Below are 72,089 nucleotides of genomic sequence, written 5' to 3' on the forward strand. Positions count from 1 at the left end.
CACAGTTTCTTCTGGTCTTTGCATGTCTGCATGTATATTTATCTTTACAAAGTGTGGATCATACTACGCATAAAGTTCTCCACTCGGCAATTTTACTCACCATTTTATCGTGACCATTTCCTCATATCCTTCCAAACATGAATGTTAATGAATACATAATTTTCCTTTGTGGAGTTTATATAATCAACTCTTGATTTTCTAGGCTAATGGAGGCAAGTTATATCGAGAATGATATGACTATCTAATACCTACTAGGATAATTAGAGTTTGTCAGAGAGCTGCAATATAGAGAAGTTCAAGGGAAAGAGAAATGTTGAATCTAAACAGACAGTTGTTGAGTGTTTTTCTCCCCACAGTAGAAATTGATTGGTTAGCAAGTTTTTTGATATTAAACAGAGAAGGAGATTTTTAGCAAGTTACCTAAAGGTCTTAAATTAAGGACTGATTGATTAATATTTCTATATAACTTTTTTCCATTTTATTTCATCAATATGGCACTTCAGGCCTTTTCTCTCTTGCATCATTATGCACTGACCTTTCCGTTGTTAATATTTCTATTCTATGCCTGAGTAGAGAATTTTTTTTCCCTCTTTTCAGAGATTAGCTGCAAAGAAAATTTATGTGACATTCAAAAGAATTATTTCCAGCCTACCCTTTCAAATGCCTTTCTGACACCTAATGATGCAATTGAGCTACATTAATTTTAGGGAGCATCTATATTTGCATAATAAAAATTTTATTTTAATGTACTTCAAAATATGCATGGCTTCAAAATTAATACAGTATTTTTTGCCGAAGATACTAAACCACATTTAGTTTTGTTACTCTATTACAGTATACTTTGCATTTCATGGTGGTTATAAAATTTGAGTCAATATCAATATTGTAAGGTTTATTCACTCTATCCTGTCATCAATATGCAAATTTTCTCACTAAGAGCCATTTGTTGATGTCCAAGGAAAGCAACACCACCAAAAAATTTGTTAGTAAAGATTAAATACACAATAACATTGTCTAAGCCCAATTTTATTAATACCTGTTCTATGTAACTCTGCTTCCTTAGGATTATAAAGGGAATTTCACGGAATAGGGATTTTTGACTCCATGAATTAGCGTAAAACTAACTTTAGCAAATTACGTGTTTTTTTACTTATTGTACTTCTGGGAGCTACTAAAGGAATAATAGAATAAGAATGCAGAAGCATAGAGTAAGATTCACTCTGTGTCTCAAAAAGGATGCTGTTCCCCGTCTTCTCCAGCCGTTTACCAGGATCCTTGCATCAGAGGACTGATTATTCTGGAATATGCTGGTCCAAGTACATCTTTATTATTTCAAACAACATTTCCATTTTGCGAGTTTCTGTTTGGTTTTGGGGGTCCCAACAGGCATGGTAAGAACATTGTGAACTGTAGGAGACAGAAAGGGACTGAGGAACAGTAAAAGGAAGTGGTCCAAAGTGCATCAGGGGAGAGTTCTGGCTAAGAGTGTCCAAAATGGCTAGGTCACCATGATGCTGTCCCAGAAGTCATTCAACAGACTTCCACTCAGGCCTAGTTTGAGACATTTTCCAGTTCAGAGCAGCTTAAGATTTGTTTTTCTCTTCTTCTCTGAAGGATTGACCTTCAACATATATCCTGACTCTAATGATTTCTTGCTAACTCCATCACTACGGTTCTAGGCCAAGCCATCATCATTTTTCTAAATACTACAGTAATAGTCTCTTCATAGGTTTCTGGACTTTCATCATTGCTCCCTAGCATCTATTCTTGACACAGCAACCAGAGTTGTTCCTTTAAGAAGTCAGTCAGATCTAGTCTGACCCTCTTATGACTTAGAGTTAAAATCAATACCCCATCATGGCCTACAAGTACATACACGATTCAGGCCTTGCCCCCTCCCAACTTTATCCCCATCAACATTTCTTCCAAGATTTGCCTCCTTGCTTTTCCTCAAACATACTGGGCATGTGCCCATCTCTGTGTCTTGGACTTGCAATTCTCTCTGCCTCCCCAAATATCTGCATGGCTTGTTAACTCACTTCTTTCTGAGAGCAAATGAATGAATGAATAACTTTTAAAAGTTATACACTTGTTGTTTTCCACGAGGAAAATGGACCTGTGTGATAGAGTAGACGGCATCACCTTGTTTGGCCTTAATTCTGTGTGATTATAAAAACTTAAAAGTTAAGAAAAAAAGATCCTAAAGTGAATATGAAAAATAGTCAGGGAAACCAAATCAGAGAGGTAAAAACCGGAATTTCCTATTCTCCATTTAGGATTATATAGAGCATGATAGACTGAGAGACAAATGCAAATATCCTTCTGTTTTCCTTTTTCTTTTTTCTTTTGATTCATAGAATCCACAGTGCTAGAGCTAGAAATGACGCTGGAGATGTTCCACAATAACCTCCCCTTTTTCCAAATTCAATGAGACGCAGAAAATAAAGTGATTTCCCTCAAATCTCATAACTACCGTTAGAAGAATCGTGAAGAGAATGCACATTTTCTACCTCCCAATCCAGTGAGCTTTACAGTACCCCAGACATTTTACATTTTGCACAATACAGGAAGATATCCAGAGGTACATGAATTGGCCATGGGGCCTAATTATATCTTCAGGGTAGAAATGAAAAGAGAATTTGGTTGGGTTTCTTTGTTTAGAGCTGAGAAGAAAAATCTGCTAAGCTGGGTATTTTCCTTTCTTGCAACTTAAGGAGCATCTTCCAAAATGGCTTCCGGCTTGGCTTCACTTTTCTGCAGAAAAAAATATAAGCTCAAGTAGAAAAGTATATGAAACCGCTGAAGGGGCTTACCGTTGTATCCTTTTCCATATTAATATTCTTTATGAAACTTAAATAGTTTTAGTAAAAAGTCTATACATCCCTCTGGCAGAGAATACCCAAACCTTGTAGCCACGTTTCGTGAATAACTTCTGAACATTAAGCAGAATATTTTCATGTGTAAGACATTCGTTAAAGCAACAGTTTTAAAGACCAAAAAGAAAAACATTTTCTTTCTGAGCAAATACGTGGTTAATTTTGTGCTCCTCCCTACTCGTATCAACTCCTGGTGATTTGACACTCCAGCTTTCAAGAGAACACTCTGATGCATAGTTATAAATGTTCTTGACTTTTTTATAAAAGGCTTAGTGTATTCAATCACATAGCACATAAACCAACTATAAGATTCCTTTCTTCTCTTAGAATGCTGTTAAGCTCCATTGTCAAATACATGGGCCACCTCTTATGCCCTCCAGCTAATGTAGGAGAGAAAAATATCGGCAATATGGACTTGAATAACTCTTGTCAGAGGCATCTATAGATAAAACAAACTTGAGGGCATAATACATTCTCATGAAAGAAATTTTAGTGAATTCTAAAAATAGCCCAAGAATAATTCTGTTTCATTTGTAGAAGATCATTACCATTTTTCCTTTCAATGATGTCATTCTCTTTCCACGTTTTCTCTTTCAATCTACTCCACAGGATTACGATAAGGAGGAATAAATTTTAAAGTAATTTCAGAAGAAGGGACATGCTCTACACACCTCTTTGTACTAATCAACTTGCACTTAAGCAGGTTAATTTCTGAACTTTATTAATATTGGTTTTTCTATAAAACTTTCATGGGAGTGGAGAGTGGTTCAGCAATATCAGCTCTTCCATCCACACACCAAAGAAGCTAAAGTAACTGTCTACATGGAAAATCAGTTGCACGTTGAACGACCCTCACTGCCATGGTGAGCGATTCCCTTTCCTACCATTGCAGTATTACCCACCGGCCACCTTGAAATTTCTTTTGCTCTCTTAAGCAGATCTGTTATAAGGCTATTCTTCTCTGTCATAATTGTTAAATCCACTTAGTTCCACAATAACATAAATTATTTATTTGCAATAAGTGTAAGTAGAATAGCTGTCCTGCACCCAAGAAACACCCTAAATTATTACTAGAGGAGCTGTATAAGTGGAGATAATTATTTGCCTAATTCCACCTAGTTCCACCACCCTTACATGTGTGTGTGGGTGTGTATTACTACCGGGTCAAACCCACTGGAAATTTCAAAGACAGCAGGTGTGATGACATCCCTCCCTAGAAGCCACATAGCAAACCCAGGAGGAGGCACATACAGCCTCCAAGGACAGATTTTGTTGGCGACTAGTTATAAATTCTGTAGATTTTAGTACTCACAATCTCAGCTGGGAAACCACTGCTAAAATGGGAGATTGAGAAGAGCCACGTCCTTTCACTTTCTTTCCCAATAATTATTAATTTTGGCAAAAGATACTGCTTAAGACTAAAATTTAAAGAATAAAAAAAAGGATCAGCGTTTAAGAAAGGGTTCCATGAAGCAGAGTGAAATCTCCAGAGTTGTTGACAAAAAGCCTACGAAACAACAATTTGAGTATACGCGTGGTCTTGGTGGTTTATGTTTCCATTTTCGCTTCCTCTTTTCTTTCCTTCTTTCTCATTTTCTTAGTCTGTTAATGAGAGTTTTGCACTTCTCTTGAATAAGAAAAAATGCGCCTGTCTCTTATTTTTCATTTCCAATTTAGCTAGAAAGGTCACAAAGACATTTTAAAATAGTACTTCTCGGCAATATTTTAGGGCTGTTAAAAATCTCTTAATTCTCAGAGGTTCCACCAGAAGCCACACTTTTTACTAGATGACTATCCACAAGAAGAAATACCAAATAGCATTGTCTTTCTCCCTCTTTTGATGCAAGGGAGAAAAATGTCAGAGGGAAGAAATGGCTTCTAAATGGTCTAGGTTAGGATTCTGTGGAGACCACAAACATGGACACATGCTAATCCATTTCAGTTTTCAGATCAAAATCAGAAAGGGGTCACACAGTTCAAAATAGCCTTTAAAATTAAATCACAAAGTCGTCCCTATCTAACACTTTCTGAGAAGAATTATATTGCATCCCAGATGCATGTAGGTCCATCCTATCTGTTAAAGCTGCTTCATTTTTCTCTCTGGAGGTTGCTCCATTCTGGGGAAATGACTGCAGAGGTTATGTGTCTTCCCTGAGCTCTCTCTCTCATCCTTGAAATCATTCTTTGGCTTCTGATCTGTGGATGGGTATACTTAATAGGCTAAGGTTAATTGGACTGAAGCCTTTGAACATCTTCCCCAAAGATCTTTAAATCCTCAAACTGTAGTACAAATAGGTGATTAATTTCTGTTTTCTCAAGCTCACCATCTGGATGGCTTACAACTTTTGGCTCCAGCGTGAGTTTAAAAAAGAAAGTACGCAGGTGTCATCTTTGTTTTTGTTTGGTCTTGTTTTTCCTTGTTTCCTCAAAAAAATGTATAATTGCCTTTATTTCCTGCTATTGTCCCCCACCATATCCTTTTCTAGTGACACAAATAATGAAAACTCTTGACAGCAGGATGCATTCGGGATTACGGCTGTACCACCTCTTGCATCTCTGGACTAACATTGGAGCTGGTCATCATAGACCAGTTAGCTACACACGCCACTCTGGGGGCAGGCGGTATAGAAGGAAGGGGGAAAGGGAAAGATATGTGCTAGGCTTTGTGATCATTGTTTATACCAGGAATTGTAGTTAGTCTTTTCATAACAATACTTCAAGTTAGATTATCCTTACGTTAGAAATGATGAAATTCAAAATCAGACGGGTCTGTGTGATACCAAAGCATATAGCATGAAGCCATTATTTCAGGCTCAGAAAGAGGATGGTATGGACTGAACGTGTCCTCCTGAAATTCATGGATTGAAGCCCTAATCCCCAGTTTGATGATATCTGGAGGTGGGGCCTTTGAGAGGCAATTCAGGTTAGATGAGGTCATGAAGTTGGTGCCCTCATGATGCGATTAGTACCCTTTTAAGAAGAGACACCAAAAGCTTGCCCTCTCTCCCTCTCCTCCTGACTCCTCGATTCTGTGTTCCCACAAAGAAGTGATCATGTGAGCTCACAGTGAGAAGGCACTATCTGCAACTCAAGGAGAGAGACCTCACCAAAAACCAACCATGCTGGTGTCCTGATCCTGGAATTTCAGCCTCCAGAACTGTAAGAAAATAAATTTCTTTTGTTTAAGCCACCCAGTCTATAGCATTTTGTTTTGGCAAACTGAGCCAACTAAGACAGGGGATTTCCTTAACATTATTCAGAAAGAGTTGGAAATACTCTATGATACGGGAATTCTATTCCTCAAAATACAGAAGATGGTAGAGAGTAGCTAAAAAATGTGGAAGAAAAATTTTTTATGTAACCTGTTTTTAAATTCATTGATTTGATGCCAGAAAATTAAGAAAAATCCTTAGACACCAAAAATCTGAAAGGGAGGATTCAGAGAGGTGCAAAAGCACAGAAGTAGGCTTTTGACCTCAAGCATCTGTTAATCCTTGATGGCCTAGTGAAGAATTTTAACCTACTGAAAAAGTTGAGGTGTAGACCAGGGACCATCCAAGGAGGAAGGTCAGATCAGAGACTCAAAAATAAAGCCAAGGCCCCAGAAATAAAATAGCTTCAGAGGCTAAATTTAAAACATACATACACACACATGCACAGACAAACACACACACACACACACACACACAAATGGAGACCATGGGGATAATTCTACATTTACCTTGACTCTAGGCAAAATGGTAAAAAAAAATTTGTCTCCTCTGAGATTTCCTAAACACTCTTGTGCAGGTGGAGGCCAGAAATCACACCACCTGTATATTCCTCACCTACCCCCACCCAATAAAGACACAAACTAGAAATCAACTTTAAAGTGGTTCTGAGTCAAGCTTTAGTCAAGCTTTAGATGTAGCTGCTATCATGGTTCTGCATGTCAACCCTTGGCAAGCTGAGATACGGGCAAAGAAGCATACTGAGGACCTGAAAGGATAAGAGCGAAGAAAAGGTGGAGTGGAAGTAAAAATTAATGATCTCAGTGATGTGCCAGATGCTCTATGCTCGCTATTCTATTTAATTCTCACACCCACCTGTGGGATAAGCACTGCCTTCTCCATTTAAAAATTAGGTCACTGACATTCAGGGAGGGAGGTAACTTGCTAAGGTACACACAGCAGAGCATGGTGGAGCCACAGTGTTAGTCCTATTCTGTGGTCTCCAAAGTCCTTTACTTACTTCCAGCAAAAACTATGTCTCAGCTAGGGCGTGTAGACTAAAGCTTCATGAATGAAGAGGGTATATTTCACGTGGATATCATTAAGATCTAAGTGAGCTTTTGTTTGTTTGTTTTACTGCCGTGCTGTCCTCAGGCAACACTGGAAAATTCTTTTAAAATTCCAGGTCCTCAGGAGGTCATTTTAGTGGTCCTGGAAATTGTAAAACAAATTGTTGGGAACAGCCTTTTTAAATTGTTTCTTGGCAGGAATTGAATAATCAAGTGCAATGAATTTAATTGATTACAGAGGAGTGTTCCTTTGAGCTGATGAAGCAACTGTTTTTGGTCTGTTTGTAGCTTGAAATGTGAGTTGAATCAATGACTATCCATGTTAGGTTTTGCTATTGGAAAAGTCTTCAGTGGGAAAAACTGGAAATGCTTAAAGAAAAGTGGATTGTTTCTTAAAGGATGTCTTCCAAGTACGTAGAAGTGATGGCCTCTCTGTAGCTTTCCTGCTTAAATCTGACCTTGATTCTTTCTTCTCAATCTTAGAATTTGACTCTCTGAGCAGAGACGCAATTAAGACCACTCAGGTGCAGATGATTCTTGGCTTGGCCTCTCACTAGTTGTGTGGGCCTGGTCAAGTTATTAAATGGTCCTGCCTCAGTCCTGTCCTTTCTAAAATGAAGGAAACAATAATACCTACTGACCTTATGTAATGTTGTAATGATTAAAGAAGTTAATATCTTAATATGTTACCTGGAACATGACAGGTGGTCAGTAAATATTAGCTGATACTAGAAGTAGCAGTAAAAATAACTTTTACTATTTCTTGGATGTGATGAAAACATCTCACATTAATGAAAATTTATGGATATAATCCTTGGACTGGCTGTAGGTAATTCTTTGAGAGTTACGGAGAATGAGAGAAATGATGAAAACTAAACTGAAGATAATGAAAAAGAGGGACACAGAAAACCTTATTTGAGCAAGCTGGATGTGTATATCCAGAACATGTTGGTAGCAGTAACCGGGTCTTACTTGCCTTTTGTGTGTTCCATGTTCCAGTCTGACCAGGCTGGGGCCCTGGCCTCTTGTATTAGTTTGCTGTGGGCTGCGGTAACAAAGTACCAAAACTCTGTGTCTTAAACAACAGAAATTTATTGCCTCACAGCTATGGAGGCTAGAAGGGCAAAATCAAGGTGTTGGCAGGCTTGGTTCCTTGCGAGGGCTGTGAGGGAGAGTTCTATTCCAGGCCCCTCTCCTTGGCACATGGATGACTGTCTTCACATTCACATGGCGTTCCCTCTGTGGCTACACATTGCCTTTCTCCTCTGCATGTCTCTGCGTCCAAATTTTCCCTTTTCATAAGAACACTGTCATATTGTTAGGATCAACCCTAATGACCTCATTTTAATTTGATTATCTCTATAAAGACTCTATCTCCAAATAAGGTTATATTTTCAAGTACTGTAGGTTACAACTTCAAAATATTAATTTGAATGAGGATACAATTCAACCCATAACACTTTGCCCATGGCCTTCCATGTCCCCACGTGCAGAATATACTCACCCCACCCCAACTTCTCCCCAAATCTTATCTCATTCCAGCGTCAACTCTAAGTCCAAAATCTCACTTAATATCATCTAAATCAGGTATGGATGAAATAAGAGGTATGATTCATGCTGAGGCAAAATTCTTCTCCAGCTGTGAACCTGGGAGACAGACACCAAGTTATATTGTCAGGGGTCAGACAGTATATGTACTAAGATTAATAGGTTCAACCATTGGCCCATAAGGAAGTCATGTGGTCTGATTTCTAGGTTAGATTTTGAGGATAATGTGGATCTTACTTTTTTCCTCTCAAGATATTTGTTACAAAAATCGAAGATAGGAGGAAAAAAGAGAGCTACAGGAAACTATATACTGAAAAGCCTGATTGTATATCTAGAAAAATCTTCTTGTAATGGAATGTGGAGTCTCAAATAGAAGTGACTCTCCAATCAAGGGCTAGATGACAAAATTATGGGGGATTGTCGAGGCAGGGTATATTTCTGCATTGAATAGAAGGAGTGATCATGTAATTATAAAGTATCTAAAACCTTAAAACCTAACTCACAACCCTTCTTTCTAAACAACACAAGTTCTTACAGAAAGCACCAAAACTACCTAATATACAATTTTGCCCACATAATCACCCTAAAAGCATTTATGTAATCAAAAGCAACCTCTGGGAATGGAAACTGGAATCTGGAAGTGAAACTCAAGAAAGATTTCATCATTACACAAACAATTTCAAATTAAGCACTAATCAGAAGGGAAAATTAGGTTTATTCACAGGGGCCACTCAAAATAACCCTCTTAATAATGTAGAAACTGGCTGTAGCTAAAGTCCCACAAGTCTAGACACAAATACATTTGAAATACAGCAAAGCCAGTCAATATAAAATGTAGCAAATACAAGAAGTCAATGTAAAATAGATTTCCCAGATATGAGAAACATGGTTCCAGGATTGTAAGCAAACTGCTCAGGAAAAAAATCTGTGATTTAGCAGAACTTTAACTTAAAAGAAATGTCTTTGCTTTTATTAGTGTCCTGGTCTTGAAATGTCATTTTCTATTTCACTTTTGCTAATCAGGACAGATGCTGACCAAAAACAAAGGGTCACTAGGCCCTGAGGTCAGATTTGTCAAGCTAACAAAAAAAAATGTAACCAGAAATAAGGGGAAAAAGATAAGCATAAGGGCACAAAATAGTAGCAGTCCACCTGGGGTGTCATCAAACTCACTTGGAGGTGAATTCAGATAGACTCTAATAGTATACATAGAATTCACAGACTGTCCCCCAGTTGTCCTCAGGCCCAAGCCGAATCCTGAGACACAGCATCTGTGGCTGATTCAAGTACAGGTTTTCTGATAAGGGGGCCTGGCTTACCAGAGAGGGGGTGTGGAGCTGTGGCTCAGATCACTGTGAGTAACATTCTCACCCTTCACATGGGTATTCTGACTCTGCCCTTTTCCTTTTCATCTTCCTTCTCCTTCTCCACCATCCTTTTTTCACTCCACCTTTCCCTTCTCTTCACGCCTCCCTGGCTCAAGACCATTGTACCAACATTGTTTATTTCTGCAGGCGGCCAAAGAGGTTGCCGACCTCTGCCTTAGCTCATGAAATTTTCAAACACACCTGCTCTGGTGCCTTGCAAATGAGCCCTATCTGAACCTCCAATCACACCAGCGGGGTTGGGGGGCTGGGTGGGGGGGGCGGTTACATCCCTATCTGGAGAACATCTGATCTCCAGGCAACGAGAAAGGAGAATTCTGTCTTCAGAAAAGATACAAAGTGCTCTCTTGCCCTGAAAGCCTTCTAAAGTTGAGGGGAAGGGTCTGAAAGATATTCAAAGCAAATTTTGTAAGCTGGACCAAATTTCCCTGGTGATAAGTGATTTTTAAAAGAGAAAAGAAGAGAGGAGCCAAAGAGGATATCAACACAGTCATCGACACATGAATAACATCAATAAGGTCAGAGATACATAGTTGGTCTAAAGCTGCAGTGGTCAGTTTGATACCCATTAGTCAGATGTGGTTATTCAAACTTAATATAAGTTAAATTAAAGTTCTATTTCTCAGGCACAATAGCTACATTTCAAGTTCTCAGTAGCCACATGTACCTGGTGGCTACTGCTTCGGATGGCACAAATAGAGAACATTTCCAGCACCACAGAAACTTCTATTGGGCAGCCCTGGAAAGGCTTTGCAGATGCAGAGAAAGAGAGAGAGAGGCAAAGAAAGACAGAGGGAAGGAAGAGAGAGGAAGCAAGGAGACAAAGACAGATTAAGAAAAAGATAAAGGGGAAAGAAAAATGATAACTGAAAGAGAGTAAAACTGCAGGTCTGAGATGGAGACTTTCTCCTCCAGGCTCTAGACACTGAGAGTCATGTGAATAATATGTTAAGAGGAGCACACTTTCCTAAGCACTTAATTTCGGAGACCGTCTTGGGTCTAAGCAAAATGAGTATGGAGACTCACCTACATGGGAGGTTAGAGTCCTTACAGCCAATTAGTTGCTTTGACCTGAATCTACCCATTTTCATTTAGAAGTTTTCTTGCAGCCTACCAGCGAGCATTATGTATCACTCCCCCACCTGCTCTTTCCTCTGAATCGGGGAATGACTATGGCCATGGGACTGGAACAGCACATGTATTAGAAGTGAAGAGCATCACTGAGAATTTAGAGACTGTGTCTAGTTTGGAAGAACCCCAGGGAACTTCAAGAAAAGTAATCAGAGTGAGTAGAAAAGGATGCAGAATGCAAAGTGCTCCCTGCAGGAACTTTACTCCAACAAGAACAAGAGTATTTCCCCGAACGACATGAGTAATGTCACATGTAACACTTCACCCATGCTTCTCCAAGGCACCAAGTGGGCTTTTAAGCCACACATTCCTGCAAGTTTAACAATGGATTCAAAAATAGGAACCGTAAATTTGTTCTCTGCCTTTCTAAGTTTGCAGTGAGAAGCAGACAATATTGGGGCTGTTGTGTGGCCTGACTGGGATATCTGTTTATAATTCAATGAGAGGTTTGTAAGACGTGAATCAGTGACACCTCAGAGATTTCAGAGTTCGACCTCTATTTAATGTGGTGAACTACAGGACCAATCCAGAGCAAAACTTCTGACAGCCTCAGAAAATATTTGCAGAAGACGTTTGTGGAATGTAGGCTTATCCTATGAATAAACAACAATAATAAAAATGTAAGTTTCATTTATAATCCCTTAGAATTAATGAGCCTACATCTTAGGCACTTCCTCGGAGGGGAGAACAGTCAAAGTACAAACACTCTATGAAGACAGAGAAACCCACCCCTATTATCCCCAGACATTGCTGTAAGGAGAACCAACCTGAAACCTCTTCCACCCTTCTCTTCTGTACCTCCACTTCAAAGACACAGTTTTTGCATCAATCTGTCCCTTTCCTGTATCTTTCCAAGGTGAAGCCCCGTGACCTCCCAATTGCCAACAGAAACCTCTTGCCATACATTCCAATTATTTGTAGTCAAAATGATTTGTCCTGTTCCCCACTATTTTGGGATCCTAATCTCTTATCATCCTAAAGGAAGATTGCCCCAGTGCGGAATGCCCAGGCCAGGAATATAAGATTAATTATAGTAGAGACTCTGCAGTCACATTTCCTGGGTGTGAATTCTTTGCCCTTCCTTTTCGTGTGTGTGACCTTGAGTGACTTATTTAATCTCTCTGAACTTCAGGTTCCCCCTCTGCAAAAGAACGTCCTTAGAAGGATCAAATTAGTTAACATCTCTAAAGCATTTAAACATTGCCGATAGATAGATAGATAGATAGATAGATAGATAGATAGATAAATAGGTGATAGATAATAGATAGATAGACAGATAGATACATAGAGATAGACAAATGACAGCAGCAGACAGTGTGAGGAGTGTGGCAAAGTCTAGCATTTATCCTTCATTCATTCATCTCCTACATGAAATCCGCTAAGGACACAAAGATAGCTAAGACATAATCCATGTACTTAGGCAACTCAAAGTTTAATGGGAGACAAACACTTATAATACATTATAATGGCTGTGGTAGAGTCAGATACTAATTGCTTTGGGAGTACAGAGGAAGAAGTAATTAATTCTCCCTGAGGGTTTAGGGAAAGATTCATGAGGAACCTGTGCTGCCCTGCAATTTCAATACACATCCAGAAGCCTCTGGGAGTAAAGTCAAGGACAAGCTGACTGAGGTCCAGATACTGTATGCCTCTGGATGACTCCTCTCCTGGTATATTCCCCCTGTATGAGGTTACCTATACATATGTATCTTCCCTACCTGAACCAACCCTTTGCCTTGCTTTTGTCATCAACATTTGAGGAGTTAAGGCACCTTTCCAGGACTATTGCTTTCAAAGCAGCCTTCCTCCTCTGTTGAGCAGTGAGCAGTCGGTCATCAGAGCCACAAGGAGCCAACTACTTAGGTATAAACACACACATGCACAGAAGTGTATACATGCATGCATATTTGTATGCAGACATATATGTATATTAAGTAAGCAATATAAATTAAGTACATATACATATACATATTAAGCATCTGAGTGGGACGCTCTTTGTTAGGGCTCAAAGGATAAGAACAAGCATGAGACACTTGCCCATAAGAAGTTTGCAATGTCGTTAAAGATATTGGCATGGCACAGGTACTGCTAGCACAAAGGGGAAAATGGGGGGCATTTGTCAAACTGTCTTTAGCTCAAGCTACTAACAAGAAAGTTGGGAAATATATTATAGGATATCCCAGTGTTCTCCACTTGCAAGCACTGTTACCACCAAGTAGCAAATAAAAAGGTAAATAGAAAAAAAGATCCACTATTACATGCTGTGTATTCATTATGTATATCCTGTGACCACCAAGAGGCCACATTCTCTCAGCAATGTCTCTCTGAAGATCTATGCTGTCTCTGCAGCCATATACACCACTCTAAGAGAAAATAATTTTCCCTTTAGTGTCCATAAGTATAGGGGAGGAATCTGAGTTTAGGGATCAGGAAATCCACATTCAAGACCAAACCAGTTCCAAATTGACTGCCTTTCGCCATTTCATATCTTTTTGTTTCCCTGTCTAAAAATGAGAAGATTGGCCTAAATGATCAGTAAAATGACTTTCAATTCTGATGTTATCCTAAAGACAGAGGCAACTAGTCCTAGGAGTGACACCCAAATTGTGCCTTCTTCACTTCTGTGTTCCTCTTCCTCCCCAGCTAAAGCATCCTCATTTTATTACATGACCAAAGAATTCAAACCATAGATCCCTTTGGGAATGCAGAGTCATCCTGAACTTCTAAATGTTGGCCAATTCAAACTCTCTTCATGTGTTTATTTTTAAATATATTTTGCCTACAAGAAGAACATGAATTTGGGGGCTACAGAGAGCAGAATGCTATTGCTGAAGGATGTCCCTCCCAAATTCGTATGTTGGAGTCCCAGACCCCAGTACTTCAGAATGTAACCATATTTGGGGACAAGGTCTTTAAAGGGGTAATTAAGTTAAAATGAGGCTATTAGTGTGGGGCACTAATCCAATATGACTGATGTGCCTGTAAAAGGAAGGCACCAAGCAATGCACAAACACAGGGAAAAGGCCATGTGAAGACACAGGGCGAAGGCAGCCACCTGCAAGCCAAGGCAAGAGGCCTCAGAAGAAACTAAACCTACCAATACCTTGATTTTGGAACTGCAGCTTCCAGAACTGTAAGAAAATAAATTTATGTTGTTTAAGCTCCCCACTCTGTGGTATTTTGTTATAGCAGCCCTAGCAAACTCAGATAGTAGGCACTCAAAGAATAAAAATGAAATAATATCTTGTGAATCACAGATTCTTGAAATAGCATGATTCTGTGTATCGACTAATTTCACAAATTACCGAGAAGCCCAGGAGGTAGGAATCCCCGAATAAATGATTTCAGAATGTAGAATGAGCCACCCACCTACCATTTGTGTTTGAAATTACTTTCTTGCCTTTCTGGAGGCAGACACCATGTCATGAATTCCAACAGTCACCTCAAGGGGACCAGAATATCTGGATAAGTGGGCCTACATAGACATCTCCCAAACATATGACTTCTCCTAGATGTAGGAACTGGCTGCTTTGAAAGCTATCCCGAACTAAAGAAAAATATTATATCAGAAGATGATCTGATTCAGTGTGTTTTGAAATCCCCTAAGAAGAGCTGTCCTCCACAAGTACAAGGTTTTTTTCCTTCTGGCAAACTTTGTCTTAGCGGGTTTTATCCAGACCATCTGAGCTAAAACACAGTTGTGACTTGATTGATACTGCCTTCCAACTGAAAACCACTGCAAAGTTTCTTTTGCATTGATTAGTGTCTTCCAGCTGCCTAAAAACCCACAATGAATTCACAATGCATTAGGCGTCGCATCAGGGGGTTATTTATGGGTGAGAAGCACGCTTCTCTCCACCTCTGTTGTGTTATCTATATGCCCAAGGATCAGAGACTTATGATGGGGCCCTTCTTGGGCATTATTCCCACCCAGAGTGAAGGACTGTTTCTGATTAGTCTTAAATTAGCTTCTCTGAAATTTATGTTTTACATAAGAAGCACTCATTTGCTTTCCTATAAATAAGAGTTGATACTTATCTACCACCCTGTCTCGCCACAAATCAGAACAGAACTGCCTGTGGGCCCGAGCTACAGCTTAGTCACCAGCGTTAACGGGTCACCCAACATGCTCCTCATTGAGGTGTGAACTCAATTAGTCTCTTATCTGGCTCCACCACTAAAATAAATAAATAAGCAAACCGCTAAAAATAAATGGAGCCATTTCTTGTTCAAAATGTCCTCTGCATCTGCTGAGAAAGAATCCGAGACAATCAGCTCTATTGTGGAGCTGTTCTGTGGTGTTAAAAACTATAGGGGAAGGTGCCTGAGGAGACAATGGAGGACAGAACCAAGACCCCCGTATCTGATTAGAATTTACACAATACGAAGTAAATGGTGAACTTGATCCTCAGCTAGGCAACAGGCCTCGGTTTTATCACAGGCCTGGTGATTTTTAATGAATGGGAATGGAAAGGTGAAATCAAAATGCAGGGGAAAACACGAAGCTGAATTAAACCGAGTATCTGTTCTCCGAAAGAAACTGTTCTATTTTCCCCAAACCAAGTGTTGCAGCTTGGTCTCTGAGCGCTGCCGAGTCATCAATAATCGAAGGCAGCAATCCTTCCAAGGCCAAAAGCTTTTGAAAGAACAAGAGAGAAGAGGATGGAGAGAAGAAAATAAATGGAGAAATAGACGAGCCAATTCTGTTTTGAAGTGGTTCTTAAATGCAGCTTTACCTAATGGGGCCTGACTGCCATACCAAAAGAAAGAAAAAATGGAAGAAAAATAACGATAACAGCAAAAACATACAAAAATTACTTTTGATTACATTTTCTAAAACATACAGCTTTTTCAACTACCTTCTCTTTGAAATAGCTGTCGTAGAGTGTTTCTGAGCATACACGCGCAATCTAGTGCACGCATTTTGGTTATTCTGTGTCTTTTATTTCTGTTGGACTGGGGGCTGCACAGATATCCCTCTAGGTTAATATCTCACTGCCAAGAATGGTGCCCCATAGGGAAGTTCGGTCGCTTCCTTCAGAAGTTCTTTCAGATCCTACCCCTCACTGTCAAAAATTCTGGCATCTTCTATTGGTTTTTCATTCCCTTTTATGTATCTTCTTTTTATTGTTTTTTTTTCTTCTTCTTTATGTGTTTTTCCTCTCTCTCCTCCCGCTGTTCTTATTATCTCTAGTCCCACAGGTTCTCAGCTGTAGTTTTCTTTGTTTTCTATGTTTGACTGGTAGCTTATTTGACTCCATCTCAGTATCTCTAGAATTCTCTTTCAGCTTTTGCTTTCCCTCTAATCAATGGCTTGCTTGTTTAAAGCTACGGTGGTCTTCAGTTTGTTCCGTGGGCTATTTGCCTCATTGTGACAAGAAGGATGAATTGTCTTCTGCTTTTCCAGCAGACCTAAAGTGCTGCCATCCATCAACCTGGAGATGATTTCATATATTTAGGATGTCAGGGGCCAGAATGATACTAAATAAACAGTAGTTGACTGAAACGTCCCGGTGAGATTGCTCTCATTCTCTGTGGGGCTCCTATCCCTGGCAGGCAGTGTCTGCCAACAGAGAAATCAGGTATTGATCAACTTTATTGTTATTAATTTCAAATCTCCAGTATTCATGGAGAGTGTGGATCTGCCAATGCGTTTCAAAGTTTCAATAGAAAAAAAGTATATACTATTTGCGTTTATGTAAACTAGTTGAACTACTATTCATGTGTATTTGCAATTGGTGAGACTGAGTTTTCTACACCTATATGTGTAACATGAACTGAATTTATTCTCAAAACTATACAATACTGTTATGACCCCTGAGCACACAAATTGCTGAGATGAAATATTTTATTTATTTGGTGAGTTCCCAAATAAATACTCATCTAGGTCAATGATTTCTGTAATACAAATTAGTTCTGAATATCTAGGTTTCTCTGAGTAAGTATTCAGTCAAATTAAATCATAATCAGTTATCAGTCAACAGTCTCAATCTGTGACCCTATCTTTTTCTGAATTTCCCCTCTTGTCTCTGTCTGCCCCCTAAAACCTCAGGAAGCCTTGCTTGCTCCCATCCCTTCAGAAGCAAGGGCAGCAGGGAGGGGAGAATCTACTCCATGACTAACAGCTCATTGGTTGTGGAAAGGCATCTCTGTCTAGGTCTGGTTCCATTTCATGACTGCTACCTCTCAAAGGTGAGGCATGCCCAATTCCCATCTTTATTTGTACATCTTATGATGTGAGAAAACTCCAGTAAGCCATCCATGAGACTTTTTCCTATTTACCTACCTCCTCTTCTATTCTGAGAGCCAAGGAGTAACTGGAGCAGGCATCGCCCTCCATTCTTCTATGCGTACAGAACCTCAGGCTCTTTGTGTCCTGCTCATTTGAGCACACTAGTGAGTCTTCAGCCTTCAGACAAGAAGCAGGCACTAATCTCTCTGTTCAAGTACCCCAAACTCCAAAAGTATATGCCCAGTGTCCAGAAGCCCAGTGCAAAATGAAAATGCGAGATGTCTTCTTAGAAACATATTAGCAACTTCAGGACCACTACCTCAGAGGATTAAACCAAGCTTCTTCTGAGTGCTGGGCCCTGTGTGTCTGCACAGGTAGCACACTGATTCCCCAGCCCTGCATGCCCCAATTTCTGCATTAAGAGCTCTTCCAGTTACTCTAAGAACAGCCCCTCATATGCTCTCTTCCAACCCTTTTGTTATTATCTCCTCAGTGAAAAACTGGTTCATCCTCTCCTAAACTTAAAGTTCATCAGAGAATCTCAAATCATGAACTAAGTTTTCTTTGAACCTGGATCATGTAAATTAATGAAGCTTGCTTTAAAAAATGCAGTCTTTATCCTGGGTATATTTGAAGTACCTGATGATTTGTTGTGATTGTCGTTATTATTTGGTAAGCCAGATTCTCTCCACACTCCCTAGCTACAATTACAGTCTCAGGGACAAGGGAGAGGCAGATGCCATCTTAATAAGCAGTAGGATGTTAGGGAAATATCCCTGCCATACAGCAGAAGGAAAAAGGAAGTGGGCAGACCATCATTTCTAGCTCAATGGTTATGGGACAAAAATGGATATAGAAGAAAGGAAAGGTATAGTCATATATGTCCTGATTTTCCCGTTTCAGTTTTTCTTTGGAAAGAGGAAAGAGAGCTTCTTGCCTTGCTTGCTTTTTGGGACTTGTGAACACGACTACTGTAGATGGTAGTCTGATATATCCCAGTATAACAAAAACAGAAGAGCATAGAGGTAAGATAGAAAGAGACATAGTTAAATTTACATACCTGTGTCAAACATAGCTTCTATGTGGTATGGATTTAAGTTGCAGGCACAGAAAAACTTCCCTGCTAGCCTTCTTTGTTCTTTGGCTGGTCTAATAATCAAATTGATATAAGACAGATTAACAGGATAAAAACAGATTTAATTACGTATGTACAGGAACCCCTGTAAGAGTATGAGCTAAGGAATGGGACAGGGGCCTGGAGCTTCTGAGGGGAGGAGAGTAATTCACAGGAAGATAAGAAGGGCAGATGTGTGGTAATTAGATATTTGTCTTGCCATACAGATAGGTCATTCAGATAAAAGTCATCTCTGGCAATAGCTCTCTTTCTGCCCCAGCCCCCCATCTACATTCTTTTAGGTAATTAAGGGAGAAGTAGAAGTTTTTGTTGAGTCCACCGGGTCTTGACTGATATCTCAAAGTAATCCGCATGTCAAAGTGGCACATTTTGAGGAGGCTAGTTCTGAACCTCTTCAAAGTCGAGAGCCAGGAGACCTGTTTTGGGACCAATGTGATGAGTGTGTGGGGGAAAAGTGGTGAGGTAACCCTGTGGCAGTCTGTGAGGTGGACAGGGTAGGCCTTGTGCCAGAGAGATGACATGGGAAAGACTTGGAGGGGTTTTTAGAGGCCACAAGAGAATAGGAAAGGCTAAATCAGCATGGTGGGGTCATTAGGCCCTGACTAAGCCAAGAAGGACAAGAGTTAACTGTCCTCAGACATCAGTAGTGGATGGCAACTATAGGTGAGGAGAAATAATGTTCCCTTTACCCTTCTGAGTTCTTGGCTGAAACCCTTGTAACAAAAGACAGATTAACAAGAGGAAAGCAAACGGAAGTTTGTCAACATGTATACCTCATGAATATAAAGGAGAAACCTAGGGAAAAATGAGTAAATCCTCAAGGTAGCCGAAATGACCAGTTTGAATACCATCTTCAGCTGAAAACAGAAAGCTAAAGGAAAGAAAGATGTTGGGAAGGTCAGTTATGGGGAAGTGACCATGAAAAGTATGGTAAACAAGAGTAAGGTCTGTCATGCAAGTTTAAGTCAGTACCTCCTTGATTGATAAGATTCTCTTGTGATTTAGTCCTCCTCTTTCTGGTACAGAGAAGGAGACAGACTTCCAAACAGAGATTTCTTTTATAAATGTAAATGTCCCTTACAACAGGGTAAGTTCTACTCTTTTCTCAGAGTTTCTCCGGTGTCTGCTGTTTCTCAAAATAACTGGCTCAAAATAATCCTTATGCCAAAGAGAAATATTTTGGGGTGACACTGCAGTAGGCGCAGCCAATACCATATACCAGGAGTTCAAGGGGTCAACTTCTACTACTTCTGCAAGGTCATGTCATCCTCTTCCCCCTGAACTCAGATACTATTTGAGCAAAAAGAAGGAGGTTCATATCTGAGGCAGTCACTGAGCATTTTGCCTAAAGAAACTGAGTTATCCAAAAGAGATACATTGCAGTGGTCTTGATAGGCAGTTAAACCTTAAATAGGGTAAACACTGAAATGAATAGAGGCTTGTTTAAACCAGCATAGGAGATGTTGCTAATCAGCCTTTGTGACAAGATTCATTTGAGCAAAGATCTAAGCAAGCTGAGGGACTGAGACATGAGGATATGTATGGGAGAAGCATTCCAAGGAGACAGAAGAGCAAGCGCAAAGACCCTGAGGTGGGGAAAATAACTAATGGTTTAGAAATAGCAAGGAGGCAAGGGTGACTAAAGCAGCCTGAAGGGAGATAGTAAATAATAAGAGATAAAGTCATAGAAATAATGAGGAAATTAAATCTTGAAAACCATTTTGGGCCATTATAAGGACATTGGCTTTTATTCTGAATGAGAAGGAAGAACATTAGATGGCTGGCCCATATAAGTGACATGAGCTGACTTCAATTTTAAGAGGATCACTTTAGATTGTAGGAGTTAAGTAATAGAAAAAGCAAAGAGATTACTTAGGAAGATACTATGATAATCCAAATGAGAGATGATGGTGGTAGCTTGAACCAGAATGGTTATGATGGAAGAGTAAGAACTTTAATTTGGGTCATTTTAAGCTTGAAGTGCTGATCCTGCATTCAGGTTGTTCTACAAATCTGGAGAAATCTGTATCAGGGAATAAGATCTAGAAATCTTCAGCTTCTAGATGGTATTTGAAGCCATATGACTGGATGAAGTCAACAAGAGAGTGAGGGTAAAGTGAGAAAATAGGACGTCTAAGGATTTAGCCCTGAAGCAATTCTCTATGTAGAGACCAGGGAGATGAAGAGAAGTCTAGGAAACAGACACATGAGTGGTATCCAGGAAAGTGAAGAAAACCAGGTAAGTGTTGGCGTCTTGGAAACCAAGTAAAAAGAGATTTTCAAGGAGGAGAAAGATAGTATGATGTCAAATGATATTGATAGGTCTAATAAAATGAAGACTTTATGTGGATTGAACTTAGCTACATAGCAGCCATTGGTGAACTTCCCAAGATCAATTTTAATGCAGTAAGAGATGCCCAACTGAAGGGATTCAAGAGGAAATGGAGGAGAAGAATCAGAAATGGCAAGTATATCTCACTCAAGATATTCTGCTTTAAAGAGTAGAGAAATGAGGCAATAGCTGGTTAGATATGTGGAGTCAAGACATCTTTTACCTTCAAGATCAGACAAATGATAGCTTATTCTATGTTAGTGAGAATAACCCAGTAGAGAGGAAAGATTTTATGATGCAGAAAAGAGAGGGGAGAATTGCCGGACAGGTTAAGAGAAGATGGCATATATTGTATAAGTATAGGGATTAGCCGTAAAAAGATGCCCAGACAGTTAATGTATGTAACAGAGGAAAGGTAAGTCCTGACATGCTCACAATTTCCCAATATCTCAGGAGATATAGCAGGGATTGGAGACACTGTCATTTTAGTTAGAAAGGTGAAGAAACTTACACAAAGTGATTTTCAGAGGCCAAAGAGGCACTGTAGCATAGTGGCTTAGAGCACAGACTAAGTCGAAGGGATGAATCCAGCTCTGCCATTGTAAGTTCAAGTTTCTCAATCTTCAAAAAGTCATTGTGAGAATTGGGTGACATATTGAGAAAGCTAATCAGAGGGAGGTGAGAGAGAGCCTAGTTTCAGTTGCTCAACACTATCCATGTCCTCTCTTCCTTGGCACAATGTTTTACCAAACTTCTCAGCTGTGGTTACAGAGAGGTAGCGCCATATGACTGAGTTCTGTCCATATGAATACGTGCAAAGTGATAAACCTCAGTTCTGTGCCTGGCCCAGCTAACTTCTATCACATTCTTCTGCTTCCCTCGTCATTCTGCCAGCAAGGGGTACATTGGAGGATTTTGAGGCCCTAGAAGATGGCAGAGCCACTAATTGTAAAGAAAATGGGTCCCTTCTGATTTGATGTGAGCAAGAAATAAACCTTTATTACATTAAACAGCTAAGATTCTCAGTTTATTTATTAGAGGTGCAAGAATTAATTAACTAATGCAGTAAGTCCTTAACAAATGTTAAATATCAATATTAATGTGGTTAGCCTCAGATCACAATGTTAATTGATGATGGAGGTCAGCCAACACTCAGTTTCCTCATCCCTTGTCTGATGCTCTCCAATATCTAGATGATCTAATTTTTGTCCATTGTGCATTAGAACCAATTATCCCTTTCAGAGCATAAACCCGACTATTCTAGAAAACGAAGAGCAGAGTTAGATCTCATCAGAACTCAGCCTATAAGCCATGTTATACTTACCTTAAGCAGCAAACTCTGTTGCTTTGGCTCTCTCCTTTTAAGTTGAAATGTAACGGAAAATAAATAATTGAGGTTATGTATCACTGAATAAATCAGATCATGAGTATCTGATCTATTGATGCAGAATCTCTGGCACTCTAAGGTTTATATCACAGCTAAGTCACAAGAGAAAACATTTCCGGCTACCATTTCCAAACTCTATGTGGTCAGACAGTGGCTGACATTTTTTAATTAGTGATATGATAACTGTCATTCTAGGATTTTCTTAATTGCTCCAATTCAAAAAGAATCCAATTTTCTTTCTCATACCTTTCCATTTGTTTAATTGTAACATGACATTAGGAAAAACTCTTTAATATTCAAGAGGTATATCTGAAATAGCATCAATGTCATGAATATTCCCCATTGTAAAGTCATACTTCTGCTTTGACCTTGTTGTCATTGTTTTGTTACATAAATTATTCAGCCTGGTATGTCTTATAGATTAAATACTCTAGAAACAAATTAAAAAGCATTCCAGTGGCTTAGAAATGTCAAGTAAGTCATCTTTTCTCTGAATGCCTCTTGTAAAATGGGATAGTGAAAAATAACCCCACAAAATAGGCAAGATGATTTGTTTAGAGATCAAATTGCCAAGAGAAATAAGCATCTCTCTTTCAAAAAAATAACTAACGTATTGTTGAATTCAGATAGTCAGATGCAACTTGCCCATTGATATGCGGAAGAGAGGAAGCAGTACTTTCTCCTGTTCCAATCCCACAGCCTTATTAGAAGCAGGACATGCAGGATTAAAGAAGACATATTTTCTCCAGAAGGCAGCTTGCTCAAGTTTCCTTTGCCCATAGAATAGTTACCAGAAAACAACAGAGTCCCTGAGCAGAGCTTTCCAACAATAGAATGGGCTGCTATGTTGTGAGTCCTGGCCCCTGGAAGTTTGTACCTAGAAGCTACGTGACCAATCACAGTAGAGGGTATAAAAGGGTTCCTTAAATGAATCAAAGGCTCGTTTATTCATTACTTGAAAAAAGCTTTGTTAAGTAACTAATCTGAGGATAGGCACTGAGAAAACAAATAAAAAAGACAATATCCCCTGAGAAGCTGCCAACCCTCCCGTAACACTTTCTCTGTGCCAGGAGTTGCTCTGAGCAGTTCTTAACTTTACAGCTATTATCTCATTTAATTCGCACAACAACCCTATGAAGGTGGTCTCATCATCCTACTTATTTTATTGATGATAAACTGAGGCCAGGGAGATTAAGAAGCTTGCCCAAGTCACCTAGAGAGCAAATGAGAAAGGCCTCAAAGGCAGGCACGCTGACTCCGAAGTTCCTGCTCCATATCTTGCTTCCTCTTCCCTAAGCTCTGAGAGGCCCGGCAGTCTACCAGGGCAACCAACTGGGAAAGCAACAATGACACTGTGACAAGGGCAAGAGTAAAGGTGTACCCAAACTACAGGGATACACCTGTCTAGCAGGAATTTCCAGGTTGCTTATAAATCTTTACATCTCATTTTAATGTCAAACCGTATACAACAGGAATAGCACAAACAGAGTTGATTTTTGGCTAATGCAGTTTATCCCAAATTTATACAATAGCCTAACACCTTTCCTGTATTTTGCAAAAGCACATTACGGTGCAAACATCTGCTATGACACTCGTTATGTTAAACCAGGTCTCTTTCCCCTAAAATCAGGAGAAACAGGCTCATTAGGCCATGAGATTAGGATTAAAAATTTTTTTTAATGGTTATTTAAATTCTGGGAGTCACTTTCACATTAAAATGAGTCGACTTTAAGACCATGATGATCAGCCATATAGAAAATGATCCCTCAGAAGCTCCAACAGACTGATCCCCCTAAAATACAGTCGATTCTAGGGTTTTTATAATCTCAGCCTACCTTCGAAAGGCAAAAACTGCAAAGCCCACCCACTATATGTGGCTTCTGTAAACATCCCTAATATATTCAAGTTATCCCTTTCCTATTTATAAGCCCATTAGACACCCTGATAAAGGTTTGTCTGCAGCATTCAATTCTTTCAAAAGTTCGCTCCTCCTGAAAGATGGCTCTGGGTAGTTCTGATTTAGAGATACAGGCAACAAGTTTGTTGGTCTTTTTGCTTCACAAATAAAGCTCTCCATTTAAGAATAATAATTACCATGGTAACCCTAACAGCTTAGGAATCGTTCAAGCATGCAGTTTCTAGGGAGAAAAAATCTCAGCATTTCTGAAGCTTATTTAACCCTTCAAGATTCAGTGTCCATTTTTCTATGGCACAGTCAATTCGGTTTAACCTTCTTGTCAAAACAGATAAGAAACTTTGTCAATGGAGGCATCGGAAGAGATGGAAACAAATCGAATGAGAAATAATACATTTAATAGTAATCTAATCTCATTTAAAGGAGTACAAGCCAACTATGGCGTTTGAAATAACATTTGGCTGAGACATAGACAGCACTGTCACACATCTCAGCTCTGAGATGAGGGTATGAGTGATGAGTAGCTCAGTCAGTGTGCCATCAATGGGGAGGCTGTACTGCGAGCCATTCAGAATCTCCTCTTTGTTTGCTCGTGTAGCATAAAACCCAGATCGTGTAGGAAATGAACAATCTTGATAGCGTCATTTGGCTGCAACTGTACCTCATGAGCAGAAGTTGGAGGCTGAACCAGGTCTCATGCCTTCTCTCTGTTTTTTTCCTCTTGCCTCACTGCCTAGCGGTGTTTTGCCTGCAGTACTAAATGCAAGAGCCAAATCAAAGCCTGAAACATTTGCTGCACGTGCAGTTTAATAGGTGCAAATACATCGCTCCTAGAAAAGTACAATTCCCACTGAACAAACACTGAATTGGGTTTGCACATCCACATTAGAATAATGAACTCTCAGCTAATCTAATAGACTATGCACAAAATCTTTAAAAATATTGGATATTCTTGCTAGCATTGCTTATTAGTGGTTTGAAGAAGGAATTTGCATTCTACACTCCTCTCCTGTAAAAACTACATTCTGTTGTTATATTTGAAAAACCAGTTAGAGTGAGATTGGAGGAAAAAATGGAAAATTATACTGTCCACACACAAGCGCATTCATCTTGTCTCTGAGTAAACCTAAGCTTGATTCATGAGCCTCCTTGGTTAATATCTCAGAATATATTTTTTCTCATTTATTTTACTCCATTGTTTGCAATTTCATTATATAATTTAAATTGTATTGTCTGTGAACTGTATAGCACATCTCGTGAATTTGTTCTGTCTGTAAGATTACTTTTTTGTGTGTCTGTTAAAATTTTAATAAAAGTTTCACTAGTAGGCAAGCCAGCAGTAGTTTCAGAGAATTATTTAGTGCATGTTCTTCACGTCGATGAAGGTGGAGAAAGGTAAGGTAAAGGATGGAGGTATCTGATTTGAGCGTAGTATTCTAACAAACATTTGATGGTCATCATTAATGTTATTATTATTACTGTATTGTTTTGTGAACATTTCCTTCTTCTAGGTATTCTCTCGTGAAGTAAAAGAAAACCTAATAAGAGGAATAGCCAGGCAATTTTTCCCTCACAACCCCTTTATCTTCCCATCAAATTTTGATGCTCATACAGGGCAATGAGCCTCTGAAAATAATGGTTTGTGGCCTCAGTAACTGAAGGCAAGAAGCAATATAACCATTGCCGGATCTCACGATGGGAATGAAATAAACTTCTGTCACTACTTTTTATCTTTTCTCCCAATCCTTTCACACCTTCAAATCGTTCTTCAGTTTCCAGCCTTTAAAATTGCACTTCATTATTTCTTTTTCCCAAAAACTGTTGTGCTAAGGTCTACAGCCAGAGGGAAAGCTTGCAGTGGATAAACAAGATTCTTTCTCAAAATTGCTGTAGGCGAGCTTTTTGCATCCATTTGGATCTGTGAAGCTTAAATGGCACTGAATTCATGACACCAACCTACACGGTTTTAATCTTCATGTTGAGATGAGATGGTCTGATAACAGCACCTTCCCAAAATGACCCCAAAGTTCCTTTGGCTGGCACCCAATCCTCTTTCTTGCTACCTCCTAGCCCTCCCTCACCTCCTCATAGCGTGTTTTTCTTTATTCATAAATATTATTACTTCAGCTCCCTGGAATGTAGTTCACTGAAGACATTTAAAAGTATCAGGAGATGTTGGACTCTTTTCCATAGTGTCTCCAGCAGACCTCACTTGGAGAGATACCAAGAAAGTTGTATTTTCACATCTCCTTTCCTTCTTCCTGCCGTAAACTTCCAACGTTGGAGGTCCCTTCTTGGGTATGACAGTATTTTGCACTGTAAGGCTTCCTCTCTTAAAATGTAACTGCCCATAGAGGAAAAAGGCATGAAATTAGTTATCTACAAGGGTCTACGTGACTTCTTGCATCTGAACTTATGTTCTTCCCCTGACATGTAGCTTAAACAGAGTATCAAGGGAATAGTGTTTGTTATTGGAAAAAATTAGAAAGGCTATGGCGATTATTGCACGGGGCCATTCATGGGAAGGCGTGGCTACATGGAAAACCTCCTTGAGAACCACAGAGGGATTATGGAGATAATGTTTGCAAGCAAAGAGAAAAGAGGCCCAGAAAGGAAATGAGACGGAAGATGGAATTAAAGAAACTCACTTCTTCATTCTATTACCTGGGTCCATGGAGTACATCAGGACACTACATAAAGCCCCAGGGGATGTACAGTTAAACTAAATCTTCTACCCTGTGCCTTTTAAACTCCATAACTTAATCATCAAGACTTTGAAATGATTTCCAAATTATTGAAATCACCAGATCTATTGTTGGGTCTCAGGGTACATAAAAAAATTTATGTAATATATGTATGTACATATATAAATGTATATACGAATATATATAATAACAGCATCATCAGACTGGCATGGGGGTTTTATCAACTTTTTTTTTTTACTACCACCTGACTGGCTTCCCCCAAGATGAGGCTAGATCATTCCATTTCTGCAGCCAGAAAGAAAGTCAATAATCACACTCAGCCCCAGATAATTTAATAACATTCTGCTCTAGGGTAATCATTTAACTTTCATCAATTGTGTATTGAAGGGATGAAGAAGGTGCCGTTGAAGTGAGTCGTGCAACATTATACTAGAATACAATCTATTCCTTTTCAAGATAGTTGGGGACATGCATTGTAATACAACAACTAGCGAAAAATGCTTTTGAAAAAGAAAAGGTGGGAAACTGGGTGAGGGGTATACGGTAACTCTCTGTACTGTCCTTGCAACTTCTCTGTAAATCTAAAATTATGTCAAAATAAAAAGTTTCTTAAAATAACAGAAAAGAGAAAGAAGATGGAGAAGAAGTAAGAGAAAGGGAAAGAGAGGCCATGGTATTAAGGCTGGATGAAAAGTCAGGAAAGACAAGTAACTTTCCATGAGTTCCCACTCCCAGTCAGACACTGACTAGGGGCCTCACGTGTTTTTTGTGCATTAATTCTGACACCATTCTTATGAGGTGGATATTATGAGTCTCATTTTAAGATAAAGCACATTAGGATTCTAGAGGATAGAAATGTATCAAGATCACACAGACAGGAAGCAGCCACGCTAGAATTTGACTCAATGTGTCCTAGATTTAGAATTCTCTTCTAATATAACGTTGTGCGTCAATTATACTTCAATAAAATTAAAAAAAAAAAGAATTCTCTGAGTTTTTCCTCAGGTCCACTTTCACGTCTTTCTGCTCCCTGTGGTCTTTGCTTTTGCCATACAACGATTTGATAGACAACTATCCCATCAAAACCTCATTCTACTCAGTTGCTGTGATTTTTTGCTTTGGCATAAAATCTGCTGTCCTTGTCAAACACCCAGGTCTGTGTTTAACTTTGTAAGGCAATGAGTTCAAGGAAAACCCAGCTGAGGTATCCAACCCTCAGTGCTGTGATAGTTGCATTTTATATCAAATAGTTCTCTAATATTCTCTTTGACAAGTAGAATCCACACTCCCTCATGTTAAATTGTTAATGGCTTCCCTTGTGGTTGGCTTCTGGTTCTGATTTCATCGTAATTTAGACTCCTCATTTTATGTCAGTAAAATTGTCTAGAATAACATCACGGCCCTTGGCTAGATGCCCTTGACATGCTCAAGAAAGAAGGTGCCTGCTCTCCTAAGCCTATTGCTTTCTCTCTTGCTCTCTCATTCTTGTTCTCCGTCTACCTGGCTGTTTGTTTTCTTTCTTTTAATTGTTTTCTGCTTGTAATGTTTCTATTGTTTCTTAAAACACATTCCAAGTAAATCCATAACATATCCATGTTATTTGTTGGCAGATATTCCAAAAGGATGCATTGGATCTCAAAATCTTCCGTTGCAATTGAGTTATGTATTTCATTACAGACTTGTGCATCGTTGTTCTGTAAATGTTAGCTATCTGAACCTTTGGGAAAGGGGGAAATATTCAACACAATGCTTTTTCCTTCTGGTGCTTTAGGGAGGTAGTTTGTTTGTTTATGTTTTTAATGCTCGAAGGATTCTGTTTAGACAATGACCTTATTTCAATTTGAGTATACAAATTCCTCCAGTTTTCATAACAAGCATCCATACTTTGGAATGACCTTCTCTAAAATGCAGCACAGGAATTATTCATTCCTCTCAACATTCTCTCAAAGGCTGAAGTTACTTAAAAGGAAAGATTTTATTCTTCAGATGTCCTGGTACCTACTAGAGTTGATGCAGCATCCTCTAAAAATCTATTCTTTTAAAACACAGTTTGGCAGTGCTCTTCTCATATCCGAGATGTATGAACCCATGATGCTGTACCCTGAGACAAAAACAAAAGAAAACAAAACAACACAAAAGGAGGGTAAATAAAGTTTGCCCTTACTTCTTTCAATCTGCCTATTTGTGATGGTCAGGTATATCTGCCCCCACCAGACCCCACATCTCCATTGCCCCACGGAAGTTCACTTCTGGAGTTCTCTTTGATAGCAAACCTAGAAGGGCATAGGACAAGGTTAAATTAATTAGAACTGAAGGTAGGGTGATCACACAGCTGATCTCCAAACCAGGACGTTTTGACAGTGAAACTGAAAGCTATTAATAATATATGCTAGGAAAACACGAGATTGTCCTAGGTAAGCTGGGATGTACTGTCACTTTGTTGTCTGGTATAATTATTAATAGTATCTGCTTTCACTCTCAGTGTCCTTATTTGGGGCAATAGATTATGTTAGTGCTTCTCAAGCTTTTTGGTCTCAAGACTGCTTTAGCCTAGTAAAAATTAACTAGGATCCAAAATAGCTTTTGTTATGTAGATTACATCTCTCAGCATTTACATGTTATAAATTAAAACTGACATTTAAAAAATATGTATTTATTAATGCATTTCGAAACAAAAATAAATGTATGATTACATAAATAACATATCTTTACACACTTTATTTTCCACAACCAATCAGTGAGAAGGTGACATTGTTTTACATTTTTGGAAATCTCTTTAATGTCTGGCCTAATAGAAGACAGCTGGATTCTCGTGTTTACTTCAAGATCCAATCTGTTGTGATATCACGTTATGTAGCTTCTGGAAAACCCTCATGAGAAAATGAGAGTGCAAAAAGCAAATAACATCTTTGTATTATAATGAAAATCATTTTGACCTTGCAGACCCTGACTACACTTTGGGAACTGCTGGGATATATTTTCTCCTTACTTACGGGCAGAAGGAGGCTTCTTCACAGAACTTCCTAGAACTGACGAAACCACACATGCCTATTCTTGTTGTTTTCTCTCCCTAGAACACACCCCCCCCCCTTCATCTTCAGTTGGTCACTTCCTTTATATCGTTCATGTTTTAACTTTAATGTAATTTCCTACAGAAATTCTTCCCTGACCTCCAGGAGACTAGGCCAGAGGTTTTGCTATTTGTTTAGAAGGAGCACTGTACTTTCTTCCTCATAGTACTTACTGTAACTTCATGTCATTGCTGATGGAAATATCTGTCTACTTCACAGCCCATAAGTCTCAAGATGGTGAGGACTGGGTCTCTATCCTTCTGAGAGCCTTAGACCACTCAGCCATCCTGACTTCCCAACCTATCCTTCTCAATGTTGTGTTCTTACCACGAGAATAGTGTCTGACACAGAATGAAAGCTTAATAAATATTTCATGTTCAAATTACTTGTTTAGTGAACCAATGAAAGATATGCCTAACCTTCATATCCCAAAAGCCAGGGCATCTGTTTGCGATTGATAGAAGAGAGATGAGGCTACTGTCTGTGACGAATACAATTCAGTGTCTGATGTAAATCTCCTAATTCTAGAATAAACTGCACTAAATGCTGAGATACAGACCTAATGATTTCAAGGACAAAGTAAAGGCAGACCAAAGATTGGAAAAATGATGAGACTTGGGTTCCTCCAAAAGCTTTTTATGAATAAAAAGCAGCTTGGTTGTGGCATGCACATATTATTTGGCTTACTTATATTACGTGGTCCTTCAGTATCTCACCCTCAGTGAACTCCCTCATCTAAATTTCTGAACACTGAGTGCTTTATATCCCTAAGACCCCTTTCATATATTACCCATATACGGTCATACTTTTTCATGAGCTCCATCATACCCTTTACTAGATAATAAGTTTGAGAACTTATACCCTGTGCCTTATAATTTTTTCTCTCCCCATAATACCTATAAAGGACAACATCCTGCATTGGTAGGCACTGAAAAATAGGTATGTATGAAACAGAGGTATACATTACTAGAACACTAGATTGCATCAAGTTTACCATATTATGAAAAAAACAAAGACAACAAAAAATTGCTATGTGGACTACGCAAAAGTTTGAAGACAAAAAAAATCTATTCTTGGAACCCTGCCATGTATCTTGCCTGGGACCCTGTGTGATGAATGCCTAACCTTTAGCAACTTTGATACCCATGGGTATTCATGAGGGAACAGAGCTCCAACTCCACAGTACAGCCTCAGCCTCAGGGTTTAGCCCATCTCATCCTCTTTGAGTTATGGGTCCCTGTTCTTTTACTCAGATTTATGAATTCAGACAGCATCATAGGAGGCAGGTACAGCACATAAATCAAATAACATAGGCACATGGGACAAGCCGCAAAATTATCATTGTTCCTTTGCACACTTCACAATGTCAGAGTGAGGATAGATCTAATAGTTTAGAAGCTAGAAACGGTTAACATGGCTCGTTAAGTGCCGAGCTTTTAATATTGGTTTCATTTAGGCACAAGAAAAAGACTGGTTTCATATATTTCTACGCTCAACAGTAAATTTATAACCTAACTGCATAAAATACAACATGTGATTCTGATTGTTAGAATATGGTGTTGGACTAGACATTCTCCAAAGTTTCTTCTAGTTCGAAAATTCTACAGTTCAACGAGTAATATTTTAAATGTTTGATATTGTTTGATAAGAGTGGCCCTGAGAGCATTAAGAGCAATTTTCCCCATCAAAAATAACAAGAGTCAGTGTTTCTCAAAAGGTCGCCACTGTTCAGGGAATAAACAGTATAAGCGTTGGCAAAGAAAAGCATTATCTTTACACTAACAGATTTTGAATGGTCTATATTAAAATAGCTGCATGTAAGTGTGGCACAGGCAATTGGTTTTCCGCCAAAGACTCATGTCCCATCTATGATTTTAGAGCTGTTGCTGGGAACTGATTGCCCACACGGTGTTTCCAAGTCCCCTTTCTCCTTGCATCTATGTGGCCATGCAACATGACCAGACAACTGTGCCAATGGAATTTGAGCACTAAGATACATATCATTTGCAGGACTAGCCCATACAAAACTCCCCCAAATCCTTCATGCCTACTTTCATGACGCTCAGAGCAATTCCAGAAACCGCACAATGAAGATAACAGAGTCTCCATCCACCTGGAGCCCTGAATAACTGCACGGAGCAGAGCTTCCTTCCCACTGCATGAACCTACCCCACCCCAACCACTAATGACTGCGATTTACAAGAGTCTGAAATATGCTTCCATTTTGTAAGCCAGTGGTATTTGGGAGTTTATTAGTTATATAGGAGCTACTCCTATTGTAGCCAGTACAACTGAGCTTGCACTGTTTCTTCCAAACAAATCACAACAAAAAGAGCTATTCTCTGTAGACATTTTAAGAACGTTTTCTTTTTCCTCCCACAGATCTTGACATAGGTGCACATTTGTTAAAAGCAAAAGGTTATGTTTTGGTTAGACTTTATTATGAGTGCCTAGGATATTTAAATATTAAATTCTTAAGAGAATTTAATATTGATAGAGAATGAGGTCATGCAGAAATAGGACCTCTACTACATTCATTATAGTTTTAAAAAAAGTTTCCTACAGGCTTAGACACAGAGTAGGTCTCATACACTCTGGAGTAACTACATCTTCCCCCAGGATCTTCCTGTCATTTCAATTAAACTAACTGATCTTTCCATGTTCCTAAAGGTGAAATTTAGAGTAATGGTTTCCCTTGTCATTTCTATTCTTCTGAAAGGTGAAAAATAATGTTTGAATGCTCTATTCTTTTTTTCTCCCCAAAGCCCCAATATGTAGTTGTATATCTTAGTTGTAAGTCCTTCTAGTTCTTCTATGCGGGACACCACCACACCACGGCTTGATGAGTGGTGCTAGGTCTAACCTCAACATCGGAGCCAGTGAACCCCACCAGTGTGCCGAAGCGGAATGCACAAACTTAACCACTAGGCCGTGGGGCCGGCCCCTGGATGCTCTGTTTTTGCTTAAAAATTTTTCACAGCTGTCCAGAGCAATGAGGACCCTCAATGCTATAACAGTTTGAGGGGCTGCACAGGGCCACATCATCCATTTCCTCGCTCTATCTGGGAGTCCTTACACAGCTGTATCAGTAGTTTTGTTTCCCTATCCTCTTATTCTCACTCAGAATTTGCCCAGATACAGTTCAGCTTCTTTGGGATTTAGTACCTCTTCTGCTTGTGTTATTTCTGTTACAGAATGGTACCAAGATTTGATCTTACCAATGCTGTCATATTCAGTTTATTACTTTACAATCTCAAGTTCACTTCCTTTATTGGCTATACTTTGTGCTATAATTTATAGACATTAGAGTTGCTAAATATTATTTTCAGTCCTCATGTCAATTATTTCCTCTTATGATCACTTTCTGTTATCATTATACCTTTATCATATAATACTATTGAATTATAGAGTTGCTTCAGGGAATTCAGTTCAAATTTTGTCAAATGTTGAAGAAATCAATTATTCTACATTTTTTCCCCTGAAACATCAACCTGCTAATTATCTCTTGAAGAGAAACTGCAGTTATTTTAACTCAAACTATCAACTTTGAGATTCTTCTATTATGTCTTAGACTTAGATTATATGTGTTTATTACTAATGATCATCACATACTTCCCTGAAAGCTATTTACTACCGATTGATATTAAATTTATGTGATTTAGCTTCTACATTTTTGCTTTTTAGAAGATTTGGATATTTATCCATTTCCAGTCTTGTGACACCAATCCCATTTTTCATCTCTCTCCATGATTAACTGTAGTGGCTGTGAAATAATACGCAATTTCCTGGCATGAATTAATCTGAGTTTTGTTCTTCCGTCCTGTATCCTGGCTTTATCTGGTCAACAATACCTTCTTCCTATATGATGGCATTATCTGGCCAAAAAATTTGAGGTCTTTTTCTTAGATGAAAGAAGAAGATGAGTTGTTTGTCTCTCTGTTATCTTTTATCATCTTTCCCAACAATAACCCTATTCTTTCCTTATTGACCTTCTTGGCTAGAAGATAAAATTAAAAACACTCTTTTATGTGTAGGCATTAAACACATCATTTGGAATTTTAGCTAAATGGACTTTATTCTGATAGTTCCAGGCTTTTTTTGTTTGTGCCCTTGGTCGCAAGTTTTTCTGTCAATTGTCCACATCCTTTGAAATTTCCAGTTCATGTAAAAGAATCTTATTATCATTATGTTGGTTTAATAAAGGAATTTTTGGAAGCCTAAAAGTTAAGTGACAAAAGAACGAAATAAGCAGACATATATGTTTGTAATGCCAAAGGAGAAGAATCTATTAAAACCCATTCTCATGATCCTTTCCTTGGGTTTTTTCTGTGTGCTTTTCCAAGGCAATCTAACCCCATGATACGTGTTCACGTAGTGAAAGCCTTGTAGGTGGTTATGCCCACAGCTGTACATCCTTGGGAATTTCAGGAGTAAAGGTCAGTTAGCTTGAATTACACTCATGCTCCATTAGCGCCTACCTGCATTTCATTTTGCTTGTCTTTTTCAGTTTCAATGAAATTTCTACCTTAAGAGGTTTACCTGATTTAGGATCAAAATGTTGAAAAAGGTTGATGTTGTAAAGCTTCTGAGGAGAGCTTAAGGTCTTTAAAGTTGGTAACTTTCAAAGATTTTCCTGGGATCTAGAATTTCCCTTCAATGTGAAAGATATATTCCATAAACAGAGGAGTTTTCAACTTCATGGCTTTCAGTTCCTTTACAACTACATGACGTTCAAAAGCATGTTTTGATTTTGGTTTTACATTTCAACAAAGATCACTGCTGTCTATTAGGCACAAACTCTGTGCACAAACTCTGTGCAAGCTATTTCAAAGCATCCATGGGAAAGGAGAAAGTCTTTCATACTTTTTAAAAAATTTTAATTCATAGGGGAAAATGAATACTGAAGCCTGTAGATACAATGACTACAAGAGAAGTTGTTCAGTTGTTGCTCCAGGCCCTCATTAAATACCACTGGCCTTTGTGATCTTGGCAATCTTGTTTTTCATTACTTCCTACTGCTGTTTACACACCTGTTTTCACTTGTTTTCTCATCTGGTTCAGAACAACAAAAATACATATTTTCTTATTTTGCCCAACTCATTAAACGGAGGCTTTGTTTCAACAATTCACATGAAAACAAGAATGACTTTCTCCCTTCCTTCCAGAACAGGGTCCTAAAGAAGCTCTAAGCAAGGTAATAATTTACTCAGTGATTACATATTAACTGTGAAAGCAATATTAAAAATTTCTTTTCATTTCTCAAAAACAGATTGCTTCTAGGCTTGTAATTTATTTTAATTGAATGCTCAGAGAATTGCTGGCTGGAAAACAGAGGAAAACAGTTCATTTGGGTCTCAAAAATGGATGGAAACCCGAATGCTCACAGGGGTCAGGCGGGGAATATAAATGAGTGAAACAGACAAGATGGCTTCAGCCGTGAGCTGAGTAGCGAGGCTCAGGCCTTATCGAAGAAAGAGCTCCCACTGCCAAGAGCTGGCTAGTCAGTGGGGCCTTAAAGGATTTAGGTTTCTGTTTCCAAATCTTCCAGTTTTTAAAGAGATGCCAGGAACCTGGATTTTTATGTGAAACATTCTGCTTTTCAAATGTTTTAAAACCTTCCAACTCAAAATATTTTAAAAGCTTCAGCACACCAAAAGAAAAAAAAAAAGGAAAAGAAATATACTTGAGGATAGATTGGCAGGACATCATCATTTCACAACCTGTGTTCTAGGTGAGAAAATGAGTTTTCCTCCAGGTATAAAAGATCTTTAGCTTATGTTATGATTTCATTCCCTTTTATGGCATCTTTTTTCCATTCTATTACCTTGTGTGTCACTATTGAAAGAGTTCAAGGTAACTTGAAATTAGGAGATTATCTATATCTATCATTTTATGTACTAATAATATAGAAGTATACGTATATATGCCTACATACTTTAAGCAGCCAGAGAAAAGAGGGAAGAAAGTCTTTATTTTTTTAGAAATCCTGAAGTAGGAAAATTGCCTGAACCTCTAAAAGGTAGTGACATTCAGGAAACCCGTGAGTATAAAGTTCAGCACACTCCATCATTTTGAAGGAAGGCCATCAAATCTGAGTATGTGTGGATCTGTGTGTTTATTTATAGTAGTAACCTTACAGCATTGGACATGCTCTGATTAATTTGCACTGTACCATGGCAATTTGTTCCATTATGGAATTCAAAATAGCTTCCGAATTTTTTTTTGCCTCTACCTTTTAAATCTCCATTTCAGAGATTTCCTAATTATATGAGTGTAGTATTTTTTTGTGTATGTGTGAAAATTTTCACTAAGCCCAAATAAGATGAGTCTAAATATTCACAACTCTAATTGATTCTCATTCCTTCTCCAGTATTAGAAATTATATATAGTATTTACTACATGCCTCTTATATTATAAAAAAATGAATTAAATTAACATGTTATATTTTTCATATTCCCAAGTCAATTTTTGCTTTCTTTTCTCAATACATTAAGAAGAATAAAACAAGAATAATAACATCAATTAATTAGATGTCTATATTCCTGAGACCTATTAATTGCTTTTAGTTTTGTTTTTCAGATTATAAAACAACTGGTCAATTTGGTCAACTAATTTCATAAAATAATCTTTGGGGAAATATAATCATCCATGTCAGTTTCAGGTACCTACTAACTAACTATTATATTCTCCTCCCCCTAAATATTTTGGGGAGTATAACCACAACTTTATGTATTAAATGACCAGCTGATAAGTAAAACATATCTATTAATTGGTTTCTTTGTCTAAATTCGTTTAAAAAACTATTTTTAAAGAAATTATTTCCTTTTAATGATATAGCTTTAATTTTGCTACTTCTAATTTTTAACCATTAAATTTGGCCCAGCTTGTAGGGATAATTCTCTTCCAATATATATTTATATTTATATATTTTAATTTTATTTGACTTTTCCCTTGGGCTTCTCTTTGACTCACTTAGTTCCCATAAGTGTCACATTACTTTTGAGTGTTACATTTACTTTCTACTTAGTTACTGAAAAGAAATCATTCAGTACCTCCAAGCCAACAAATAACAGTTTGATGCAAATTGTTATTATTTCATTTATCAGTATTTAGAAGAAAATATGCCTAAATATTCACTACCTTGAGTTAGGTGATGGTTTCTCAGATATGACAGCGAAAGTGATAATAGAAAAAAAATAAACTGGATTTCACACAAGGTAAAAATTGGGGGGCTGCAAATGATACCAATAAGAAAGTGGAAAGAGAGCTTGCAGATTGAGAGAAAATATTTGTAAATCTATATATCTGATAAGGGATTTGAATCGAGAATATATAACAATGTATCAAGAATTTCTACAACCAATAATAAATAGACAAATATTTCAGTTAAAAAATAGATAAAGAATTTGAAGAGATGTTTCTCCAAAGAAGACACACACACGGTCCATAAGCACATGAAACGATGCTCAACACCATTGGCCATTAGGGAAATACAAATAAAATCCCAATGAGATTCCACTTTACTCTCACTAGGATTGTGAGGATATGGAGAAATTGGAGCCCTCATACTTCGTTGGTGGCAGTGTAGAAAGGTGCAGCCACTTTGGAAAACAGTTTGTTGGTTCCTCAGTGGGTTAATCATAAATTTACCATATGACCCAACAATTCCACTGCTAACTATAAACCCAAGAGAAATGAAAACAGGTCCACCCAAAACCTTGAACAAATGATCCTAATAGCCAAAAAGTGTAAACAACCCAAGTTTCCGTCAATTGATGAATAAATGAATAAAATGTAGTATATGCACACAATGGACGTACAATGTTGAATAGAAGTGGCGAGAGCAGACATACCTGTCATTTCCGGATCCTTGGGGAAAGCCGTTCATTCTTTCACCATCAGCTATGTTGTTAGCTATGGGTTTTTCATACATGCTCTTTATCTGGTTGAAGTTTCCACTATTCACAGTTTGTGGAAGTTTTTTTTCTTTTTCCTCTTCAAAGCCCCAGTACGTAGCTGTATATATTCTACTTGTAAGTCTTCCTATTTCTTGTATGTGAGCCACTGCCACAGCATGCCTACTGACACGTGAGTGATGTGGTTCCATGCATGGGAACCAAACCTGGGCTGCTGAAGCAGAGCACTCTGAACTTTAACCACTAGGCCATCAGGGCTGGCTGTATTGAGCATTTTTATCATGCAAGAGTGCTAGATTTTGTTAAATCTTTGATCATATGGTTTCTGCCCTTTTTCTAGTAATATGGTATATTACATTGATAGGTTATCAGATGTTAAGTCAATCTTGTATTCCTGGGATAAATCCCTCTTGCTCTTGGTATATAGTCTTTTGTATATTGTTGAATGTGACTCGCTAGCCTATGTTGTTGAGGATTTTTGCTTCTACATTCATAAGAAATGTTGATCTGTAGTTTTCTTTCATTGTAATATTGTGGTCTGGTTTTGTATTAAGGAAGTAACAGACTAATAGAATGAGTTGGTAAATGTTCCCTCCTTTTATTTTTTGAAAGCATTGGTGAAGGATTAGTATTAATTCTTTAAATACTAAGTAGAATTCACTAAAAAAGCCATCTGGGCTTGAGCTCTTCTTCTGGAAAGTTTTTGAATTACTAATTCAATCATGTTACAGGTCTATTTAGATTTGCTACTTCTTTTGAGTCAGTTTCAGTAATTTATGTCTTTTTGGTATTTTTTCTGTTTCATCCAAGTTATCTAATTTGTCGGCATACAGTGGTATGCAGTAATCACTTATAATCCTTTTTATTTCTGAAAAGTTGCTCATGAAGTCCTCTCTTTCATCCCTGATTTTAATTATTTGGGTCATCTCTGCATTTTCTTGGTCAGTCCAGCTAAAAGTTTGTCAATTTTGTTGATATCAAAAAATCAACTTTGATTTCATTGATTTTTCTATGGTTCTACACAAGCTCTCTCAGAAATTCAAAGCTGAAGGAATACTTCTCAACTAATTCTATGAGACCAACATTATTCTGATATCAAACACACAAAAATATTTCAAGAAAAGAAAATTTCTCTCATAAACACAGATGCAAAAATTCTATAAAAAAATTAGCAAATCAATACAATATATAAAAAGGTAATATATCATGGCCAAATGTGATTTATCCCAGGAGTGAAAGCTTGATTTTACATTAGAAAATCAATCAATGTAATTGATCATATTAACAGGTTAAAAAAGTAAAACCATATGATCATCTCAATAGATGCAAAATAAGCTTTTGACAATATTCCAAATCTATTCCTAATAAAAACTCTCAGCAAACCAGGAAGAGAGAAGAACTTGCTCAACCTTATAAAAGATATCTATGAAAAACCTGCAGGTAATATCATACTTAAAGGTGAAAGACTGAATGCTTTCACCCTGAGATGAGGGATAAGGCAGGGATATCTGTTCTCATCACTTCTATTCAACACTGTACTAGGGGTTCTAGTCAGTGTAACAAGGCAAGCCAAATGAAGAGAAGGTATCAAGTTTTGAAAGAAAGAAATATACCAACCTTTTTTCTCAGATGACATGATCATCTACACAGGAAATCCAATTGAATTTATTAAAAAAAAGCTACTGGAACTAAGAAGAGATTTTAACAAACCTGTACAATACAAGATCTGTGTACCAAAATTAATGAGAAATGAGAAATTAAAATTTTAAACCCATTTACAATAGTGTTAAAATATTCAATATTCGTGTAAAAATCTAATAAAAGATGTAAAAGACTTGTATGCCAAAAAAGACAAAACCCTGTTGGAAGAAATTGAAGTAGACCTAAATAAATGTGTTCATTAATTAGAAAACAATATTGTTAAGATGTTAATTCTCCCCAATTTGATCTATAGATTCAAAGCTACCCCAATAAAATTACAGCAGCCTTTTTCCTAGACACAGACAAGCTTCTCTAAAATTCATACAGAAAGACGAAGAAACTAAAATAGCCAGGACAACTCTGAGGAAGAAAAGCAAAGTGGAAGAATTTACACTCAGACTCCATAAATTACTATAAAATTACAATATCAAGACAGAATAGTACTGACATCAATAAAGAAAATAGATAAAGGAGACCGAATAGAACATTCAAAAGTAGACCCACACTTCTATTGTCAATTCACTTGTGAAAAAGCTGCAAAGGTCTTTCAGTGAAAAAGGATAGTCTTTTCATCGAACGGTGCTAGAATAATTGGGTATCCATATACAAAACTGAACTTTGATTACTACCTCACATCATATAGAAAAAATAATTTAAAACAGATCATAGACATACATTAAAGACCTAAAATTATAGCATTCATAGAATAAAACACAGGAGAAAACCTTTGTGAACTTGAGTTAGAAAATGATTTCTTAGATACAACAAAACAGCATAACCCATAAAAAAATTAGAAAATGAACTTCATCAAAATTAAGGACTTCCGCTTTCAAGAGACACCAGTAAGAGAGTGAAAAGGCAACTTCTAAACCAGGGAATATATTTGAAAACCACATATATGATAAAGGACTTACATAGGTAATACATAAAGCACTTGCAAAGCTCAGTAGTAAGGAACAAACAACTCAATAGAAAACAGACAAATGATGTGAACAGACCAAGAGAAAATAGACAAATGATATGAATAGACCAAAGAGGGTAAATTAATTGCAAATAAGCACACAAAAATTACTCATCAGCATTACTCATTAGGGAAATCCAAATTAAAAACCATAATGAAGGGCCAGCCCGGTGGTGTAGTGGTTATATTCATATGTTCCACTTCAGCATCCCAGGGTTTGTGGGTTCAGATCCCAGGTGCAGACCCACACACTGCTCATCAAGCCATGCTGTGGTGGTGTCCCACATACAATATAGAGGAAGACTGGCACAGATGTTAGCTCAGCGACAATCTTCCTCAAGCAAGAAGAGGAAGATTGGAAACAGATGTTAGCTTAGAGCCAATCTTCCTCACCAAAAAAGCCCCCTAAAACAAAAAACATAGTGGGATACCTCTACATACCTATTACTATATTTAAAATTTAAAAAGCTGACCATACCAAGTGTTGGACAAGAATATGGAGCAACTGGGACTCACACATACTACTTATAAGCTCCTTCCTTAGGGGTCGTATCTAACTCTAACTCAGCTCATTATCCTTATTAGTAGCAAGTTTGATAAATATTTATGAAACTGAATGGTAAAAAGTACATAACTTAGGGGCTGGCCCAGTGGTGTCATGGTTAAGTTTGTGTGCTCCGCTTCAGCAGCCCAGGCTTCACAGTTTCAATCCTGGGCATGGACACACACACTGCTGGTCAAGCCATGTTGTGGCAGCATCCCACATACAAAATAGAGGAAAATTGGCACAGATGTTAGCTCAGCGACAATCTTCCTCAAGCAAAAAGAGGAAGATTGGCAATGGATGTTAGTTCAGGGCCAGTCTTCCTCACCAAAAAAACCCAAAAAGTACATAACTTGTTAATAACTAACCAATTCTGACAAAGTAAAACCAAATTACCTCTCTAATCACAGTACTGAGATAAAAATTCCCAAAGTCAAATGACATGACTAAGTCACTCTGTCGTTTGCTAAAATCTTAATACACACAAATTCGTATTCATCAAAAATAAGAAATTATTAATGGATGCTTCTCTGGTCTATTTCTCCCCCAAATTCTATAATTTTATGATGATGAAATTCTATTCTTCACACTGTTTTCCTCTTTGGAGATGTTCAATGAAAAGGTGTAAATTCTTATATAAAGAAAAAGACAACAGGGAAAAGGTGAAAAGCAAGCCCCCCAAAGATCTCCCTTTATCTTTTAAGTTATGAAGTCAAGTCCTCCGGCCGTTTCCCCCCTCACAGCCCCTGGTCCCTCTTGCTGGTTCTGATACTTCGGTTGGTTTTCACCATATGCGTTTGGAATGTTTCTGTTTTAGGGAACTGGTTAACATGCCCTCTGTCACAAGTTTAACCATTCAGAGTATCTTCTAGTCTTTACAGTGAGGATAAGAGTATCTTTGAATTAAAAGTGGCTCGTTAGCTAAAACTTAAAAAGCTTTTAACAGCCTTTTTGAGCCTACTTTCCAGTTATGAAGTCAATGTTCCTATGCTAGAGTCGTCAGCTAGAGTTCCTTGTGGAAAATGATTGTAAATTGTATTATCAGGATGGTGCATATACCAAGGTGATGCCCACGTGATTATTTTTTATAATTAGTGCAGGCAAGGAGGCTCCTTTTGCCTCAGGACCAAGACAACTACACATGCATCTTCTGTTAGTTTCTTCTCTCTCTGAATTTAAGATGGGATAAAATTGATAATTTTTCACTTTACTCGGTATTTTGCTGCAAAAACTATTTATCATTCTGCAAATATATGCATTTGGTGAATCCCTGAACTTGTTGCTATCTAAGAGCTGCACATAGAAAATTAAACAGCTCTGGTTCCTACCCACTAAGAGATTATAATCAGTTACTGATATGAGAGTAGGCATTAAATTCACTCTGCAGAATTGGAATGTCAAGTAAGGGGTATGGATTACAGGACTTCACCTAGCTGTCTGGCAGAAATAAAGCTCTTAAGATAATGGAAAATGTTGGTGGAAAATCACCAAGTAAATAATTGTAAAATGGGTTACTGATTTTTAGTCTACATTAGTTAAGAGACATTTGATATTTAAAATAAACCTTGGAAAATGTAAAGAGAGAAGTAATGAACAGAAGATGCATGCAGATGGACCTTCTTAAAGTTAGGTGAAACACACCTATTCTTAATTATATGGTGCTTTTAAGAACAGGAAAAAGATTTGATAAACCCTGAAATTCTGCATAGGAGTAATTACTATAGCAAGGAGAGTTTCTGCTACTGTTCACATAGGAATTCCTTGCAAAGCTTTTGTTGTTTTGGAACAGTAGTAATCATACTTTCAAATGAGCTGCACCAAAAGGGACAGAAACAATTAAATAATGTTAACCGATTATAATGAGTAAAAGACATGCGTAACTCCAGTTGAAACCACTTGAGTGTTAATGATTTCCACTATGGGGTAAATAGGTGGCTACCATTCTGCACATCTACTCTGCATACGTTACAGAAAATAATTATCAAGATGTCTAAGCTGTTAGGACAGATTTGTGGTTCAAGGGGCCAAATGTGAGACTACGATGGTAGATTGCCACAGACACCACTCTGGTGGGCAAATCCCCCTCAAGTTCAAAACCCTGCAGCTGTTTAGTCTCTCGATGGTAAAATATAATGTTCCACTGAGCAGCTAAAAGCCATCTAGTTGGGTCCAAATGTGAGAGACAAAAGACCTACTTGCTGAACTCTGAAAAATGGGAATTTAGTTTTGAAGAGAGGCAGACTTGAAGGAGCTAAGAGGAAGAGAAAAGAAGCAGAGTTAGAAAACGGGGAGATGTGCCAAACTGCGGAGCTGTTGGCTGAGCTTTCGGAACTCCTGACTCCTGACTAAGCCTCAGGAAGAGTTGGGATTCAGGTGCAATTAACTGAGGCAGGCAAAGAGGAGGTGACAGCAGCTTCTCATATTAAGTAGGGAATTTGATTAAATTTCCAAGTTCACTAGGGAGAAGTGACAAAGATGTGTTTAAGATTTGCTAAACTCTTGGGAAGATAAAGCCCTTTAAAAAAGAGAAAAGAAAGATGACAGATATATTTCCTCTTCCCTTTCCTTAAGAAAACAATGAGTGTGGTTTATTACCCTTAATTATTGCAGTCAGACTCTCTTGCTTCACCTGTCACCTGGCAACAACTTGGCTTATCAGCCAGGGACTATTAGTTGCATATTGACATCATGTTAGACACCGTATGTCTTCAATAAACTCAATGAATAATGATTTTACATTTGAACGGAGCTTTATAATTTGAAAACTGTTTTTCACAATATTCTTACCCTTTCCTTTGAGACCCTGGAGAAGGGGTTGGCAAATTATAGCCCATGAGCCAAATCCAACCAGCCACTTGTTTTTATACATATTTATCAGGACACAGCCACACTGATTCTTTTATGTATTGTTTGTGGCTGCTTTTGTGCTACAAAAGCAGAGCTGAGTAGTTATAGCAGAGACTGTATACCTTACAAAGGCTAAAATATTTACTATCTGGCCCTTTATAGTAAATGTTAGCTGCGCCTTCCCTGCAGCTCTGTATCCGTACCCTCTTTAAGTCCTTTATCTTACTGGCCTGTGTTTTATAATGATATTTGTAATTATACTATCATTTTCTAAAGTACGAGCTACTCGAAGGCAAAAGCTGTGTTTGACTCTTTTTTGTATTCACTGAAATACTTAAAATAGTAGATGATGAAAAATATTAATAAATTAATTTGTCTGATTTGATTCTCTTAAAAAAATCCTATAAGATTACAATCCTCATTTTCAGATCTGGACATGAAGTAAAATAAAGTGGTAGTTTGTCTTATTATAACGTGTAGCTGATTTTAAAATGCTTTTCAAATATATTAAAGAGTATGTATTTTTACATTGTTTTCCAACATCATTGAACACAACATTTTATATTTTAAGACAATTTGTTGGTGGTGTCATACTTTACATCTGCAATCAGAGCTTACCAAGTCAATGTGTAATCAATATTTCATTACCTACTATGTACCTGGACTCTATTTCTTTGGTTTGTAGCTGCAATAGTTGTTTTCAAGGCCTTTCTCTGTCTCTATCTATTCATAAACTAGTTAGACTCTTTAGAACAAGCATGTTGCATGTTGAGCCATTACTAGTAATGATTAGTTATCAATAGCCTATAACAGCAGCAACATAGAAACTATGAGATCTTCTCAGTAATGCTATCTTCCCATCTGAGGGTCAGCTGTCCCTACAAGTCTCACCTTCTCATCTTCTTCCCCAGCCTACACCTCATCAGCACCTTTGGGCTCAGGGAAAAGCATGCCTAGAAAGGAAGTTAAATAAAGATAGAGACTAATTCTCTAAAATCTCTTCCAAAAAATAAAAGCAGATAGAATACTTTCTAACTAATTCTATGAGACTAGTATTACCTTAATAATAAAATAAAAAAAGACGTTACTAAGACTGAAAATTAAAGACTAATATTTATCATGACCATAGAGGGAAAAAATCCTCAGCAAAATATTAACAAATCAAATCCAATAATGTATAAAAAGAATTATACACCTTGGCCAAGTGGGATTTACTTGGGGTATGTAAGCCTGGTTCAACATTTGAAAATCTATTAATGTAATCTACTACATCAATGGATTAAAGACAAAAAATCATATGTAATATAAATAGAAAGGATTTGACAAAAAAGGAAAAAGTTTTGACAAAATCAAACACCCTTTTGTGATAAAAAATTCTCTGAATATTAGGAGTAAAGGAGAATTTTCTCAATTTGATAAAGAACATCTACAGAAAACCTAAAGCTAACCATATACTTAATGGTGAGAAAATAAATACTTTCCCCCTAAGATGGGGAGCAAGACAAGGATATAGTCTCTCACCACTGCGATTTACCATCACGCTGAAAGTCCTAGCTGATGGAATAAGACAAGAAAATGACATAAAATGTATATAGATTAGGAAGGAAGAAATAAAACTGTTTTAATTCAGAGCTATGATTGTTTATGTAGAGAATCCGAAAGAATAGACCAAAAAAAAAAAAAAAAACCCAAACAGGAACTAATAGGCAATTATAGCAGGGTTACAGAATACAGAGTCAACATAGAAGTCAATTGCTTTCCTATATACTAGCAATGATAAGTTGTGGTTTGAAATTTAAAACAAAATATCACTTATATTAGCATCAAAAAATGAAATACTTACATGTAAATCTAACAGAATAAATATGAGATGTTTATGGAGAAAACTATAAAACTTTGATGAAAGAAATCAAAGATCTAAATAAATTAAGAGATGTTCCAAATTCATGAATAGAATGACATTATTAAGATATCAATTTTCCCCAACTGATTTATAAATTCAATGGGATCTCAACCAAAATCTCAACATGTTATTTTGTGGATATCAACACAGTGGTTCAAAAGTTTATATAAAGGGCAAAACCCAGAAAAGCCAACATAATACTGAAGACGAATAAAGTCAGGAGACTGACTTTACCTGACTTCAAGACTTGCTGTAAAGCTACATTGATCAAGATAGTGTAGTCTTCGCAAAAGAATTGACAAACACATCAATGGAACAGAACAGAAAGTCTAGAAATAAACACACATAAATATAGTCTTTGGTCTTTGACTAGGAGCAAAGGCAATTCAATAGAGAAAGAATAGTCTTCAACAAATGGTGCTGGAACAGCTGCACAAGTACATGAAAAAAAAAAAAATCTACATACAGAGCTTACACATTCTACAAAAATTAGCTCAAAATGGATCAAAAACTTCAAGGTAATACGCAAAAATATAAAATTTCTAAAAGAAAAAATAGGAGAATATTTAGATGAGTTTGGTAATGGCTTTTTACATATAACACAAAAATCATGATTCAAGAAAGAGAAAATTGATAAATTGGACTCCATCAAAATTTAAAAATTCTGCTCTGTGAAAGACAATTGTTGACAGAATGAAAAGACAAGCCACAGACTGAGAGAAAATATTTGCAAAACACATGTCTGACAAAGGACTTGTATTCAAAATTGACAAAGAACTCCTAACAATTCAACAACAAGAAAACAAAAGACCCAAGTAGAAAATGGGCCAAAGATCTGAATGGGAACCTCACCAAAGAAAATATACAGATTACAAATAAGCAAATGAAAAATTGAGATCATATATCCTTAGGTAATTGTAAATTAAAGTGAGATACCACTACATGTCTATTAGAATGGCCAAAATCAAAGCACTGACACACCGAATACTGATGAGGATGTGGAGCAATAGGAGCTCTCATTCATCACTGGTGGGAATGCAAAATGATACAGCCACTTTGGAAGACAGTCTGATAGTTTCTACAAGGTCAAACGTGGATTTACCATCTAATCCAACGCTCATACTCCTTGGTATTTACCCAAACGAATTGAAGACTTAAATCCACATAAAAACCTGCAAACAATGTTTGTAGCAACTTTATTCATAACTACCAAAACTCAGAAACAATCAAGATGGCCTTCAATAGGTAAATGGATAAACAAATGGTGGTATATCCACACGAGGAGCATTGTTCAGCAACAAAAAGAAATAAACTGTCAAAGTATGAAAAGACATGGAGGAAACTTAAATGCATATTGCTAAGTAAAAGAAATTAATCTGAAAAATCTACAAAGTGTATGATTCCAACTATATATGACGTTCTGCAAAAGGCAAAACTATAGAAACAGTACGAAGATCAGTGGTTGCCAGGAATTAAGGGGGAGGAGGCAAGGGATGAATAGGTTGATCTTAGGACATTTTTAGTGCAGTGAAACTATTCTACATAATACTGTAATGGTGGATACGTGATATTATACATTCATCAAAATCCAGAGAATTGTACAAGACAAAAAGTGAACCCTAATATGAGCTGGAGTCATTAGTTAATAGCATCAATATTGGTTTACCAATTGTACAAATACATCACATTAATGCAAGATGTTAAAAATAGGAGACACTATGGGGGAAAGGGGTATACGAGAACTCTCTGTATTTGCTGCACAACTTCTCTGTATATGTAAAATCGCTCTAAAAACTAAATTTATTTTAAAAATAGGGAAGAGTTTTTTTTCCCTAAGATCAGATGTCCACTTGCAGTAAAAATTAACCTCCAGTTCTGACTTCCCAAATTCTGTCCTTGACAACCTTGACCTTTCTTTATGTACTGACTCCTACAGAAATGGATATTTTGCTTGACAGCCTGGGGGACTTTCCAGTCCTTTCCCACCTGGCCAAACATCAGTCTTGGTCTTGGGATTTCCTGTCCAAACTTGTCTGGATGATGAATAGTCATGACCATTTTGCTATACCTAAAAATGATGACAAGTAAGTATGCTCCATGCTGCTGCCTTTTTGACACTCATGTTACTGGGCACCCAGAGATGTCACTGAACATGTAGAAAGAATTATTATTATCCAGGTCTCTGACCCAGAAATAGTGAGGCCTGATGCTTTCTCCGCTATCCAGGGAACAAACAGGTTCTCCTTGGCTCCAGCAAATCTTGAACTTGTGCCTACTCTGTCTTGGCCCAGCCCTTCAGGCAGCATTACCTAAGAAGTCAAAGGATGTTTAAAATTCAGCCAGGAGTAAGTCAAGGGAAACCACGCTGGTATTCAAGACACTCTTTCCACTCTCAGTGCTGCTTTAACTACCTGGGCTCTCTTGAGCAAGCCACATTTCCTTGTCTAAGTTTCAATCTCCAAGATTCCTTTCAGAGGCTATTTTCCTTCATTTGGCAGCTCTCAGAGGTTCAGAATTTTCCTTTTTTCCTCCCAGCTTTATTGATATAATTGACACATAACATTGTGTAAGTTTAAGGTGGACAGTATGACGATTTGATACACACATCCAACAGGTACATGAAAAGATGCTTAACATTACTAACATCAGGGAAATGCAAATCAAAACCACAGTGATATACCATCTCACACCTATTAGGATGGCTGTTATCAAAAAGATAAGAGATAACAAATGCTAGTGAGGATGTGGGGAAAAGAGAACCGTGGTGCACTGTTGGTGGAAATGTAAATTGGCACAGCCACTATGGAAAACACTATGGAGGTTCCTCAAAAAGATCAAAATAGAACTACCAGGTGATCCAGCAATCCCACTTTGCTATATATCCAAAGATGATGAAACCACTGTTTCAAAATATATCTGTGCTCCCACATTCATTACAGCATTATTCGCTATAGTCAAGATATAGAAATAACCTAAGTTTCCATTAGTGTGAGAATGGATAAATAAAATGTAGTATATATGTACAATGGTATATTATTCAACCATAAAAAAAAGAAGGAAGTCCTGTCATTTGCAACAACATGGATGGGCCTTGAGGGTATCATGCAAAGTGAAATAAGTTCAGCATTTTCTTAAAACATTTACTTTACTAGCCCCACAAACAACTCCTTATCTACCTTGCTTAAGTGAGCTTTCTTAAGTAGCTTCTTATCATCCAACTTTTCATAAGCCCTGCCCAGTGGAGTTCAGGCAGGGCAAGCATCACTCCATTGCTCATATAGACACCAGTACAGCCTTCACAGAGAGCTTGCCTGCCCATTTAATGCTAAATGTGATGTCAACTTGAATATTTTTGTACACTACATCCTTTCAGAAAGGATGTTAAGTCAGCTTCTAAAATTACCAATATAATATAAAAGAAGGAGTAAAATACAAATTAAAGAACAAGGAAGCATAGCTAAGAAGAAGGAATAAATGCACCGTTAAGAAAGTTCAATATGGTTTTGGGATTGAGCATAAAAACCACGTAGGCTTCCTGGAATCCAAGTCAAGGAAAGAATTTCACACAAGATTAGAAAGCATATAATTTCTTTAGGGAAAACAAAGATTGTTCTAGTCCCAAACTTTTAAAGAAATGTCTGATGTTAGGACACTGTACAGCAGGCATCAAAGGGTATGATATACAACATCATTCATAGAAGTTTCATAGTAAATGCAAAAATTATGCAACTGTTTGTCTATACCCACCTTCCAAAAATCGAAGACATAACAATTCAGTAAATGTTATGTTGAAAAAAACAAACGCTCAATGATTTAACTCTCATTTTCTCAATTAGCTCAAGAATAGGTTGTAGAAAACCTGGAAGTAGTAAAAGATTATATAAGATTTGAATTATCTTCCAGCCATTCAGGCTACTGACTATAAACACCTAAGAGATAATCTAAGATTATTACCTCTAGAAAAAGTCTAGGGTAGTGATAACTTGTAATATCTTAGAATAGATCCAAATACTTTGAATAAGCGATAGACTTCATATTCTATTATTCACAGCGGGCATTTTAATTCAGTATTCTTGCTCATCTAGAAATCTGTTTTACCTCTATGTGTGATTGTGAGCTACAAAGAAATTATCAAGTAAAACCAAAGTTTTCCTCAAGAAGAGGCTTTGCAAATATTTTAGCACAGTGTTTCCTTAGACTATTATCAGCAATGGCAACTGAAGACAGTATTGACTGTCTATTTTGCCTGGAGCAATGAGTTGTGCACTGAGAATAACAAAAATGGGAAGTCTTTTTTTTCAGCAGGGTTTACAGCCTAGTTAAGGAGAAAGGGTGTACACCCATAAGATAGAATGTTAATGGAAAAATATGCTAAATATATAAGCTAAATGTCAAATGAATGACAGCCACAATTTTCTCTTACTTGAAAACAATGATTAGGCTACTCATTTATGACTAAAGCTTGTCTTCAATGCAACAGAATTTGTAGCTATCACTTATTGTGTAAGGATACAGATACAAGAGTAGGCAGCTGAGTTCTCTTGTTCGGTGCCTGGGGCAGCTCACTGTGGTCTCTTTGCCTCACTCAGTCACCTTTCATGGAGCATCAGGTAGCAAGTAGCTTGCTGGAGGGTGGTCCCACTGAGTATGAGAGCTGCATCCCTCTGAAAGGCTGCCCACTTGCAGCCATTTCTTCTAGGAATTCCTATTACATTCAACTCTTTATACACTATCAATAATTCTTATAGCATATATACTAAGAAATAGCTGTAAACAAAGACACACAAGACATATTTTTGAGATTGATGCGTAAGCAGCTCTCTGACTTGGTGCCTTCTTAGAAATTAATTTTAAGGCATCTCCTAATTTCCCAGCACAGTGAAAAAGACAATTAAGTTATACAACAATGAAGAGAAGGGAACAATCCTTGAGGGCCATGGGAGTTGAGCAAAGCTTGTGAGGGAAGGGGAACTTGAGCTAGACTTGTAAGGGAGGAAGGGATTTAGTTAAGCAGAGAGAAGGGGGCACTGGGGAGCAATCACCACTGTAAGTTCGATGAGGCACTAGAATTATACCTCCAGGAGGACACTGACTATCTTAATCCACGCTCCTTATTTGTGTTGAGTTAGCAGAAAACTCCTCATTTTATACTTACCTAATTTATCTCAGGTTCTCCTTTCACCAACCATGGGTCAGAATTTGCATCCCCCTCTTTGCCTCCGACTGCCTCCCGATTGTGACAAGGAGGGATGGGTGACCTGGAGTGGCTGGTATTTTTTTCAGAATCCTCTATCCTCCACGTGCCAACAACTCATAAGCCTCACTGGCACGGTCTTATCCTCCTGCAGTAGATGAAAAATTTTGCATGAAGAGCAGAGGAAGTCCTCCCCATAAAAATTAAGAATAAGTTTTGTCTTAAGCCGTCAGGATGGACGGGCTGCTCAGCTTGGCATTGGAACATCAAATTTCATCTTCCATAGTACCCCTCAGGCTGCCCCCATCTATAATAATTTGCTTGTCTTCTAGTTTATTTCCTTCAAGGTCAGTTATCACTACACACTGGAAATGAACTCAGGGAGTCTTGAAGAAGCCATTGAATTTGGAAGGAATTTTCGGAATTCCAATGTCCTACAGCAGGTAATCATGTTGTAATTGAAGCAAGAATTAAACTTCAATCCTTTTCATATGCGATATAAGTATATCTATCTGCTTTATTTCTTTGCTACATTATAGAAATTCAACACATTTGACGTGGGGGGGTTAGAGCAGGGATGCCTAAAAAAGGAGAAACACACTTGGGTAATACATTTACCAGGCAGGGTCAAAGAAGACTAAACATTAGTCCTGGGAAAGTTATCCAAGAAAAGGATAGAGGGTAAGAAGAAGCCAGAGGTTAAGATGTTAGCCATGGGAGGGGCTGGCCTGGTGGTGCAGGGGTTAAGTTCATACATTCTGCTTCAGCGGCCTGGGATTCGCAGGCCCAGATCCCAGGTGCAGACCTACGTACCACTTGGCAAGCAAGCTGTGGCAGGCATCCCACATAAAAAGGAGAGAAAGATGGGCACAGATGTGAGCTCAGGGCCAGTCTTCCTCAGCAAAAAAGAGGAGGATTGGCAGCAGATGTTATCTCAGGGCTAATCTTCCTCAAATAAGTAAATAAATAAATTTTAAAAAGTGAAATTGCAAAAAAAGAAAAAAGATGTTAGCCTTTGAAGACCTGGCTTGGAATCCTGCCTCCACCACCCACCATTCTGTAATCTTGCACATTTCTGACTATTATTATACCATCAGGAAACAGACAACCTTAGAATTTTGGGGAACTTGTCAGTTTCTAAACTTTCTTGGATGTCTGTTCCTATTCTAGATGCAAAAATGACCAATTGTCGTCTTTCACAAATTCAGGTACCTTTTCTTTACTAAATTATAACTGAAAAGATTTTAGTTGTGACAGTTCTGACGAGGTGTTAGTATTTTCTCTTCCAACACAGAACTTTGAGTTTGTGGAATTTCAGACAATGATAAAGAAACAAGTTAAGGACACAGAAGGTCTTCTTGTGATCTTTAAAATCACACTGTGGTATTGTTATGTAAACATGAATCCTACTGGTTTAGAGATAAATACTCGAGTATTAGACATGAAATGACTTGATGTTTGGAATTTGCTTTAAAATAATCCTTGAGGGAACGAGAGAGTGGGTGGACACATAGATAAAACAGGACTTGCCAAGTATTAATAATTGTTGAAGCTTTTGATGGGTACATGAGGATACATTTTACTATTCTATCTAGGTTTACGTATGTTTGAAAATATCCACAACAAAAAGTTTTTCAAAATTACCCCTTACCGTGGCTAGAACAGAAACTAAGATGAAGCTTACCCTATAGATACACTTCTACGTGCCCTCCTGTCTTTACTGCACCTTATACACATTGGCAGATTCAACCAATTAGAGGTAAATCAGACTCCAGACCTTAAAATTTGTTGCAAAAGTTCCATAATAGTTTTTTGTTCAAAGTATAAGAGTTGAGATTTAACCAACCATGTTTATTTTTTGTGTGGACCACAATAGCCAGCAGCACTGGAGTAATGTCCACCCAAAAAATGAAGTTATTGAGTTGGATGATGGGCAATAAAAATCTCTGTCTGTTAAAGCAAAATATAAACTCATCAGGCTTAGTAGTAGTAGTAGTAAGAGCAGCCATATGGTCATTGTTTTTGTACTCTGATATTGGCATGAATTTCTTAGGGATGGCTGAGATCCCCATTCAACTAACCAGATTTCCTTGGTTTCACACACATTTTATATTGGGGATGATTCCAGCTATAAGCAAAAACATGAGTCTGAACCCAATTTACCAATTTTCCTGGGAGCCACAATTAGTCAGAACTCTCCTTCAGTGCCTTGGGGACCAAGCTGTTTACTAAGATAATAGTGAATACTTTGTACATTAGCTCCTTATCAAGGCAAAGTTCTTTCACTGGGTGATCGTCCCTATCCAAATATTGAGGATGTTGCTGTCTCTTTATTTCTCTACCCATTTTCTCCTAAAGGATGGCTCAAGTTTTGACTTTTCCATTGAGCATCCCTTGACAAATTCAGCCTATGATAAACTCTCCTTGAATCTTTTTGCATATTCATTCATTGAAAAAGCATTGAGAATTTACCTACACACACTACACAACATCAGCATACATATATGAAGCACAGTGACTACACCGTCAATGTTCAACAAATACTATTTTGACTGATTGAAATATACAGATTTTTTTAGTGGGATAAAAAAATGTTGTGACCAAAATTTGCCATATAAACTCAGAATGCTATTTTTATCAAATAAATCAATGCTGGCCATGTGTGAAGCATCTTACTAGTCCGTGTGTGGAAAGATGAATAAATATCTCCTTACTAAGAGCTTAATATCCAGAGGTCTAAACAGATATGTATACTGATAACTGAAGTGAAGTCAGTTAATAGCTGAGTGGCATTGGAATAACAAACTAGGTAAATTCCAGATTCCTTCCAGGATGTTGCTATCCTGATCTCAAGTTGGCCGAACGTGTCCAGAAAAAACTACTGACAAATGCTTGGCCCCCTATTGTCAGCTCTACTAATCTATCTAGTAGTAACGATGACACACAGTTAAATACCAGTCTCACCTTTCATCAGAAGACTGGGGAATGGCTGTTTTAGAATCCGAATCGGTGGCTGTTTTGCCCTTGATTCCCAGTCACCATTTTTTTCCAATAAGCCATATATTTAAATCTGTTAATCATGAAACACAGCACGGATCCTGGAAGTGCTATGTCATCACTTTACGCAAGTTTATGGTGTTCTTGCCAAATTTGCAATAAAAAGTGGCTTCCTGATATAAAATCAGAATTTGTTTGCAGTGACATTTACTTAACAGTATCTATTAATTGGTTAAGAAAACCTTCCTTATCTTCCAGAAGAGGTGAATACTTGAGAGATAAATCCTTTGCACAGGATTTACTTAGAGCTGATCTTTATCTTTTTCTATTACTTTTAATGGACTTGCAGCTTACTTAGACTTGCTTAAAATTTTTTTCTAAGAATAAAATCTGAATGAACTTTTTATCCATTCTATAATAGAGGAACACTAGAGAACTACTAAAATTATATAAAAAAATACTTCATGCATGTGGTATCTGACTGTATTCCTTTCTATGTATAGAATCATAACTGGAAGTCATTGATAGTTAAGCAAAATTTATTTAAAAAATTCAGTGAATTGCTTTAAAAAAGGGCTTGGGAACTTTAATTTTGATATAGAAATTCTTAAATAAAATTATTTGGTTTTACAACATCTAAGTTTAAATTGTAAGTATGTACTAGCATTTTGAGCAAAGAGTGAATGAAATGCTGTCTTTTTTTTCCCCACAAAAGGCTAAAATCGTATTACTCCACTGTTTTTACTTCATATATCCTCTTGCAAGATGATCACAAAAAAATTATTTTTGAGAGAATATTCCAGGATACCATCAGTTTTCTCAAAATCTTTATAAAACCTTTGATAATTAAATTATTTTTGACTCATTGGTACAAATGATTTGCATTGACTTTCTGTATGTTCACCAAAAGGTTGATAAGCAAAGTCTTGGTAGGCAAGGATAGATGCTAGTGTAGGGAGGGTTGTTTGAGTGAAAACATTTTATAAGATACATCATTAGTGAAAGAAAATTCTCTTAAAATAACTTTTACTTCTTTATGCAACTTCTGTAACTGGAGAGATTGAAATAGGACCGATGAATATTCAGACGACAAGGATGACTTAGTAATTATTTCTTGTAGTGGATGCTGCAGTACACCTCCAAGATCCCCTTTCGGGACTGAGCTGCTCAGTCCCCCAGCTTCTGGGCGGGTTACCTGCTGACAGCTCACGACTGAGCCCTTCCCCAACCCCACCCCCAAGAAATAGCCCACTACTGAAGGCCTCATTATGCCCTTCCAGGGTTAACCCTCATTCAATGACTAGTGAACTTATTTCAGTTTGGAGCAATTCTGAAGAAAGCCAATTCCAATTTTAAATTTCCCCATGGGATTAGCTGAGACCCTTATTCATCCCAATTCAATTTTTCATTTCATCTCAATTTGTAATTTCATCCCAGTTCAAATTTTCCCTCTACCCAGTCCTACCCCTCTCACTCTTTTGCAGGTGTCATTCCAACGGGTACTCCTTAATATATTGCTGAATGCAAATCTCCATCTCAGAGACTGTTTCTAGGGAACCCAGACTGAAACTAGTGGTGCCTTGAATGATTCTATTAAGGACAATCTAAAATAAGAGTTTGCAATTGGATCCCCTACCAGCAAGCTGGCAATAAAGAACAATCACAACTCATATGTATAGTGCTTACGGCCCATGGCATGAAGTGGGAATAACTGTTAAAAGAACCATTGGTGGCGAACTGGAATGGGATTTACAGGAATGGAATACACTGGCGGGTGCAAGATCTCAGTAGTTTTAGAGGTTTCAGAAAGCTAGAAATTACAAGGATTTTTCATATGACATCTATTGATGTGTTGGAGAAAGACACAAAAGACTGAGGGTGACTAATCACCAATTTAAATTGTGAAAGTAGAGGACCTTTTTAGTTAAAAATCAGGCTTATTCATTTTATTTATAAATACTTATTTAATAACATTTATTAATATAGCAGAGCTCCAGAAAATATTGAATTTGCAACACTGGCAAGTCTGCTACAACAGGTCATCAGGTAGTTATATGGAACTACACCCCGAGATCGGGATGGAGACACGTGATCAATGAACTTGAAAACCTTGAAATCTGAAAGTCCTCTGAACCCTGTGAGCCTGCGAACTGGACAACTCCTTCTGGTTAAAGGTGGGTACTCCTCCATTGCTTAAAGATATCTAGCGTCCTCTGCCTTGCAAGATATCCTACTTTCCCCTGAACTGCATGCCCCCTCGGCCCGCTGTCTACCCCACCTTCCCTCCTAGACAGCAGATCAACAACTAAGGTCAAGTCACAACAAAACTTAATCAGGGCTGTTCTAGGAAAGGAAAGACAACCCAAAGGAGCTTCAGGGTCAAGCCAACAGGTCCTGGAAGGAAATGGGAAAGTATGTAAGATAAAACATAAAGTTAAATAAAGAAGAGCTTGTTGATATGGAAGTACTTTCTCGTGATACAGAAATCAACACTCCGGCAAGGACCCTGGAAGATAATGCTAACCCACGGCAAGGTTGGCTGTTAAAATCTTGGGGAAAGCAATGTCTTACACCAATGCAGAAATGCCAGACAGGAGAAGTTGGGGTTAAAAGACTGAAGGAGGTGAAAATGGTAGAATGGGTGCACCATTGTATCAGTTTGCCACAACAAAATGCCACAGGCTGGGTGGTGTAAACAGCAAATTTATTTTCTCACAGTTCCAGAGTCTACAAGACCAAGATCAAGGTTGGCAGATTTGGTTTCTCCTGGGACCTCTCTCCTGGACTTGCAGACAGCTGCCTTCTCACTGGGTCTTCACTCGACCTTTTCTTTTTATAAGGACACCAGTCAGATAGGATTAAGGCCCACCCTAATGGCATCATTTTTAACTCAATCACCTCTTTAAAGACCCTGTCTCCAAATACAGTCACATTCAGAGATACTGGGATTAGGGCTTCCATATATGATTTCAGGGTGAACACAATTTAGCCCGTAACACTATGCAAAGCTGAAAAACTCATCAGCCAACTATATTCCAGGGAAGCGCCTAGAGGACACTCCTTTTACCAAAGTGATAATGCATGTGCTGGCAAGAAGGGTACCTATTCCACCGAGTAACTCAGTAGTACCACATATGAGCTTGAGCAGACGCAGAATTCAAGAGCAATTTTGCCCAGCCCCCTATGTTATCCACCCACTTTGCACTGTGGCCCCTTTCTCAGATCACACCTGAGGCTACATAGGGGGACACTTATGGCTAGCTGACAAGGAAGAACATGTGAAAGTTTGAAAAGAGCTACTGCTGCTGTACATTAGCCCCAGTCAGGAATATTCCTGAAAGACAGTGGGAAGGGAGAAGCTCCTCCTGATTATCCACTCTCTGTGGAAAGATGAGTCACCTGAGGTGAGAACACATGGACCCACGGGTAGTAACAAATAGCCTGGCTGGTTAATCACAAGCCTGAAAGGAGAAGACTGGAATATTAGGTACCAGAAAGCAAAGACTTCACTAACCATCGCTCCCTATGATCCACTTGTAAGGTTTCTTTTATCTCATCCCCACACTTCTACGCTGAGAGGAACCAGAAGTCCTATTTTCTAGAGTGGGGGCACTTCCACCAAGGAATATTGCAGAAGTCCCATTAAGCTTGAAGCTACTCTGCCAGCAATTCTTTTAGGTTCTTTGTGACAAGAGGCCAGCAGGCAGGAAAAGAACCATCTTCCTAGCAGAGAAGGAAAGATGATGTTTGCCCCAGGTGATTGCTACTCTTCCACACAATTTCAACTTTAAATGAACAGTGTGGCAGCCACAGCCTGAGAAGGCCATGATGACTAGTCCCAAAAACCTGAGGGCTGAGGGCCAGGGTCATATCACCAGGTAAACGAATCAGATCAAGAGTTGCTAGTCAAGGGAAAAGGAAATCTAGAACGGGCAGAATAGGAAGAATGATGAATATCACCTGTAGCCCCAAGACCAACTGTTATGACAGGGACTGTACTAACTTTTTTCTTTTTGTAATTTTCCCCAGAAAAAGAGGCCAATCAGAATCCTGGAGAAGCCATTTCCAAATTTGTTGAACTTCTATAAAACAACAGTGAACTGTATTCAAAGCTGTGTTGTGTGCCACCAGGAACTTCCACCCCCCCAAATTGCTAAAGCTGAAGAGAGCTGCCTTGCCTAGGATTATGTGCCTCCCCAGGAGCAGCCTGCATCCACTGACTCACTGATGGGGAACTTCAAAGGCCCCCAGCCCCCTTGCATCAATACAAGGCAATCTGAGGTGTTTCTCAAGGGCCCTTGCAGCTTCAGAGAGCTCCCTGAGATGACTGAATTCTCTCTTGCAGCCCATCACAGCTCAACATTTCCTTCTGCCAAATCCTGGCTCCCTCTCTCCATTACAGGTGGTGTTTCTGGAAGCACTTTCCAGTAAATCTCTGCAGACAAATCTCCATCTCAATACCAAGACATTGCTAATCCCACTAGGGTACCCAGTATTCCCACCGCCACCACTCTCACCCCTACTACTGCTACCACTAGTAAATGCTTACCAATTATGAAAATATGATATTTATTTGTGGAGCTAAAAATTTTCCAAACCATATGTGCTGTTCTTTTTTATGTGTGTTTGTGATTACTTAATAGTAACATCTAACATCTATCGAGTGCTAAAGTTGCGCCAGCCAGAACTTTGCGTACCTTAAATCATATAATCCTCACAAGTCCATGGAAGGATTCTATTAACAGTCCCTTAATACAGAAAATGAGGGTGAGATATTACAAGATTAAATAAATTTCCCCCAAATTACACAAGATGTAAATGGCAGCTGGTATTTCAACATGCGGACCGTTTGGTTCCAAAGCCGAAGCTCTTAGACCACTACCACTCTGCTTCCTGCCTGTAGTGTATGAAGTGACTTCACGGTTTGGCAAACATCTTTTTTGAAACTTATTGTGATAGTCCACTTGTGTCCATCTGGTTTTGTTTGATGAGAGAAAGGCCAAGATGCAAAAATGGGGTAGGCTGTTTGTCAATATGGACTATGTTCATCCTTCTAGACACATTCCTTTCTTCACGAAAGCTCCATCCTTTCTTGTGAAATCTTCTTGTTTGCCTGAACAGCACAATCACAATGGTTACATAGTGGTTCTATATCTATTCTATATATCGGTTGACATTTGAAACTACCCAGTTATACTTGCACCTTTTAATAAGCATTGCAAATACTTATTTGAGGCTAAATCTACCTTAGCAAATTGGCAGCTTTGTGTTTCTAGACTGCAATTCCACGCAGGACCGCAGTAACATCTTTTCAAATTAACATCTTTTCAAATGTAGTTAATTTGTCAGTGAAATAAATGAGAAGGGTAGATACATATTATCAGGGAAATATTTTCATTTTTACCATACTCTTTGACTATATTTTCAACTTTTCTCTGTAACTGGTAGAAATTCCAACTCCCGGCCAGTGGCATATACAAAGGATATTTCTAGGATATATATGTCTAGCATGTATTTTCTCACAAACATTGTTATGCCTTGCTCCTAACGCTGTGAACCTACCATAACCAGAATCCTTGCAGACAGTATGTAAGACAGTGGGGAGGGCTTGAATTGTGGGTGCTGCAGTACATCTGGATCACCCTGAGATCAAAAGCAAGAGAAAGGATTGTCCCTACTCGGACCAATTTTCAGTCGAATCTTCTTCCACACTGGCTGCCTTCTGAACAATAGATTGGATCCCAGCCGTGGATTCTAAATCTCTGTGGCGTCTACTGGGAAAATGCTTTCTACCATCATAGAATTTGATAGCTGCCCTCCCTCCTGGAATGCATCACAGTCTGGTAGCACTCAGAGCTTTTAGCTTGTTAGTGCAAATCAACTTTTATTGCCTGCATTTGAGAGAAAAGGACAGTGAAATCGTACATCCATACATTATTTGGGCTATTTGTAAAAGGTTAAAAAAGAAGAATGGAGGCGAAAACCGCATCATTTTCTGAGGGCTTAAGAAATTACTTTGAAACCCACATGCACACACGCACACACACACGCGCACACACACAGCAGCTGCTAGTGCTTCCTCATAGTGCGCCAAAGACAAACTAAATGTTAGCTAAGTGATTTACTGTCAACATGGGCTGACATTTTGACATGCACTGTTTTTACGTTTTCCCATTTTCTGTGTGAAATTTGTGGAACTTTTAAAGCTGTTTGACTCCAGAAGCCTGCTTAGCTGCTCTGACCACTCAAACCCTGCAGACAGGAAGTGGCAAAGGGTTGGTAAAGAATGACCAATAAATTGGGAGTTGAGAAGCAAGAGTGATGAGGGAGGCAGGTGTTGATATTAGAAACTTTGATTTGGGGGTTTATAAAGGTAACTGAATGTGACTTTCAGTCATCTGGATTCTGAAATGGGCGAGTGCAAGGATTACAGATGATGGCTTTTAGTGAAGGGCAAAATCTTTTAAATCTTTTACGGCTGAAGTTTCAAGGCAAAGTCAAAACTAGATTAGAAGATAATCAATACTCTGAGGCTTACCAGGAGGTTTAGAGCATTTTTACTCAGAGTGCCTTTCTGAGGAAATGGTTTCGGAAAACAGCCTCAAGCAGAACCAGTAAAAGGGACTTCTTAAAGGTGATAATGGAAAAATATATTTAAAAAACACAAAATGACCAGTGTTATAAGCATCTCATTTATCCATATAAAATATGGTTACCATGGTTATCTGCATAAAATTATGGCATTTCTGATGTGCAAATATCCAAAACTTCTACTGAGCAAAACTTTTGACTTTACCAGCTTTTGTCACACGAATTAGAGGATTTTGGCTATTAGAAGAAGCTGACTGTTTTCTTCTTGCCTAAGGACTTGATGATATATTCTCTAGGCCATGGCTGGAACAAATTGGCAAGTGTGGTTCTTGTAGTTGCATTTTTAAGAGATTTTTGCAAAAGGTATTTTTGAACTGTCTGGTATATGCAAAAATTTCTCTTAGTTTTCCATCTGAAAATTAATTGTGAATCTGTTTTTATAACTAAAATGTCATGCTTTAATCTATTTGTTCAACAGTGTGTACCAAGCCTCTGCCAAATGCTAGGAACATCCGTATATAAATGCTTCCTGCAGCTTGCTAGACATTTCTCCTCTCTCAAAATTTGTGTCCCACACCTGCCCTACCTCTCAGGTCATGATTCTGCATCATACTTAAATGTTAAAATCTAAATGTTCTCATTCTCCACTTCCCTACATCTGTTCCATCTTTCCCTCATTCCCTATTATTGAAGAAATGTCTTCCATCTACTGAAGACCAAACTCCCCATCTGCTCTAGTTCTCACAGGCTTAGCATCCCTTTGTTAATCGCATCATCAAACTCTTCTGCCTTACTGTTCCCATTAGCAATGGATGTGCTTGTCTTTCCTACTCAAAAAGAATCCTCCTAGAGTCTCATATTCCCTTCCAGATAGCCCCTTTTTCCTATGTCCCTTTATAGAACAACTTTTCAAGAATTATTTATGCCTGCTATGTCCACTACCTCGCCTTACATTTACTCGTCATTCCACTCCAGTTTGGGCTGTAACTCCCTTTCCCCATCCATGGAAAAGCTACTTATTCCAAGGTTACTAATGATGTCTATGCTGTTAAGAAGAAGGCTTCTTTTCTGTTCTAATTTCATCTGCCCCTCATTAATGTTTACCTCTATCTTGAAATACTATCTTCCTTTGGCTCCCAGGACAGTACTCTCTCCCGATTTGTCTGTGACTTTTTTGACTTCCTTTTTTCAGTTGTTTGTTTTCCTGATGACTGCAGAGCATGGTTCCAGACTCTCCACACTTCACTCGCTAGTGTTTCTTTCATTAATGACCTGATTCATTCCTACGGCTTTAAATATCATGTTTTATCTCCAGCCCAGAGCTTTCTTCTGGGCTCCAAACTCAAATATCCAACTACATCTTGGCATCTCCAATTGGAAGGCTCACCATCATCTCCGTGAAACAGGTTGAAATGGATTCCTTGATTACTATATACTCTCCCACTGATTTCTTTCCTGGGCTTCTGACAATCATCCAGTTCAAGCCAGAGGGCTAAGAATCACTCCTGATGCCTTCCTCTGCATCATTCTGCACATCCAATCATCAGCAAGTACTGACACTTCTTCCTCCAAAATGCATTTAAAACCCATTTGCCTGCCTTGACCTCTACTTTCACTACCCCTAGTCCAATTTCCCATCATGTCTTTCTGGGACCAGTGCAATTGCCCTCATTGTATCACCCTGCCTGTGCTCTGATCCTTCTACAATTCCTTCTTCCGACAATCCAATTATTTTAAACATAAATTACCACCTCTCACTCCCTTGCCTATAAACTCATCAATGAATTTCCATTGCACTTGAGTAAATCCAAACCCTTTACATGGCCACAGCTGCTTTTTCTACCTGCAACACTCTTTGTCCCCAATTCCCATTCTTTAGAGCTGGGTGGTTGACACTTCCTCAGAGAAGACGTCTCTCACCACCTACATAGATTTCTAGATATCAGGGCTTTCTTTCTGTCACGGTGCCCATTGCAACAATTTATTTATTTTGTTTCCATTAGTTGATATCAAGCTGCTGAGAGGAGGGACAATGATTGTTTTATTCATTAATACATTAACCTATGCCTACTTTTGTGTCTGAAATATTTAATAGTTCAATAATTATATTTCAATAATGAAGGAAGGAAGGAAAATGATTTTCAGCAAATTTGCTGGAGCTTGATCCAAATCATTCAGTTTCAAAATTAGGAATACCTGGTCTCAGCAACTTATTTGTTCTGATGGCACATTTCACTGAAGGAAAACCTGAGTATAGTTCATGCCCCCTGTCTTTCAGTCCATAGTTCCTTCATTTATAACACAGGTCACTCTATATAATATTACTTTTTAAATCTATTTAATCCATTTCATTTATCAAAATGTCCATTCAATTTCCCCTCCTAGAGAAAATCTGAACTTCACTTGAAATTTTAGTTTCAAGCAAAGTATAAGCACTATATGATGCTTCGTTTTAAAAATAGCCTTTATTAACCAATGAATCTTTGTACTTTGTATTCAGTTTTTAGAGCTCATCAAATGTTAAACATGATAATGAAAGTTTTGCAGATTCCACCATTTTCTCAGATTCTATCTTTGCTTGGCAGTTGAATTATTTATCTGATACACTTACTGACAGTATAAATTCTGAAGATGACTAAACTGAATCGCAAGTTTTCAGACAAGTTAACAATCAGGCCCCTTTGGGCAACTGAATATTGTTAAATATTGTCAGATGTTAGAGGCATTTCATATTGAGTGAAATTACGTGAGAATTCTCAGATGAGGTTTAGGCTGGAAGGTGTGATAAGTATCCATCCACCTGGAATTGGATGGACTGGTACAAAGGCCTGAACCCAGAGCAAACCAGCTCTGGCCTGATGACGATCTGGGCAGGACCTCATGAGAATTGCAATATCCTTCCATTTCTTTGTCCTTTTCATTTGGTTTTTAAGGAAATCTACAGTTATTGGATGACCATGAGGCCTTATTGATACGTGACTATTGAATCAGTCATTTTTTCATTAAATCAGACCTTTTTCATCCTGTGATCCTCAAGGTCAATATCTGTACAACCAATTGGATTGAACACTCAGTCAATATGGCCTGGCCAAGGAGAAGTCACTATTCATCTGATCGACATTTCTAAATGCAGTATTTTTACCATAAAATGTGGCTTAAAATGGTTTTGTTTTGGCAAATATATGCCTTAATTCAGTATGAGAAAAACAGACAAATTTACCAAAAGGGCACATACTGTCCATGTTTAAAAGGGAGCAAGAAGAAGAACCTTAATAGATGCTAACACAGAACTCTGCTTGCTGCATGCCCTTTAGCACAGAAGTATCATAACTCAGCTTTTCATCTAGATTGTAAGTTACCAAAGGCAGTGATGTAAACTGTATTATTGTCAAAAATATTCACTGATCCTCGCTTTCAGGAGCTCTTCACAGAAGGATTATTCTATCCACCTCATTGGCAATTGGCTTGTAGACGTGACTTCATTTGGTCAATGAAATGTGAGTCAATAACATATGCCACTCCCAAGCAGAAATTTTAAAAGCTAACACATGATTCTGCCATTGCTATTTTCCCACTACAATGATACTAAAATGAGTGGACAGGGGCTGCTCCTTCAGCCTAAATTGAAAAATGAAGATTGACATGGAGCAGAGTCAAAGCCAAGCTTCAAAAGATATATAAGCAACAAATAAGCCTTTGTCATCAAAAGCATCTAAGATTTTTGGTGGTTCTTTGTTATTGGGGTAAAACCTCTCTTAAGCTGACTAATATAAGCTATAGAACCTCATGTCCTGGCAGAATGTATGGTGTGAAGAAGATGATGATGTTTTTGAATGAGCAAATGAACCAGTAAAAGAGAAAGTAGAATGCATTTCTATTCATTATATTTTGTTGCTTCACAGATCACTACTGGTACAGAGATAGAATATATTTTCATCACTAAGATAAAGAATTCAGTTGCAAAGTAGAGGTCTATTTAAGAGTAAGTTGTTACTACCATCAGTACTCTAAGAAAACCAGCAGCAATTTGTATGCTTCAAAGTTGTAAGTATAGCAAAATATTCAAGTACGTAAATTATAAGTACTGCTGAATAAAGATCCCAGTTCTTGCAGATTAAATGGTAATCTCTATCTCATAATTTTTCCTGCCTGCGGGGAGCTTTGATAAAAATAAATGATGTTGTGCTGCCTATGCTTATCAGACATGACCACACATTTCCTAAGAAGCACATTCATCTGACACCCTTACTGCCTGTGGGGGTTATAGTCAACGTAAAAGGAAATAATAGCAGTCAAGCTAGCCTTAATTAGTCCTGCACTTAATTTTTGTAAGCTCCTTGAGTGTATTTATTTCTTCTCCCCAATTGAAATATGTTAAAGTATTAATATTTCACAATGCATCACAAACAGTATCCTGAGGAATGTCTGTGCTTCATGATCTTTGCAACCTGCTTTGTTATCTCCTTAGGACTGAATATTAGTCTCAGAATTTTGCCTATTTCACCTAGGAGTCTTACGTAGAGCATTCATGTCTTCTAATCAAATACAATGCAGACGTTTAAGTCTGGATTTAGATAGCACAGGACAAGGAAGAAATCTGGCAGTTCAGCAGTGAAGTTCATCTGTTTGTCCAAATGTGTTTGGAACTAAGTTGGAGTGTCTCCATGACTGACCAGTGCAGTTTCCACTCATACTTATAGATTCGTCATCTTGAAGACTCCTCCATGATGACAGACGGCCGTGGACAGAGAGTGGTTTTCGCCCTCCTCTAAGAGCAGTCTGGGACAATAACCAAGCAATGTACTAGGGAGCAGAAATCTATCTTTTGGCTCTGTCTGACAGGTCAGGAACAGAGAACTTTCTCCCCACCCCTACCTTTCATTCTCAGCAACACTTGTTTGGAACAAAAGTAGGGCTGAGCCAAGATACAAACAAAGATACTTCTCCAGTCATATAACCAATTATTGTTCTAAATAGGAGAGTATGCCTCTGGTTCTTACTAGTTGCAAAAAATATAAGAAAAGGAACAAGGGGCCACCCAGTGGTGTAGCGGTTAAGTTTGCGTGCTCTGCTTCAGCGGCCTGGGGTTCACGGCTGTGGATCCTGGAAGCAGACATAGCACGGCTCAGCAAGCCATGCTGTGGTGGTGTTCCACATAAGATAGAGGAAGATTGGCACAGATATTAGCTCAGGGCTAATCCTCCTCAAAAAAGAAGAGAAAAGAAAAGAAAGAGAATGAAGAAACCCATCTGGTTTCAGATAATACCAAAGATCCACTTACCAACTAATTATTTGAATTCAAAATATCTCATTTGGGGAAGTTTGACAATAACATGAATGTCCAATGCTCTTATTTTAGTCTCCTAACAAATCATAGTGAAGACCTTCTTTGGTATTTTTCCTTTCACCATATTCCACTCATGATTGAAAGCAAGTAATTTATAATGAATGATGCCTTCAAGGTAGAGTGAGATTGTTACCTGCTTTTGTAGCTAGTAATGGAAAAACTGCAGACATGGTAGGTAATAACTTACCTCATTAATTTTCTCAGCCATGTTTTAAGCAATAAACACCTGATTTAAAAATCTGGGTGTACAGAAACACCCTGGCCTTCAGTGGAATATATCTGCTCCCATAATACCCCAACTTTTGACACGTCCTATTTCTTATCTAGTGAATTAGGACACTCTGAGTATGGCTTTACCTTCTATGGCATAATATATATGTGCCACTTTGCCTTGCTCTTATCATGGAATCACATTTAATGAGAAAAATGCATCTGTGTGGTTTGTGAATGGAACACAAAGGTAATTTCAGAACATTTGTCTGTAATTGGTGGGCCCCTGCCTATGAAGCTACAAAGACTGTGTGACCCTGCAGGCTCCTGTTTTGAGAAAGTAACTAAAGTGCTTGTATTCAGGCACTGTCAATATGTGAAAGTTTGCTCTGATGGGTGATTCAGAGAATAGCAATAATGATGATAATGACAATGATGATCATAATGAAAGTGGGAGTATTTTTGGAAAACAATGTTCTGCTTCATTCAAAGCCAACAAAACAGGGACACCAGGGGAGCCTGATGGGCATAGAAATTGTCTACAAAGAGTTGCCGTTCCTGCTGCCCTTTGCAGCTGACCCAGCTCCTGTGACCGAGCTCCCTCAAACACCTTTCCAATATCCATGGTGCCCGAAATATTTATTTTTATCAAAAACAAAGCAAAACAAAGGAATCAAGAACTTCTTGCTGTTATCACCATCTTGACTGAAGAGAAAACCCATTGTCAGGGCTGCCCTCACCCAGTCACCTTCTAAGTTGCTCTCCTAGGAGAACAGCAGCTTCAGAAGGTTCCTTTCCTGGTTTCTCAAGGTACCGCAATCTGTCCTCTATCCTGGGGGCTATAACCCTCAGGGGTCTATTTACTGTTGAGAAGGCAAGTCTATATTCACAGCAGGTAATGGGAGGTATTCAGACACAATTAAGGGAGCTTAAGTCGACACTGAACACCAGACTAGAGAAGCAGGAAATCATTTGTACCATCTCAGATTTAGGTGGCAAAGTGGCTTTATGCCTTACACAAAGAACCGCAAATTGTCAAGTTAATCTTTTTTGGCCTTCTACATCCCTTGTTTCACCTTCGTCTGAAAAATTGTACTCTTCACCTGGCTTATCCTGCTCTCTGCTCTGCTGGGGTTATGCTCTCATTCAGGTTCCCTAAGAAAATACACACAGAACAGTGGCATGGTTAATATAGCTATGTTGACAAGGATTCAAACTACAAGGCTGGAAAGTACCTTCAACAAAGGCCTAGAACATTCTCATTATGGCAGAATCAGCAGTCCTCTGCTTTTTCTTTTTTTTTTTTTTTAACTTGTTCTATTAAAAAACTACAACATCAAAAACAAATAAATCTAAAAACTCTGATTATCTCCCACACAATCTGGAAACTTATTTCTACTCTATCAGTCATTTACTCCTACAACAGCTACTCCCCATGAGCTATCAAATTATCACTAGGTGCTATGAAAGTGGGAGGCTCATGTTTTTGTACTCTTGGGATTTATTATTTAGGTGGGGAGTCAGGAGGTAAAGGCATAGATAGTTGCATGACAAAGCAAGCCACCAGCAAAGGACATGCACATGATTCTAATTAAGGGTAAAATGGGTTGGATGACATGGTTTCAGGAGATTGAAGAAGGCGTATATGAGACCGGAGCATGACAGACATGACCAAGGTGGAGTAGGTAATTCCGGAAAGAGCAAAGAGAGAGTTAGGGACTATTATGTGAGAAACAATACAAGCAAGTTAGAGAAGTAGGAAGACTGCCCCGGTGTAATTAGACGGTGCACTCAAGTTAAAGTTGAAGGTTTATATAAAGAAGTAGCTAGCATTAAGTTGGAAAGATATATTTGGACTAGATTGTTTAAGGACTCAAATTCCAAGTCATGAGTCATCCTAAATTTCACTTCCAGTGCTACTGACGAGAGGGAATGAAGAAAAGAAGAAAGGAAGGGAAAGAAAAATAAACATAGATAGATAGATATACATATATACACATATACAGATACAGGTATGCTTCTCTGCCTTTTATTGTAATTAAAGTTTAGTTATATGTTATGATATAAGCACAAAAGTGGTACAACACAGTCTGAATGAAATTATCTATCCTCCAATTTATGAAGTAAGATTCCTCTGACCTTATTTATATGTTTATTTAAATTTAACTTAATATTGTAAATTAAAACTGCATACGCTTCTGAACTTTTATTTACTGAAATGCTTAAAAGTTTTAAGAAGCACAAACATGGATGGAACCTATAGTTGTAAGACTGCTGCGAAAACATACAAAGCAAAATTTTAGAATATGATTACATAGATTATAAAACCAAATGGAAACTTTGCTGTAAAATCAATAGAGAATATTGAAAAAAGAAACAAAATGAAAAAAAAAAAAGAGAGAGAGAAAAAGAGGAAGAGTGAAATAGAGCACTGTAAAAGTAATTGAATGGATCTAGTCAATGCAAATAATCACCAAGCTGGAATATATATATGTAGAACAAACTAAAAATATATGTTTTAGTTGTAGGCACTGCCATATACATGTTATAGACAGTTGGATCATTGAATTATTTGCCTCATCTGGAAAGAAAATGTTTGTTTTTATAATGAAAAATGCAAATATATAATTGAATTAGTATTATACTGATAACGATTAAGATCTGCTAGAATGGTAGATATTATGCAAGCTATAACTGTTCAAATTTTTAGAAAACTATAGTATAGATTGTTGTCAATAAACTTTTTATATCAAGAGATTTAAATATGGTCATCAATTCTTAATGTGTCTGATAACATGGTGGTGCTATCCTGCAACACCAGAGTGTATAAGCAATGGGGAAGGACAGGGAATTTTAAGCAAAAAGTAATATGGAGAAAACTGGACTTTAGGAAGATTAGCCTGACAGCAGAGTGTTGTATAAATTGGAAAAAAGATTTGCTAGATGCTCCTTGGATGGGAAGTACCCTCATTAGCCAACTCTTAGCATTTTCTTATCACGCCTATCAGCATTCCAGTGACATTCCAATTTTTTGTTTTGTTCTACCTAAATTCATATTTGCCCCAGTCCTGTGGGGGAGCAGCAATTTGTATAGCTAGTTTTAAAGAACTTCAGGGAGACACTGTGCTGATTTTTTTTTTCACTCCTGCCCCTGACTTTTCCAGAAGATATATGAATGTGAAGTTGAAAGCTGCTCTCCAGCTCTCTCCGGCAGTAACTGCATTCCCTATTACTGACACTATCTCGGCATCAGTGGAGAATATACGAGGCTGCCAGCTCTTTCTTCTCTTCTGTCTTTGATCACTGCTCCTCTAAATAATATAAGAGATTTTCAGGATTGGGCTTTAGTGTCAGTTTATCACAAAGGAAGCACTGTTGCTTGTTATTGGTTCAAGCTGCATTCCTGTGGAGCCCTATTTTTGTATCAAAATTATTACCAACCTGGTAAATGATTCAGGCTTCAGTGTATTCAAATCATGTCGCATCATCAAGAAAAATCCAATTCAAAGAATACATTTAGGTATCAAGCCTTTGAAAGTTCTCTAGACTAAGAAATCTCCAATTTCCCACCTCCAAATTGAATGAGAGAAAATTCTTTTAATTTAAGCTTTAAAGTTTCTATTCAGTTCCCTAAGCAGAAGGTAGGGAGGAAAGAAAAATAGAAGCTTTCAGGGAGATCTGTAACTCTTGCATAAAATGAACCAAACAGTGGTATCAGTTTAAATTGTAGTAGCTTTACAAACTAGTTGATTTAAGACATTTGAACCTAACCTCAAATGACACCAAACTGAGTTTCCTGAAACTTTTAAATAACAGCCATTAACATGAAAATGAAACTGACTAAATAATGGAGACATCCATATGTTAATGACACAAGGTAGCAGTCCTTTTCTACCCAGGAGATGCTAAGAAGCAAACTATTAGGGTTTTTGTTATTATTTTAATGATTCCCTCCCTCCCTTCCTCCCCACTCCCTTCCACTCTTCCTTCCTTCTGTTAAAAGATTAACTGAGGTATGCTAAATATTTTAAGAGTTTATTTGAGCAAAAATCTATTTGAATTGGGCAGCACCAAACCAGAAGTCCTTAGGAGTTCTCCCCCTACAGGAGCTCAGGGAGAGATTTTATGGAGAAAAGGCGGAAGCAAAGTAAGGAAATTATTGATTGTCTATAGTTTAAAGCCTGCTTGGCTGTTTGTGGTTGGTTGTCCTTGTCATTTAGATTATGTAACCCTGATGCATTTACAGGCTTAGATTTTGGTTTGCTTACTTACATAGGTTGCCATGGCATTAGAACCATCTCAGTCTAATGGCCTCCTTGTTTAATTAACACTTCCTTTCTTTCTTTCGTTCTTAACATTAAGAATTGCAGATTTCCTGAGAGGATTCTCAGCCCAGGAGTGGAGAAACAAGTCAGGACACAGACTGGGGGATGTGTCCTTACATACACAAAAAACAATTGCTCTGTTCATCATGCCACCTAAGGAAATGGACTCCTCACTCAGACTAAGCTCCATCTGGTCTAAAGAGCATCTCAGCTGGTGTTGCTTTCTGTCTAATGAGAAAGAAACTCAAGGTATATGACTATAGATTTCCCCATATTTCTGCCAGTTAATTAAAAGCTGAAAGTTTCCGACAATTCAATGAAAGAACTAAAGAGATTAACTCACCACTCTTCTATAGTCTTTATATTTCTAAAACTTTGTATTTACAAAATGCTTGAAAGCCATCTAATTTCTAATAACCCAACTACCATTTACTCATAATCACATTGTCTATAAAATGCATTTTAGATCTGGGCAGTCAGCAAGTGCATTATTTAAACCATCTAATGGTGTACTGTTTGTGAAAGGTCAAGGTTTATTAAAGCATTATTTTTCATTCACCACAAAGTTTGAGAGCTGCGAATTTGAAATATTCTTCTCAGCAAAAAAGAATGAAAAAAAAAAGGCTTTGTTTAAAAAAAAAGGACTTGGTGTTGGGTGGAATTTAAAACATAGTTTAAATTTGCTTGGTGACCTCAAGAAATAGAAAAAAATCTAGTGTTGGCTTCTAATCAGTAAGTAATTCACACTTCAGACACCTTCTTGGCTGATCCCTGGTGGACTGGACATCTTTGAACAAAGATTCCTAAGGGCTCATTAGAGCTTTATCTTCCTGAAAGTAAAATAGTTTCCAAGATATGAGAGAAGGCACAGAAGGAGCTCTGGGGAATATGTGGTTGGCAAGTAAGTCATCCAATTGATCAAAGACTTTAAATGGAGTTGATTGGTATATGGAAAAATGTACTACATTCATAAATAAATCTGAAACATTAGATACAATGGAAGTCAACACACGTGGTATAGAATACACTGGCATGATAGAGGTTTTCCAGTATATCCTCAGATAACAATACTAAGAAATCTAATAGGAAAAAGTAGATTTCTGATTGTCTTTGAATACATGCCAACCCATAGACTAGGTAGCAAAGTCAACTTGAAATTTTGAACAAGGAAGCAAATTTTATCTTCTATCCTCTGAAACTTGGTGACATGAAATTCATGTTTATAATGGGACATCATCTCTCCTAAAGATACAGTTTTGGTAGAGGCATGTTATTAAGAGTAGCAGAACCCAATACCTCTGCAGCCGTGGTCACATGAGAAACAAGCCATTTGGTCAAAGAATCTAAGAAGATTTTTTTGCCTACTGATATTTTCCATGGCCCTGATTAGGTAATATCCCATATCAATGCTGATGCAGAGAGAGGATTTCACAAAAATTTTATTACTATCTAAATGACAGTAAATTCCTGAGTCTCTTCTCATTGTTACTTCCATCAGTAGTACCTTTTCACTGTATATATACTAGGAGTCAAGGGAAAACCTCACTGTTTTCTTGA

The sequence above is a fragment of the Equus przewalskii genome, chromosome 1 (genome assembly GCF_037783145.1).
Source record: "Equus przewalskii isolate Varuska chromosome 1, EquPr2, whole genome shotgun sequence".
NCBI classification, from domain to species: domain Eukaryota; kingdom Metazoa; phylum Chordata; class Mammalia; order Perissodactyla; family Equidae; genus Equus; species Equus przewalskii.